Below are 72089 nucleotides of genomic sequence, written 5' to 3'. Positions count from 1 at the left end.
TTTGCCCTACAAACTGTCTTAAGTAAATTTTTAGCTCTCTATTAGCTCGTTCTACGAGGTTTGCTTGAGGATGATATGCCGAAGTGTTTATTTTTTTAAATTTTCAACAGTTTGCAAGTGTCCTTCATAACCTGGCTCATAAAGTTTGTCCCTTGGTCGGTTACTAATTCCAAAGGAGCTCCAACATGGCATATAACTACTTCGACAAATGCTTTTGCTACGGTTGTTGACTCTTGATTTTCCATTGGTAAAACTATTAAATATCTTGTTAAGTCATCCTGAATCACTAGTCCGTATTTGTTACCCTTTTCTGATTCCGGGAGAATGACAATATCCATGTATAGCTTATCAAAGGGGTTATTTGAAGTGGTTGTTATTTGCATGAGTATTTTGTTGTACCGGCTAATTTTGTTACATTGACAAGATCTACACGCTTTAACGTATCTTTCTATATCGACGTTCATATCCTTCCAGTAAAACAGTTCTTTTATTCTTTTTTTCATCCTACGTACCCCTACGTGTCCTCCTAAAGGTGCGTCGTGAAATTCTTTCAAAACTGTTTCTATCTCACTCTATCTGCTTCTATTCTCTCATTGCCCGGTTTGTAATTTTTAAATTTAGTTTTATCAACTTGTTGCATATCCTTCAATTGTTCTTTCCTTCGCATTTCGTTCTCATTTGGATCGTTATCGATAGTTATTTTTAATAAATCCTCCCAGTGTTGTTGCTCTAAATTCTCACATGTCTCTTCCGTAGCTTTATGTTGCTTATTGTTTTCACAAATTATATTGTTTTTCATTTGCTGACGCGTTACAACAGCTAATGTGTGATTTTCAGCTTCTATCTCTTTCATTTCCACACCCGGAAGCCGAGACAGAAGGTCTGCGACTACATTTTCTCTTCCTTTCATATATCGTACTTCGCATTCTAAACCTTGCAATCTAAGTCTTAGTCTTGTTAATATCGTAGAATTTTCTTTGAGACGCCAAATAGAAATAAAGCGGTCTATGATCAAAATAGATAACAAATTTCTGACCATATACATAGTGCTTAAAATGTTGTACTGCCCATACAATCGCTAATAATTATTTTTCGATAGGGTGGTATCTTTTCTCTGCCCCTACAAGAGATCTACTAGCATATGCAATAGGTTTTTCTTTAGTTTTTTCATTAGAAAGCACTGCTCCAAGTGCATAATCACTGGCATCTGTAGTGATTATTAACATATCGTTGTAATTTGGTCGTACTAATATAGGTTCAGAAATTAAAATTTTTTTAAGTGTTTGGAAAGCCTCATCGCAGTTTTCATCCCAAGCAAATTTCGAATCTTTCTTTAAAAGTTCGTGCAAGGGCTTTCGTACCTCGGAAACATTGGAAATGAATTTTCCGTAAAAGTTAATAGCACCTAAAAACGATCTGAGTTTTTATTGATTGTATGCCCCAGATAATTTATTTGTTTATGTAATAGTTTGCATTTAGATGGTTCTATTTTTAGGTTGTAATGCTTTAGACCATTAAATTTTTTAATGAAATTGATATTGTGTTCTTCTACGGTTTCACCAAAAACTACAATGTCATCTAAATAGACAAATGCTTTTACCGGCTGTATAGCATATGTGACGGTATTCATCAGCTTTTGGAACGTAGATGGGCTGTTTTTTAGTCCCATAGGCATTCGTGTAAATTCATAATGCCCTCTAGTTGTAGAGAAAGCTGTCTTTGCAGCATCTTTAGGATCTATTAATATTTGAAAAAAAACCGGACTTCAGATCGATAGTGGAGAAAAATTTACTTTTGCCTATATTATCCATTATATCGTCTATTCTAGGTATAGGATAGATAAATGGTTTAGTTATTTGATTTAGTGCCCTGAAATCTACAACAATACGATATTTCTTTTTTTCATTTTCGTCCGTCTTTTTCGGGATACACATGACAGGTGAATTCCATGGACTTTTGCTTGGTCGTTTTATATTTTGTGCCAACATTTCCTCAATTTCTTCTTCCATTATCGCATTTATTGTAGCCGGGAATCTGTATTGTCTCTTGTAAATTTGTATATTTGAACTAGTTTCTATTTCATGTTTAGTTGCTTCAGTGAATGTGAGCTTATCTCCCGGCAAATAAAATGTATCAGAAAAATCCATTATTATTTTTGTGATGCATGTTTTTTCATGCAAATCTAAATGGTTGGTATTTATTTTGTTTAATAATTCTTTATATCTTGCTTCACCTATTGCCTCTTTCCCCTTACCTAGTAAATCACAATCTGCATCTTTTTCCTCCAAGTAAGAGAGGCATTCATGTGCATTCTCTTCTGAGTTTACCTTCTCCAAGAATACCTCCTTATCGTTTTTATCATTCCCTTCTAAATTATTACCCTCTTTACACTCTTCTTCGTTGTGCGGCTTTGTTAAAAGAATGTTTTGAAAATGTCTTTCAACCTTGCTTGCATATTTTCTTAAAAAGTTCGATCCGATAATTCCCGGTACCAAAAGAACTTCCACTATGTGAAATTTCTCACAATATATCAATTTTCCAATGTACAAGCGTACTAACATTGAACCCATAGTTTCAACACAACTTCCATCGAAACTTGACAACGTTATTTTATCGGTATAATTAATAGCCGATTCCCCTAATATTTTAGCTGCATCCCAGCTCAGCACATTGATACATGCTCCAGAGTCTATTAAATATTTTAGTTCGATTTTTTCACGATGCTCGGATAAAATATTAGCCATTGGTTTTCCTTCATTTGTGAAACTAACCTAAATGTTTTCATAATAATCCCCATCTGTTGGCTCTGCCTAACTATGATTTGACTCTGGATGGTTTATATGAAAAATATTTTTCTTTTCTATGGGAACACTAGAGGTTTTAGTAGCAATATCTAATGTTCCAATATTTAGTTTTTTTTTATGTTGGTTCTGGCATAACTGTTGCTGTATTTTATCGTTGTGATATGGGTTATGTTTTGGTATTTGTTGGGTGTTATGGTTTTGGTATTGACTACGTTGTGGTTGTTGCAAATAACTACTTTGATGTTGGTTACTGTTGCATAGTAACACGCATAACGCAGTAACATTGCAAGACTCGATCAAAGTACACATTGAGTGAATAAAGATGATTCCATTCTGAACTAAGGAATAAAGCAGTTGTGTTTTCCTCAAGATATATTCCCTGCGACATATCATTTTGGCGACGAGGATTATTACTGAACCCGGAACCCGAAGCTCACGAGATTCTGAAGCTAACGAGAATTAGCGTCAAGGATGAACAATGAAAACCTTGAAACCGTTATCAACCAAATGGCTCAACTTCTTCAACAGATGGCTGCTTTTAAAACTAGAAGTCCTGACGAAATCCTTGAATCTTTATCGAAAACCATCGAGGAGTTTCGTTACGATGAAGAAAACAACATCACTTTTGAAAAATGGTATGTACGTTTCAAAGACCTTTTTCAAAACGATGCCAGCAGTTTGAATGACGAGGCAAAAGTGCGACTTTTGCTGAGGAAGCGGGAAACGTCCGCTCACAGCCGGTATGTGAATTACATTCTTCCGAAGCAACCGCATGAAAATTCGTTTGAAGAAACCGTCAATATTCTCAAAAAAATCTTCGGAAAGCAATATTCGGTGTTCCACAAAAGGTTCCAGTGCTTGCAGATAGTGAAATCTGCATTAGAAGATATTGTTATGTTCGGAACAGGTTGCAATTGTTAGAGCAGCGGTGCAGAAGGATTAAACATCACTCGCGAGGTCAATTCGTCAAAAACAAAGCATTAGTTTCGGATGATCACTGGGAGCCATCAGGGCTCCAGGTAACGAGTGGACACAATGAATTAATTTAACATATTTGTGTTGTTTGTGCGAATTACGATAAGACTTGAACGGCTCCACTGAACCGTGTCACTGTGCGTACTGTGTGTAACTGAGCAGCACTCGGTCTCATCTTACATCTTTATTTATACGATTCATTTCCTTTTAGTTAGATTTGGTTTTACTTTACTTTCTATTTTGTGTCAATTATGCTGAATGTCAAGTTTTGAGTTTACATATGGTTGTGCTTATTATGTAAGGTCAGTTCTGGGTTCTGACGCTTACGCGGTGTTTTGTTTCCTACGCTTACGGTTCTGTTTGTACACACGAGGTACGGTGTCTCCTATTTCATTATTTATTAACTGTTGGTTGCTATTATGCAATGCTGTGTTTTTACGCTTTACCCACTTGAGGCGTTTTGTGCTGGGTAAGGTTTTTTCGCACCTCCGGGGTTGTGTGTCGCTTGTGTGTTTTAAGTGTTTTTGGATAAGGGTTTTTCTGCTGACTTACAATTCCTGACGTAAGGTTATTTATGTGGTTTGGGTTGTGTTGGTATCTTGAGTGGTTGGAATTTGGTCTTTTTGTGTGTTGTGTTGTGTTGACAATTTTGTGTTTATTAAGTGTAATAAGAAATGATTGAAAACAGTATAGCATGTGCATGTGCATGCTACACCTCCCCCCTTTAATAGAATAACGTAATGAATTACAATGATTGAAGTTATTCTCCTGTGTACTTAATTAATCTATTTTTGTGTACTGTAGAGATTTTCTTTGTTGTATTATTTTGTATTACGCAATTAGGCCCTTGGTCACTTACTTCTGTGAAAGGTCCAATGTAGACTGGATCTAATTTTTTCCTATTTTCATTTTCCAAATATACCTGATCTCCTAAGTTTATAATAAGTGGTACTGTATCTTTATTTAAGGTTTGCTGTCTTTTAATTTTTGCTTTTATCAAATTTTCTCTGGCAATTTCGTTTGATTTTTGGAGTTTATATTTCATTTCGAAATAATATTGGTCAATATTATAAACTGGTTCAATTTTTGTTTTAAATATATCTTGTGGTAAATTCGCTTTTCTACCAAATACTAGTTCGTATGGTGTGTAGTTTGTGTCTGAGTGTTCTGTTGTATTGTAAAAAAAATTCGTAAAATTTTGTCTAATCGTCCCAGTCATCATGATGTTCGTTTGTATAGCTTCTTAGGTATTCGTTTAGACATCTATGATTTCTCTCTACTGATTATATTGTCTGCGGGTGGTAAGCTGTGCTAAAAGTTTGTTTGATTTTTAAAATTTCTGAGATTTTATGTAATATTTCATTGTTATATTCTAGTCCTTGATCTGATTTTAATTCTATAAATGTTCCGAATGTAAGGATGAAGTTTTCTACCAATGCCTTAGCTATAGTGTTTGCTTCTTTGTTATGGATAGGTATTACTACGATATATTTCGTTAAGTCACATTGTATGGTTATTGCATACCTGTTGTTTTTGTTAGTTTTTGTTAGAGGTCCTACTGTGTCGATTGAAATTATGTTAAATGGTTTTGTCGGTGTTGTAGTTACAACTGTTTTTTCTTTAGTATGTCTAGTCGTCTTATTAACTATGCATGCTTTACAATTTCGTACGTATTTCTTGACATCATCTTTCATATTTTTCCATTTATATTTTTCCCTTATTTTCTGGTACAGTCTGTACTGGCCTATATGTCCTCCCGAAGGGGTCATATGATAATCTGAAATTATTCTCAGCCTATCTTTTTCTGTTGTTATCCATCTAGTTGGAGTAAACAGGATTATTTCAAACTTGGTAATGGCTCTGTTGGCTATTTCCTTAATAGTTTGTTGGGAATATTCTTCGAATAAATGATCTTCTTCTGACCATGCTAGCTTATTTCTTCCATATTGTTTCGCGATTTTGCACATTTCTAGAAGAGCAAACTCTAATGCTTGACTTCCATTTACATCATTTCTCAAAAGAAATTTTCCTAGTGCTTTGCTGTATGAATGGTTGTATATTATGAATTCAACGTTGTTCTTAATTCTCTGCGTACCTATTTTTAGTACCTTTCTCACATCTAAAGGTCTATCTGTTTTCCACATCGCGGGGTGATCAGTCCCTGTTGTTGCGATTGGTTCGTCTTTGTTTATATCAGTTTTTTCGTTATTTTTCTTAACCATGGCTCTTGTATTAACCATTAAAATCGTTTTGGATTTTGGTATTGATGCTTTTAGGTCATCTGAGTTAAGGATTATTCTTGATAGTGCGTCTGCCGCAACATTAGCTTTACCTGCTAAATATTCTATTTCAAAGTCAAATTCTTCTAAATCTAGTCTCATTCTAGTAAGCTTAGAAGTAGGATTTTTCATACCAAATAAGTATGCTAATGGTCTATGATCTGTTCTAACTATAAATTTTTGTCCATATACGTAAGGTTTAAAATAATTAATTGCCCAATGTATAGCTGTAAGTTCTTTCTCGATAATTGGCTTATTCTTTTCCCCTGGTGTAAAACTTTTACTCGCAAATGCGACTGGCAAATCGTTTCCATCTGTTATTTGTGATAACACTGCACCACATGCCATATCCGATGCATCTGTCGTAATAATGAATTGTTTTGTAAAATCTGGATATTGTAAAATTGTGGGTGAGAGTAAGCTTTGTTTCAATGTATCAAAAGCTGCTTGACATTCTGAAGTCCATGCAAACTTAACGTCTTTCTTAATCAAATTATTAATAGGTTTAGCTATCTTAGCAAAATTCTGTACAAATTTACGATAATAATTACAAAATGCGACAAAACGTCTTGCTTCATCAGCATTAGTAGGAATCGGGAAGTTTTTAATTGTGTCAAACTTCGCGTCGTCCGGATAAATTCCTTTATCTGTTATTTTATGACCTAAGTACGTTACTTCTGTTTTGAAGAAACAACATTTTTCTGCATTTAGTTTAAGGTTATATTTTCTTAGCCTATCAAAAACTTTACCTAAATTACTGATATGATGCCGTGCACTGCATCCAGTAACTATAATATCATCTATATATACAAATGCTAGCTCTGGTGTTAAACCAGCCATAGCGATAGCCATCATTCTTTGAAAGCTGTTTGGGCTAATGTTGAGTCCAAATGGCATTCTTGTAAACTGATAGTGGCCTGTAGGTGTCGAAAAAGCTGTGTATTTTCTAGAATTTTTATCAAGTTTGATTTGATGAAACCCTGACATCAAATCGAATGTGCTGAAATATTTGGCTCTTCCTAGCTGATCTAGTATCGTGTCTATGCGAGGTAAAGGGAATTTGTCTGGTAAAATTTTCTTGTTCAATTGCCGAAAATCCACTACTAAACGCCATTTCTTTTTTCCTTCACCTGACTTCTTCGGTACTAATAGTATCGGTGAATTATATGATGAAACAGAATGTTCTATAATGTTATTTTTCAACATCTTTTCTACCTGTGATTGCATTTCCTCTGTTTGTGAATGTATTTGTTTATAATTTGGTATATAAGAAGGAATATTATCTTTTAATGAAATTTCCTGGGTATAAAAATTGTTAGTAGAGACCGGTTCATCTTCTAAACAAAATATATCCGAGATTTTTGTGATAAGATTTTCTAACTCTTCTCTTGCTATTTGTGGAATATTTTCTATATGGATTTTGTTATGAATTTTCTGAATTCGTTCCTTAGATGTGTCAAGTTTCTTCTGTAATTGCTCATACTCTCTTAATGGTTCAACTTCTGGTGTATAAGATTTTATGTTAAAAGAAACATCTTTATCTGTGGTATTAATGAATTTGATATACTGATTACGTTTTGAGACTATTGTGTTTCCGCAAAATACCCCTGGTTGGATTTCTTGTGATAAGATGATTGAATCTTCTGTCAAGTTTGGTATACTTATTTTTCGTACTACTTCACTTCGTTTTGGTAAAATATAATTTCCGTTTACATTGTCTTCTATTGGGTGTGAAATCAATCCGTTATCAGATAAGAAGTATATCATCCAATTAACATAATCAACAATACATCTGTGCTTTATAAAGTCTTTTCCTAATAGTCCGTCGGAAAAAATGGATTCTACATCTTCTATTATATGAAATTCGTGCATAATGGAATAATCGCCAAAGTGAATTGTTGTCATAGCAGTTCCTAAAGTCTCTGATTCATGATCACTAGAGCTTATCAAGGTTAATATTTTTGATGTATTGATTTTACAACCTGGTTTTAATTTACTAGCTTTAAGTACGGATACGGTTGCTCCGGTATCTATGATGAGTGTGCTATAGATTTCCTTTGTAATTTCTATTTTTACTTTAACAAAATTATCTGCATCAGGATTTATGGTTAGTATTGGGTATTTTCCGATGCTTGAGTTTGCCCTAAAAAATTATTCTGTTCTTCGGCTGTTACTGTGTTATGAATAGGCGCTCGATTATTTTGTAAATTGCTATTATTTCTCTGATTGGATTGTACGTACTGATTTCTGTTGGAATTATTTTGTCGATTTGCGTGCTGATTTCTAGTGTTGTTAGAGTTGTTATTTCTGTAGTTATTATTGTTTCGGTTATTGTTATGTCCATATCTTGCGGGTGGGAACCTGGGTGGGTTTTGTGTCTGATACCTATTATTATTATTATTTGTGAATCTATTGTAATTGTTCCTTCCCTGGTAGTTGTTACCATACCCTCTATTGTTCCTAGTAGCGTTTGAATATAAAATTTTTGTCTGTTCATTCTTTCCCTTTTTCGTTCTGTCTTCTAGTTCCAATTTTACTGCTTGTTCTATTTCTTCATGGAGGGTTTCGAATTTGCTTGATCTCATTATTATTTTGGTTTCGCCATCCTTAAGTCCATAACTCAATGCGCTAATTCCAGACTTAGTTGCTTTTTTCCTGGCTACTTCTGGTGTTATTTCTTCCGCTATGTATGCTTCTTCAAGTTGCTGCGTTAGTTTTTCTATAATGCTTCCGAAATCTTATATTGTTCCTGTCTGTTTCATATTATCCATTTTGGATACTACTATTTCTGGTGTTACCTTTATGCTGCATCTGTCTTGTAGTTTGTTAACTATATCTTCTATTGAGTTTGGGGCTTCTCCTACAACAATTCGCGCTTTACCTGTCAGACGTCCTAATACTAGCTCTATTATTGTTTCCCTATTCTCCGGCTTCACTATTTTCTTTAATACATTTAAATTTGACACCACACCTTTTAAATCTTTCTCATTACCATCATACTTTGATATGAGAGAAGTGGTGATTTTAATTAGTTCTATAATGTCAGCCATTTTGTCAGATTTAGTTTCTATCGTTATGTCGAACTGGTTTTCTGATAATGTTGTATTTAACGAATCTGGATGTCTTTCGAAATGTATTTTAATGCACTTATTTATTTCGTAATATAGGTGTCTACTTTTTTTAACTAAGGTTGTTAATATTTCGTCTTTAATGGATGATTCGTGCTTTCGTAGAAGCTCTTGTATTTCGTCATATAATTCCTTAGTGTTATTTCTTAGTGTGGTTAACGCGCAGAGCCTATAGCATTTGTTTAGCTGTCTAACCTGATCATACGTTCTATCTAGTATTTCTATTTTTTCTAACAGCTTTTGCATATTTATGCAGCTTCATCCGTAAAAATTGCATGTGTACGGTACCTTTTTAAATACATTTGTTGTTGTTGCTGCTCACGGTGCTACGTTGTTCCCGGTGCTCGGTGAACTGCTGTCCCTTGGCCCAGGGATCTCTTCTTTCACCTGTCTGTCCGACAGTGAGCAACCGTCCATTCTTGCCTTATTCTTCTCGTCTTCCGCGTTGGGAACGGCTGTTCCAAACCATACCGCTGGTCACAGTGTTTTTACACGTTGAGGTAGGTTCTCATACGCGCATAATTGTTTTTCATAATCGCGGTCCATAGCTGCATTGGTGAACTTACGGTACTTTCCCACAGCCTTTACCTATTTTTGTGGGTCAAATAGCATATCACCTTTTTCGTATATCATTCATTCACTGTTCTCGATTCAATGTTTACGTTGCTACTTTGGTAGCGTAAGCACTTTTAAAGCGTGTTTTTGCGCTTGGTTACGAAGGTGTTTGTAACAAGTTTTCGCTATTTTAACAATGCACAGGGTGATTAGCAGCCCTAAAATAATGTTTAGTTTTAAATCCTGAGTCAGATGATATTCTGTATGAATATTCTGAGTTTGAACTATTGTGAGATCATGGTCTCCTTTTATATTTGTTTCAGGTTTTGCAGCCTTGCCTCCCATTTTGAAAATGATTGGTTTTCACTCGTAGTTCACTATTGTTGGTAATTAATCACTTTCCAAGTCATTTCAGAAGCACTTGCGATTTTTATAAAACGTTTCCACTTTGCACTTTTTGTCCGTGTTTGAGGTTTCATTCGTCACTTTTTTTTTGCACATCCGAAGATTACAGTTTAAAAGTCACGGTCGCCATGTTATGTTCGGAACAGGTTGCAATTGTTAGAGCAGCGGTGCAGAAGGATTAAACATCACTCGCGAGGTCAATTCGTCAAAAACAAAGCATTAGTTTCGGATGATCACTGGGAGCCATCAGGGCTCCAGGTAACGAGTGGACACAATGAATTAATTTAACATATTTGTGTTGTTTGTGCGAATTACGATAAGACTTAAACGGCTCCACTGAACTGTGTCACTGTGCGTACTGTGTGTAACTGAGCAGTACTCGGTCTCATCTTACATCTTTATTTATACGATTCATTTCCTTTTAGTTAGATTTGGTTTTACTTTACTTTCTATTTTGTGTCAATTATGCTGAATGTCAAGTGTTGCGACAAACGCATCGGTGGCTAGCTGGGTCACCGTAACTAGAACGACTAGACTACGACAGGTGGCGCTAACAGTACGACGTATACACCCGCTGCGCAAAGCGACGGAAGAAATCATGGCGTTCGGAGAATTTTATCATGCCATCTTTTTCCCTCCAACGGCAAATTTGTCGAGCAGCTCGTCGAGCTACCCGTCCCTGGCTCCGCTTCATACCCCTCGCCTGAGCGCGCTGTCGAAGGTTTGAATGTGTTGGTGCGTCAGACGGCCAATCGCTGTCAGCCGTCGTCCGTGCTCATTCCCTCCATAGCGCTATCTCTTTCTCGCTTATGGTCAATGCTTGCGAGCTGTTGTGGCGCCTAAAAATGCCGTTAACAAACATTGCGGCGATGAAGTTGCATTTTCACAAATCAAACCAAAAAATCGCAATGAGTTCAAACACTGCAATATAAAAATGACTAAGGAATCGCTAGTTTACGCAGGAGGGTTTGCTGTGCAACGCACTGAATTCTAATTCGCATTAACACGTTCATCCCGGCGCTGATTTTCATCAACTTTCCTTTCCACCAGCATCTAGAACGTAGGCTGGAAAGTTCACTGGCAGTCCCTGGGGCCTGCCATCGATCTGAACGTGTTAAGCATTAAACATAACTTTGTTACACTAAGCTAAGCGCAGCTGTGCCGTCTGCCTATTTTTCCGCGGTTCGCTCACTCAGTTTTTGGTCCCAACCAATACCCTCACGCCAGACGGCTTGTAAAAATGACATTAGATACATTAGGAAGTTACCGAGCTATCCCAACGGATCGTAGATGCTCATTAGCGTTATCAACATTTCAGGTTTGATCACCCTTTCTGCCAGACAGAAGCTCCTCGTCATGTTTCGATGTTAGCCGAAAAGTGAACATGTCGGCCGAAATGTTCCACCACATTCCCAATACTTTCTCATTGGGCAGCTTACAACTCATTTTGACGTTTCCTTCTTCTTCTAAATCTCGTTCCAGGTGTCGGACTACCTCCCGAGAATCCAGTTCCTGATTTCAAAACCCGCCAGAGTCGTGAATATACCGGACTGCACCGGCCAATTCCTTGGCTTCCTCCTGGGTCTCGACACTTGCGAGCATATCGTCCACACAATGTTCGTGTTTAATGCATTCTGCTGCCCTCGGAAATTCATCTGCAAACCTGTCCGTGTTCAAGTTCTTAACATATTTAGCGCTACTAGGGAAGCACGCTGCGCCGAAAGTCATTAAAGTCACGACGTAAGTTGCCGGTCCGGTGCCGGGACGTCCACTGTCCCAAAGGATCATCTGACCCCGTTGATCCGCTTCTTTGATGACCACTTGATGGAACATCTCGCGTAAATCTCGAGCAATAGCTCCACGACCCTACAAACAACGAGAGCGCGATTTACAGGCGAGGGGTATGTAGAAGCATGGGGAAACGGTGTGAATCACAAGGATGCAAAAGCGCGTTTTGGTTTCTACACAGTTTTGGCACTAACACAGTTACAAATGTGTAAATGTGCTGGTTCACTTTCCGCCAGCGCACTCAGATTGATCTGCTCGCAGCGGCGTGTTGGTATCGGTGTCTGCACCGAAACTTACTCTGTGTCCTCTCGTTCTTGCTACCACACGAAATCATCAGTACAGCTCAAGGATCCGCAGCGAGCAGCCGCGCGTGTGTCAGCTTAAGTCCAGGGCGCTTGGTGCTATAATTTTGTAAAGTGTTCAAATGTTCAAGTGTTGTGCACATTGATATGAAGCAGCGCGAATGATTCGTAATGCATGTTATGTTCATCGCGCAGCTTCATTTCATACTTTTTCACTAGTCGGCCACTTCAACGTTAGCACCGATGGAGCGATCTATTTTGTAAGGAAAATATTGTGTGTCAACGTACGTAAATGTGTGAAATTATGTAATGTAATTGTGTAAAATTTTCAATAAAGTGATGAAAAACGAAACATCTAAGCGTGTTTGTGTTTTTGTTTAGCTTAAGATAACAAAAATACGCAGCGACTGTGAGTGCCCGCTGCGCAAAGCGACGGAAGAAATCATGGCGTTCGGAGAATTTTATCATGCCTTCTTTTTTTCTCCAACGGCAAATTTGTCAAGCAGCTCGTCGAGCTACCCGTCCCTGGCTCCAACTCATACCCCTCGCCTGCAAGGATAATGTATTTAGAAGGTTGATTTTTATCGCTTTTGCTGGGCGACATTGTGGGGGACATCTGTCACTCTCTGCATACAAATTTCATTACCCCGCACCAGCCCTCCCCAATTTTTATACCGGAGCCCCCGGAACAGTTATGTCAAGTCGAGAAATGTCATTTTGCTCTGAATAACTTCACCTTGCCATTTATAACACCTTGCTCGCCTGAGCGCGCTGTCGAAGGTTTGGATGTGTAGGTGCGTCAGACGGCCAATCGCTGTCAGCCGTCGTCCGTGCTTTTTCCCTCCATAGCGCTATCTCTTTCTCGCGTGTGGTCAATGCTCGCGAGCTGTTGTGGCGCTTAAAAAAGCCGTTAACAAACATTGCGGCGATGAAATTGCATTTTCACAAATCAAACCAAAACAGCGCAATGAGTTCAAACGCTGCAATGTAAAAATGACTAAGGAATCGCTGCTCACGCTGGAGGGTTTGCTGTGCAACGCCCAGAGCCCTAATTCGCATTGACACGTTCAGCATGGCGCATCAGCTTTCCGTTCCGCCGGCATCCAGAACGCAAGCTGATTGTGAAACCGGTATATTGGAACGTTCACTGGCAGTCCCTGGGGCCTGCCATCGAACTGAACGTGTTAAGCTTTAACCATAGCTTTGTTACCCTATGCTTTTGCTTTCGTATGGTGTAGATTACACAGATAGACTGAGCCGTCTGTGCAAGGGTGTGAGTGTGCGTATGTGTGCAACACTTTCGCCAAATGTGTTTTCTTCCGGCATGTTATGATCCATCGGTCAAAGAAAGGAAGGTGTACATGAAAGGCGGAAAGACGAATTGAGGCCCCTGTAAATGGTAACTGATGACCGGGAGGAGAGGGTACTGAGACACAGCTGTTGGAAGATTGAACAGTATACTTAAATTGTCGGTGGGAGGGGGGGGAGGGCATGGGACCCCTACGATCATCGGAAACAGGCCCTAAAATTGTTGTCATCATAGGGGGTGGGGGAGGGGGGGGGAGGCCAATGGTTCTCCAGCCACGGGGCCCCAACGACCATCTTTCCGGGGGCCCTTGTCGCTAATACTCTGTCCACTTGTAGACATACGGCATACTACAGAATAGAGATCTTCGGCGACTGTCTAGTCCACCTAACGTTAGGTCCGCCACTGGTTCATGACGGTGTTTTTTATAGTGGAGGTTCATCCTTCCCCCTGTCTGCAGCGTATGCATCGGGCAGGAGACATTGTGGCTGTATGCAAGTTGCCCGTTGGATAAAAGCGGTCCCGCGGCACCGCCATCTTTCCGTCCATCTAAACAGCATGCCCGTCTTTGGTTCTAACCGCGTATGAACTGTCTGCCGTATCAAGGGGTGACTATCACCCCCCCCTTCCGCACGAGCGAGTACGGCTACCTTAACGGAAGAAAGGCTGGTTCAGCTATCATATAGCGCATGCTCATCCCTAGCGCCGGGCGGGGTGGGGAATCGCGACATGATAGAGTGAACGGTTACTTTCCCCGCGCTGTATGTGTACAGTATCGGACAGAATGATAGGACCCTAGTGTTTTCAACGCAGCATGCACCCGTTGGGACTGGTTTATGTGTGGTTTGTGTGTTTGTGTTTGTGTGTGTGTGCATGTGTGTGTTTGTGTGTGTGTGCATGTGTGTGTATGTGTGTGTGTACATGTGTGTGTGTGCATGTGTGTGTGTGTATGTATGTTTGAATGTGTATTGGTGTGTGTGTTTGTTTCACAAGTAGGTCGTTTCGGATAGTTTTGTTAGTAGTTTTTTTGTGTTTTGAGTTAGGTTTTTGATGTAATAAGCAGGGCCACTGCCCTCGCGATCAGTGTTTTTTCGATATATTAACAATTTTACGGTCTTCTTTCGCCGTGGTCTTCTGAAGACGTCAGGTTGACTTGCGCGTTTCGGTTGTCCAAGCGCGTTTCGGTTGTCTAAGCACGTTTCGGTTGTCCGAAGCGCGTTTGCCACAAAAGTGTGCGATCGTTCCATTACGAACTCGATCGTTTTGCGCTTAATGCCAGCAGCCGCCATTCGCTTAATGATATGGCGCTGATAATCGGTACAATGTTTACCTCGACCCATTGTTACTAACATTGCTTGCTTGGACCGTCAAGAACGCGCTGGTTAAAAAGTTGGACACGGCTGATCCCGTGATCTGCCTGCGTTCTACTTCTATACGCGATGAATTACATCGTTGTCGAGCAGCAAAAACATCGCATGGATAAAAACTATCAACGAGTACGCGAGTAAGCGTCTTCCCTTCAAAATCGAGAACAGAATACGGCCGCGCTCATGAAACAAAACGCACATTGAAAAGAACACCTGCGCGCCAGCTCAATGCACGCACAAAAGTTTCCCATGCGCACACAACGTGCACCGCAGAGATGCACGAAGGCCTTTCAATGGCGTGCAATGGAGAAACACTTGTGAGGGAATGCCGAGTTCATTGCTATTGTGCGCGTGTCCATTTTGCATCGCTGCGCATGCACATTCATCAATCAGCACACCTGCGTTTTCGTCCGAGGAACAAGCGCTGCTGTCGATGCAAACTTTAGCTTTTATCCAAGTGTAAACGCACGATGATAACACACATTATCAGAATACTTTCAACGCAATAGGACATAATGGCAAGCTACGTCAGACACAAACTTTCAGACACAAACCCGAGCACAAATACACATCAAAAAGCACACTCTCTTTCTACACACACACACACACACACACACACACACACACACACACACACACACACACACACACACACACACACACACACACACACACACACACACACACACACAACACACACACACACACACACACACACACACACACACACACACACACACACACACACACACACACACACACACACACACACACACACACACACACACACACACACACACACACAGACAGACAGACAGACACACACACAAACACACACACACACACACACACACACACACACACACACACACACACACACACACACAAACACACACACACACACACACAGACACACACACAAACACACACAAACACACACAAACACAGACACACACAGACACACACACAAACACACACAAACACACACACACACACACACACACACACACACACACACAAACACACACACACACACACACACACATCCAAACACAAGTAACGTGCCTAAACAAGTGCACGGTGCGTTGAACAAACCAGGGTCCTATCTTTATGTCCGATACTGTACGTGTGTGTGTATCGAGACCCGAAAACTCGAGACAGATTTCGGCACATAAAAAAATATATTGCCACTTTACACTGTGCTACATGATGCTTAGAATGTCGTTGAAGCATCAAACATGTTCAAATTAAAAAAAAATAGATTGGTGTTAGACGTTCTCCTACGCTTGTTTTAAATAGGCTTCTTCACCCTCAATTGGCAGGAGCATGGAATGATCTCATCAGCAGCGGCACGAAATAAAATAATCCATCAATACACCGATAACACTTTGAATCCCAATCCAGCTTCTCCCACAGCGTCTCAAGGTCACACACAAATTAATAAATGCTAACACACACCAATAACAATACACAACCGCAATGCACATACATGAATCAACGCATACACCACAACAACCAATCAGCTGGCGGCGAAAGGCACGGGCTGAAGCGCAAGTAAGGCAAGGCAGGGTGAGGGAGGGAGAAGAAGCGGACGAAAAAATGGCCGTCAACATTTTTGAATATTTTACCGATTTCTTTTTGCTCCGCCGCCATAAATAGTTCGTCCATTTCGCCCACAGATGTCGCTAACCCTGCGCAGGCCTGCGCAGGAATCGCCGAAGTCCCGCGCGGGGATCGGGCCAAAATCTGCGCTGCCTAGCGCAGATTTTGGTACATTTCCTCCCGCTGCGCAAAGCGATCAAAAACTTCTCAAACTCAAACTGCAAACATCCCGCTGCGCAAAGCGACGCAAGAAATCATGGAGTTCTGAGAATTTCATCATGCCATCTTTTTCCCTCCAACGGCAAATTTGTCAAGCAGCTCGTCGAGCTACCCGTCCCTGGCTCCGCCTCGTACCCCTCGCCTGAGCGCGCTGTCGATGGTTTGAATGTGTTGGTGCGTCAGACGGCCAATCGCTGTCAGCCGTCGTCCGTGCTTTTTCCCACCATAGCGCTATCTCTTTCTCGCGTGTGGTCAATGCTCGCGAGCTGTTGTGGCGCCTAAAAATGCCGTTAACAAACATTTCGGCGATGAAGTTGCATTTTCACAATCAAACCACAAAATTGCAATGAGTTCAAACACTGCAATATAAAAATGACTAAGGAATCGCTAGTTTACGCTGGAGGGTTTGCTGTGCAACGCGCTGAACTCTAATTCGCATTGACACGTTCAGCCCGGCGCTGATTTTCGCACTTTCCGTTCCACCAGCATCAAGAACGCAACCTGATTGTGAAACCAGCATCCTGGATGGGGGGGCGGGGGGGTGGCCATGGGACCCCTACGATCATTAGTCACAGGCCCTAAAATTGTTGTCGCCATGGGGGGAGGGGAGGTTCAAATGGTTCTCCAGCCACGGAGCCCTAACGACCATCTTTCCGGGGCCCCTGGTCGTTAATACTCTGTCCACTTGTAGAGATCATCGGCGACCGCCTAGTCCGCCTACCGTTAGGTCCGCCGCTGGTTCATGACGGTGTTTTTTTATCGTGGAGGTGCATCCTTCCCCCTGCCTGCAGCGTATGCATCGGGCAGGAGACAGTGTGGCAGTACCCCCGTCGTGGGTTCTAACCGCATATGAACCGTCCGCCGTAGCAAGAGCTGACTATCCGGCTACGTGGTACTCAAGTCCTGAAAAGGCCGGTATGATCGCGTTGGCCATAATGACAATAATAATAATAATAATAATAATAATAATAATAATAATAATAATAATAATAATAATAATGAGAAGATGAATTTAACATAGCAGTCCACACTCGGGGAAGGACTGCCGGCAATCGGCGTCATGATAACGACTACTAACCAACAAGCCACCAGATTCTGGACGGACAGGTGCAGCACCATACGCGCACCGTAACAAACAAATCCAGAATCCTCTGTTGTATGGATTCAATTCAAAATGTTGTTTCCACTTGCGTCCGCTAGCTGAATTAGAAATAAATGTGCAACAAATCACACGCATGTTTGCTTAGATCGTGTGTCTTTTTAATACCCCCAACAGCAGAGCCGATCGCAAAGATGCCAATGCCAATGGTTGTGTTGTCTCTCAGGTAGCGAGATCAAAAATGCGTGGTATTTTGTAGCCGCAGCGGATGAAAATGTACGCATAAGAATCAAATAGTTTTGTGGTTTCCAAACGCACACACACACAAACACACAAACACGCGCGCGCAAACTCACACACAAATACGCGCGCGCAAACTCGCACACACACACACACACACACACACACACACACACACACACACACACACACACACAAACACACACACACACACGCATGTACGCGCGCCCGCGAGCATGAAAGCGCGCACGCCAGCACGCACCCACGAAAGCGCGCTCGCGAGCACGCACCCCCGAAGTCGTACAAGCACGCACTCCCCCCCCCCCCACTAGACCCCCCCCCACCCTCCACGCATGATCGATTACGGCTACCTTATCGGTAGAACGGTTGGTTGAGCTTTCTTGTAGCATCCTCATCCCTAGCGCCGGGCGGGGTGGGGAATCGCGACATGATAGAGTGAACGGCCACTTACCCCGCGCTGTGTGTGTGTGTGTGACGAGACCCGAAAACGCGAGAAAGATTTCGGCACATTAAAAAAAATATTATATTGCCACTATACATTGTACTACATGATGCTTAGAAGGTCGTTGAAGCATCAAACATGTTCAAATAAAAAAATATTAGATTAGTGTTAGACGTTCTCCTACGCTTGTTTTAAATAGGCTTCTTCACCCTCAACTGGCAGGGGCATCGAATGGTCTCATCAGCAGCGGCACGAAATAAAATAAACCATCAATACACCGATAACACTTTGAATCCCAATCCAGCTTCTGCCACAGCGTCTAAAGGTCACACACAAATTAATAAATGCTAACACCCACCAATAACAATACACAACCGCAATGCACATATGAGTATCAACGCATACACCGCAACAGCCAATCAGCTGGCGGCGGAAGGCACGGGCAGAAGCGCAAGTAAGGCAGGGCAGGGTGAGGGAGGGAGAAGAAGCGGATGAGAAAATGGGCGCCAATTTTTTTAAATTTTTTTGACCGTTTTTTTTGCTCCACCACCATAAATAGTTCGTCCATTTCGCCCACAGATGGCGCTAAACTTGCTCGACCCAGCGCAGAAATCGCTGAAGTCCAGCGCGGGGATCGGGCCAAAATCTGCGCTGGCCAGCGCAGATTTTGGTGCATTTTCTGCGCTGGAAACTGCTCGAATTTGCGCAGCGGGATATTTCACAGCCCATGGCTTCCGTCGGAATCCAAGCGTTTTCCGTGACATTTCTGCTCGCTTTTTCGATCGCTCTTGGCGGAAAGCGATCGAAAATCCGAGCTACAAAACTGCTCGATTTTGTCGTGCGGGTTCGATCGGTCCTGCGGACGTTTCTGCTCGCTTTTTTGATCGGTTTCGGTGGAATGCGAGCTAGAAAACGAGCTCAAAAACCGCTCAATTTTGTTGTGCGGCTGTAGACCAATACAGAACGCCCGCGAAAGTTGTAACATTTAACATTTATAAACACAATATAAACGAAAAAAAACGCATTTTTGAGCCTCTTCATGGTGCTAACTGGTGTGCGCATTCGTAAACAAACCCAAGTAAACAAAGCCAATTTGACAGATGGCGAAACTTCTCGAACGGTTTTTATATTGGTCGATATAATTTTATCGGCCTGTAAGTGAAATGCGTACGCGACACCAATTCGAGTAGATAAATTTTTTGGTCGATATAGCCAAACCAGTGGTTAATTTTTATCAACTGGTTGGCGATAGGCGCCACTGATTACGTCATCATCTATAAGCTGTTACCAAAGGGCACAAAGGCAAGCACATTGACTTTCATCTCATTTGAAGTCGGGATGTCGCTTGACATTAAGAGCAAGGCTCTGTCCGCATCTACATGGCACAAAAGAATTATCTATCGCTAATTCATTGACCAACGCACCACTACAGCGACCAGCACCTCGAGACCCACCTTCAACGACCCAAGAGCCTGCACCTCTGTATCCTTTGAACATAACAATACACCATCCGTTGACACAAACAATGGCACCATCTACAATAGCACAATCACACATTGCGCAAACAATAGCACCAGAAAAAAATGTAATCACAAGAGCAATTTTAAGCACCACAGGAGATTCAGCATTCCTTTTGACAACCAAAACCGATATGTGTTGAGAGCCTGTGTTTACCACGAAATATGTGCCTCTCATAGGTGACAGTTGCTGGTCACCTTGATGACGTGTGCACCGGGATGCTGGAGAGCGAACGGAGAAACGCTCTCTCCTGTACCGACCGTCGACGAGACAGTATCGCTTCCTTACCGCTTTTTATATATCGTGTTGTTTATTTATATTGTACTAATATTTTAATGTGTTACTTTTAGAAATATACGTTTTAAACCAAAGAACACAAAAGTGGCGACGAGGAGAAAAAAACGCCTGACAACGTAGACACACAAAAGCACGTTAGAAGATACACGATGCTGAACTCAGATGACCGCAACAGTGACCAACAGCCATCGCGGAGCAGCCATGAAAGCCACCGGCAAAGCAGCGTCCCTGATCCGAATACCGCTTGGATACATGAAATGTTCAAGCAGCAGCAGAGCATCCTACACCAACAGCAGGAAGCATTTATGAAGCAGCAGGAAAGTTTTTTAACCCGGATGATGTCGTCGATGAACGTGAGTGAGCCAAACGGGCCGGAGTTTTTAGTCGAATCATTGGCGAAACAAGTGACGGAGTTTCGGTACGATCCTGAGGAAAATGTTACCTTTGCTGCGTGGTATAGGTGGTTCGAGGGGCTTTTTGAGAAGGATGCTGCTAAATTGCCAGATGATACCAAGGTGCGATTGTTGTTGCGGAAACTTGGAGTGGCAGAACATGAGCGGTACAACAGTTATATATTGCCGCAGAAAGCAAGTGATTTTTGTTTCGAGGAAACAGTAGTGAAACTGCGCGCGCTGTTTGGATCGAAAGAATCGTGCGTCAGCAAGCGATATAAGTGCTATCAAATGCAAAAAACGAGCTCTGAGGGTTACGTTACGTTTTCGTGCCGGATAAATAAGGCTACCGAAGAAGCGGAACTAGCCGGGCTCAGCATAGAGACACAGAAGTGTTTGATTTTCGTGTGTGGCCTGAAAGATGAGCAGGATACCGATGTGCGCATGAAATTGCTGAGCCGTATGGAAGAAAAGAAGGATATTACTCTGGCACAACTAACAGAGCTGTGTGAAAAACTAACGAACCTCAAAAGAGATACAACCTTGCTTGCGGGTGAAAGTAAAGTCCAAATGATTGGCCAAGAAAAGTGTCGAAGCACTAAGGGAAAGTGGCAAGGTAGTCGGAAGCTACACCAACGTCCGGAAAAGCAGAGTAGAGTGCAATGTTTTTTATGCGGCGAAGGCCACTGGGCTAGAAAATGCACATTTAAGCATCATAAATGCAGCAAGTATTTTAAGTTTGGACATAAGGAAGGATTTTGCAATGCAGCGTCTCGGTGGACGAACAGAATGAGGCAAAATCGCAATGTAAGAAGCGTGACGGTTAATACGGTCAGGAGTGGACGTGGATGCGTCAGAGTTGTCATCAATGGCACACCGTTGGAAATGATGCTTGATACAGGCGCTGATATAACGATTATTTCGCGTAGACTGTGGCATCATGTTGGAAAACCTGTATTGAAACCTTCAATGGTTAAAGCGAGAACTGCATCTGGTGATTTGTTGCACATCTTAGGCGAATTTGCTGGTTCCATGATCGTAGCGGAACAATGCATGAGTTGCGTGATTCGAGTAACTACGGCGGATTTGGCACTTATTGGGAAAGATGCCATGGATATATTCAACCTTTGGGATGTGCCGCTGACGGCAGTTTGTAATCGTGTTGGTTTGGATGAACCGTGCAGTGCAATATTACAGAAGGAGTTCCCAAAACTTTTTTCCGGCAAGCTAGGTTGCTGCACTAAGGCGAAAATTCAGTTGGAGCTGAAAGAAGGTGCACCTGTTTTTCGTCCGAAGCGGCCTGTAGCCTATGCGATGTTTCAAGCGGTGGACAAGGAGCTTGAACGGCTGGAAAACGATGGAATAATTTCCAAAGTGGATTATTCAGAATGGGCGACGCCAATTGTTGTTGTGCGTAAGTCAAACGGAACTATACGAGTGTGCGGAGACTACTCGACGGGCTTGAACGATATGCTGCAACCTCACCAATACCCGCTTCCTCTTCCTCAAGACATATTTGCAAGTCTGGCCACCTGTACGATTTTTAGCCAGATAGACCTTTCGGATGTGTATACATATACAGTGTATACAGTGTATACAGCCAACCGCTTACAGCGTTATGCATTAACGCTGCTTCTGTATGATTTTCAATTGGAGTACGTGCCTACAGACAAGTTTGGTAATGCCGATGTGTTGTCGAGACTAATAGCTAAACATGAAAAACCTGAAGATGACTACGTGATCGCAAGCATTGAAATAGAGGAAGACTTACGATCTGTTGTGAACAGTGTGAGTAAAGCCCTACCGTTGAAGTTCAGTGATGTTGAACACGAAACGAAAACTGATGCTCAATTGCGGAAGGTGTATGAATTCACTAGAAATGGATGGCCACATGCAGCAGTGAGAGACAGGACTTTGAGCAATTTCCACAGTAGGCGTGAGTCCTTATCTACATTTGGTGATTGTCTCCTTTTTGGAGAAAGGTTGATAATACCATCGTCGCAGCGATACAAATGTTTGCAGCAGCTACACCTAGGCCATCCAGGAATAGAACGGATGAAGGCCCTGGCTCGAAGCTATGTGTACTGGCCTGGCCTTGATTCGGAGATTGAGAGCCTTGTTAAATCGTGTCGACAGTGTGCAATGGCAGCCAAATCACCTGTATCCAGTTTACCAATCTGTTGGATGAAAGCGAATGCGCCGTGCCAGCGAGTGCATGTGGACTATGCAGGTCCTATCGAGGGTGATTATTTTCTGCTAGCGATCGACTCTTTTTCAAAGTGGCCGGAAATCATCCCTACCAGGACAATATCATCTACAGCCACCATTCGCATTCTTCGCAATATATTTGCACGTTTCGGTATGCCAACTGTCCTCGTGAGCGATAATGGAACTCAATTCACAAGCGCAGACTTTGCAGAGTTCTGTAACACAAATGGTGTTGAGCATATCCGTACGGCACCCTTTCATCCGCAGTCGAACGGGCAGGCGGAAAGGTTCTTCGACACCTTCAAAAGAGCGTTTAAGAAGATAAGAGAAGGGGGAAGTAGCGTATCAGAAGCATTAGATACCTTTCTATTGACATACAGGAGTACGCCGAGCAAACTGTTGGAGCAGAAATCGCCTGCTGAATTGATGTTCAGCCGAAAGATAAGAACTTGCTTGGAACTGCTACGTCCACCACAAAGATTAGATCCTGTATCAGAAGGTAATCCGAGAAAATTTAAGATGAACGACCTGGTGTATGCAAAGCAATATCGTCGGAATAACTGGAGATGGGTTCCAGGTATGATCAGCGGACGCATCGGTAGAGTGATGTATGAAGTAACTATTGAGCAAAACAGGAAGATACGTTCACACGTTAACCAGTTGCAGAAACAAGTTGATAGAAATAACACCAGTAAGGTCACAGCCCAGCTGGATAACACTTCAAATACGTCGTTGCCTTTGAATGTGTTGTTAGATGCATGGAACATGGTTGAGGAAGTCCACTATCCAGACGCTTATCAAACTACTAGTCAACATGTGGAAGAAACTGCAAAAGATTGTACGTCCTCTTCATCGTCATCGTGCCCAACGTCATCATCATCATCATCATCATCGTCCCCATCTTCATCGTCATCGTCATCACCATCTTCATCGTGCCCAGCTTCACCGTCATCGTCATCGTCTCCAGCCCCATCGTCATTGTCTCCAGCCCCATCGTCATCGTCCCCAACTTCATCGTCATCATCATCGCAGCGGTCTGCAAAAACGTTCTTGTCACCGACCTCGCCAGGGTTTGAAACGGCTGACAGTGGCACGCCTTCGCCTGTACAACCTCTACGTCGATCTTCGCGGGTTCGAAGATCACCTCAGTGGATGGCAGCGTACAAGCGAATCTAAAGAAGGGGGGATGTTGGGAGCCTGTGTTTACCACGAAATATGTGCCTCTCATAGGTGACAGTTGCTGGTCACCTTGATGACGTGTGCACCGGGATGCTGGAGAGCGAACGGAGAAACGCTCTCTCCTGTACCGACCGTCGACGAGACAGTATCGCTTCCTTACCGCTTTTTATATATCGTGTTGTTTATTTATATTGTACTAATATTTTAATGTGTTACTTTTAGAAATATACGTTTTAAACCAAAGAACACAAAAATATGTTTTTCTATTACTAAAACGTCCGAGGTTTACGCACAAAATTCAACGATCTCCGGCTCACTGCATCTAACTCTGATTTCGATGTATGGGTGTTCACCGAGACATGGTTAGACGACAATACCCAATCGACAATGTGTTCATTTTTGGATGAATTTTTGGCAGTCCTGCGGTAAAATCTGCACGAAATTTGCTCGAACTAATCAAATTTGAGAGTGTGTGCGAAACCGTCTGTATTGCATTGGGATCTGTCAAGATTGCGCGGCTTTGAATGAATCCATCAACTTATAGGGTGTTGTGTGTTTACTTGTTTAGGAAGTGTTAATTTTTGTGAACCAAGTTAACAAGTGCATAAACATAGCATTTTGGTTAAGTTACTGTTCATCCTTCTGTAATTGTCGACGCCATGGCAAAAATAAGTGGAAAATTATATCGTCAACGGGATAAATTGTTAGAACAACTTTCTGCTGAATATGACGCTGAAGCAGGACCCAGCAGAGTGTTTTCATCATCAATTGGTATGTACTTTTTAACAATGTTAACAAAGTCACTAATACTACGCATGTATCATACAATAATTATTTTTTTAGATAATACCTCGCAAACTGGTCGTGTAAGTTCATTATTTGAGTCCCATCTCCCGGATTCAGAACATCCGGGCAGAGAAGATCCGGCCATCATCTTCCCGGATAGATATGGCAAAAGAAGGTGTCTCGAAAATTTAAACGAGGGTAATATTATCAAATACAGTAGAACGTCGATTATCCGGGTTGCTCGGGACCGGACGGTTGCCGGTTAATCGATTTGCACGGATAATGGTCCAACGAATGTCAAATTCGTATAAAAATTATAGAATTGATTAGTTTTATGATTAATTTACTTTAAATCAATCGATTAATCGTTACTAGAATATTATTTCAATCAATAACTATAGGTTTGACAACTGTTCATGAACAAAAATGAATTTCGAAAACACCTCTAGACACTACAGAGCTGTACAAAAAACTGGTTGCCCACTTGGCTATCGTTGCAAATGTTCGCTGTACGCTTAAACAGCTGTCACATTTATGCGCACGGTTAAACCGCCCGCCGGTTAATCCGCCCCCGGATAATCGACGTTCTACTGTAATACTAAAATCAATATTATAATAATCAATTGCATTTATTGTCTGACTTTAGATACATTTTCCAACGAGGGTTATTTTATTGCGCTATCTTCAGATAGTGAAACCGATGAAAACGATGCAAATATGGAAACTGTGGACACCAATAAGTCTAAAAAATATCACAATTGTGAAAATCATGAGGATGTCAAAGATTGCTTGAGACATTTTGCCATCACCCGAAATCTGCCTCAAGATACGGTTAATGAGATGTTGGAAATTTTGAGAAGTAACACCAATATGGACCTTCCGAAAGACTGTCAAACCCTTCTTAAAACGTACGCTAATATTGGAAAAGAGATGCAAACTATACAAAGTGGGGAGTTTTGGTATAAAGGCATCGAGAAATCGTTGCAAAATTATTTCAAGTAAGTTTTACAATCGAAAAAAGGTCATTTGAAAATATCCTAAAGTTGATCTTTATTTAGATCTTCTACTCCATGCGCAGAGCAATTTACGATCCAGTTCTCTGTTGACGGCCTTCCCCTGCATAAAAGTGGACGAATGCAAGTTTGGCCCATTTTAATGAAAGTGGAAGAGGTAAAAAATGCACCAATAATGATGGTTGCTGCATTTTGTGGTACCGAAAAACCAGGAAGTGTTGAAGAATACTTACGTCAACTTGTGGAGGAAGCAAACAAACTTTATCTTAATGGAGTTCACATAGGAAATAAAACAATCAAATTTCAAATCCGAGCTTTTATAGCAGATTCTCCTGCAAGAGCATTCATAAAGTGTAAGTATTATTGTTTGAAAATGTTATATGAAACTGCATTTTAGCAACATTTTTATTCTTGCAGCAACATGCTATTTTAATGCTGTACATGGATGCTTCAGATGCACTTGCGTTGGTGTGTACCATCCCACTGGTCATAAGGTGGTGTTCGATTGTGTCGGGGCTCCAGTACGAACCGATGATAGATTCCGAGATAGGGAATGCATTCCACACCATCAGCCTTTGCGATCGCCTCTAGAAGATCTGTTGAATTTTGATATGATTGAACACGTTCCTACGAGTGACCGTTTGCATTTGATTGATCTTGGTGTAACTCGAAAAATTATCTGTGGAATATGGATCGGAAAGTTTGTATCCCTTTCTAGATTGTCTGATGCTCAGAAGGAGTTTGCAACGAATTTTTTTACTGCGTTGCAGCTTCCCTCAGAAATCAATAGGAAAATTCACGATCCGTATTATATGCACAAATGGAAGGGCACGCAGTTTAGAACATTTTTACATTATTGCAGCGTTATAGTTATGAAAGAACTTGTACCTGAAAGGGTATACAATCATTATTTACTTTATTTTTGCGGGATTACTATATTTTCAACAAAATTCCATCGCAAGCATTGGAAAACTGCAGAGGTGTTCTTAAATTTTTTTGTCCGTAACTTTGGCGCAATATATGGTAGTGAACATGTTACAAGCAATGTTCATAACCTTCAACATATTGCTAAAGATGTTGAAAATTTAGGACCATTGGATAATTTTTCAAGCTATGATTTTGAAAACTATCTTGGCATTTTAAAACGCTCTGTACGTTCCGGATTTAAATGCGGTGTACAAATTGCTGCTCGGTCTGAGGAACGTGCTAATGTGCATTCGCCCAATCATTCCGATTGTCAATATCCTCGGATAGTATACAATGGGAATGGGATTCAATTAACTGCCAACTTTTTGTTGAGAGCGTCAACAAGAGATGAATGGTTTTTAACCAAACGTAACGAAGTCGTCAAATTTATGAAACTTAATACTAATCCCTCGTTGGTCGTTGTTGGAAACCGATATGAGTATGTAACTGATGTTTTCTATATACGTCTTATTGAAAACGATGAGGAGATCGAATTATCATCTGCAGATATCTACATCTACGAGGCTGACGATTGTATACCTACAGCAGTAGAAGAATTCTCTTTGCACCATATAAGATGTAAGCTGATAGCTGTGACTTCCCCGGCAAACCCTGGATTAAAGCAGTTTGTCCCTCTTTTGCATACTTTTGTTATTGACAGTTAAAAATATAATAAAGATGATGAAAAACTTAGCAAAAAGGATGGAATATTGATAATTCATATAGTTCTGTGTTTAGTTTGACGTGTGTTGGCAATGAAAAAATAGAAACACACTTATTTTTATAATATTTCCCTAGTATTTACCAACCCGCTCATTCACCTACGATTAATTACAACGCGTGTATGGTTTTTTACAGTATCCCTTTCTAACATTTTTATAGTTTTTATAATTACTATGAGCGTTTTTTAATTTTTTCTTCATAAATTCTTCAACTTCGGCATCCGTTACAAGGAAACTATTATTTATAGCTACTTGTTTGAATAACTTTAATATTCTAGGATAACTATTAAATGCAATTTTCGTACATTGTCCACCGCCCCGCCAACAACACTGCACCAAAAAAACTCTGCTAAATAATAATCTTAAACAATCGTTCGTTATAGAACTAGGTTCTGTATAACCTTGAAACTTACGAATTAGACCATTTGCCATATTGTTGTACGAATCAGAAGAGCCCAGAAGTATTTCAAATTCATCCAACTCTACTTTTGAAGTAATGTGAGGAAACGCTTCAGTGCAATGTGTCAATCTAGATTGTGCCCCATTTTCAACAAAACTATCAAATTGTATTCTCAGAGTGGAAACGCATTTTTTAATGATTGATAATTATTTCGTGACATGCTGCTCAAAGCCATCTCGAGAAGATGATTGCGGATCTTTAACGAGAAAAGCAGTATTTTCATAAGTGTTGGCTGCTTGCAAATATTTCTTATACCTTTGGTCGGAAATTTTTGACGACTGAATAGACTGTGTAAAAGAAACCTCATTATCATTAAGCGAAAGGCCACGGGAGTGACAAAATGCTGACAAATTTTTCAAAATGTGAGCTTTTGTCACTTTTTTGAGCTTTTGTCAAAATTTTGTGACCTGGAGCAGCGAGGAAAAAAAGTTGACAAAAGTTGACAAAACCTGACGTTCGTGAAAAAGCGTAAACAAACAGCTATTTGGCGCAGTTGTGACCCATTGTTATGATAATAATGCTAAAATGCATGATTCTAATTGATTTATGTACCTAATTAGTACTTCTTAAACAAAATATCGATGATATTCAGATGTTGGAGCTTTTTGTCGCTCTTGTATATGTTTTTGGTGCGGCCACGAGAAAAGCTCTTTTTTGCATTTGACAAGCAATTTTGACAAAGTTGAAAATTTTTTCAACATTTTTTCAGCTCCGTGGCCACGCGCTAATTGACATCAGTAATTGTCGAACGTACTAGGCATCTATCATCGGTATCATTTGGCAATGGCACTGGACGTGGGGAATGATTTTCAATGACATTTTCTTTGTGTTCTGTAGGACGAATAACGCGTTTGTTGTTGCTAACATCTAACGAGAGAGTTGCCTGGGACAACGAAGCCTCACGCGCACTACTAGCCGGACGAATAACGCGTTTGTTGTTGCTAACATCTAACGAGAGAGTTGGCTGGGACAACGAAGCCTCACGCGCACTACTAGCCGGACGAATAACGCGTTTGTTGTTGCTAACATCTAACGAGAGAGTTGGCTGGGACAACGAAGCCTCACGCGCACTACTACCTGAACCTTCAATACATCTGCTACCAGCAACATTAGTTGATACAATTTTTCGAGGTGAGGATTTCAGATCCCTTATATTCTGATTTTGGATATCAGTAACTTCTGTACAACGTACATTGCGTCGTGTGAGGGTAGCGCTGGAATTTAGTTTGGAGGATGATTGTGCTGAAATGGTAATAACTGCAGCCGCATTGTCTATGGGCCTCGAACCAGCTAACGAAAGAATACGCCGAGGAGAAGCAACCTCCAAATCCACCGTTGTTTTTAAAGGTACTGTCTGAGTGGTAACAGTCAAGTAAGGCAATCTTTGTTTCATGTGTTGGACACAGGACCACCCTGTGTGCAACGCAGGACAGTTAGCTGTCACACTGTAGCATGCACATGCACATGCTATACTGTTTTCAATCAGTTCACACACATTTCTTATTACACTTAATAAACACAAAATTGTCAACACAACACAACACACAAAAAGACCAAATTCCAACCACTCAAGATACCAACACAACCCAAACCACATAAATAACCTTACGTCAGGAATTGTAAGTCAGCAGAAAAACCCTTATCCAAAAACACTTAAAACACACAAGCGACACACAACCCCGGAGGTGCGAAAAAACCTTACCCAGCACAAAACGCTTCAAGTGGGTAAAGCGTAAAAACACAGCATTGCATAATAGCAACCAACAGTTAATAAATAATGAAATAGGAGACACCGTACCTCGTGTGTACAAACAGAACCGTAAGCGTAGGAAACAAAACACCGCGTAAGCGTCAGAACCCAGAACTGACCTTACATAATAAGCACAACCATATGTAAACTCAAAACATGACATTCAGCATTATTGACACAAAATAGAAAGTAAAGTAAAACCAAATCTAACTAAAAGGAAATGAATCGTATAAATAAAGATGTAAGATGAGACCGAGTGCTGCTCAGTTACACACAGTACGCACAGTGACACGGTTCAGAGGAGCCGTTCAAGTCTTATCGTAATTCGCACAAACAACACAAATATGTTAAATTAATTCATTGTGTCCACTCGTTACCTGGAGCCCTGATGGCTCCCAGTGATCATCCGAAACTAATGCTTTGTTTTTGACGAATTGACCTCGCGAGTGATGTTTAATCCTTCTGCACCGCTGCTCTAACAATTGCAACCGTCCGAATATTACAACACCTCAAAATCTGAATTACCCTTGTCCGAACTACACACCTCTGCTATATGAACTCCGACCAGTGTGTGTCAAATAAACCTTCTTCTTCATCATTACTTCAACCGAACTACACGTGCTTCTGTCTATTCCTAAATTCCTTACGGCACTGCAAATCTCTAACAGGTTATGGGCCCAGGGCCATAAGAGGCAACATTGGAATAGAGAAAAAGGTTTTGATAAATCGTGCGAGCGAAAGATGGACGGTAATCGGTTCACTATGGCAAAGCTCAACAACAACAACTACAGCAGTTGGCGTTTCAAGGTTGAGTTGCTGCTTGTACGGGAAGAACTTTGGCACCACGTTGAGCCGGGAGTAAAGCCCGCAAACGTAGACCAAGCGACATGGGATGGTGGTGTGGCCAAGACCCGTGCGACCATCGGGCTGCTGATTGATGATAATCAACACGGGTTGATCCGGAACTCCACTACAGCACGAGAAGCGTAACTGTCGCTGCAGAATCATCACAGAAAGTCAACACTAACCTCAAAAGTGTCGATGTTGAAGCGCGTATGTGACAAGCGGGTCGAGGAAGGCGATGATATGGGGGAGCACCTTTTTACGATGGAGGAGCTGTTCGAGCAGCTGGCGAATGCAGGACAGGAATTGGCCGAAAACCTCCGGGTCGCGATGATCCTGAGGAGCTTGCCGAGCTCGTTCGACACTCTTACCACCGCCCTAGAGATCCGCGCTGATGCGGACCTTACGATCGAATTGGTGAAGAGAAAGCTGCTGGATGAAGTGCAAAAACATCAGGATTCAAGCCAGAACGCTGTTCTAAAAGTCGACAGCGAAAAACGGGGGAAGAAGAAGCCTCTCGTTTGTTACCATTGCAACGTAGCAGGTCACAAGAAGACGAACTGCCCGCAGCTGAAAGGGTCAACGGAAGGCAGCTCAAAGCCACGAGGTAAGCCACAAAGTAGGTTAAATGAAAACGTATCGTTTGCTCTTGGCTGCAGCTTGCGGCAGGTTTCGGATAATTCTAAACCATGGGTGATTGATTCCGGTGCATCAAGCCATGCTGTCGCTGACCGTAGTTTTTTCAGCGAGATCCATAAAAGCGATATTCAATGGGTGAAACTAGCCGACGGTAAACGAGCACCAGTAGAGGGACAGGGATGCGGAACGGTAACATGTTACGATGAAAGCGATCAGTCCAGAGAGGTTAGCTTAAGCGTAGCGCTGTATACTCCCAGTTTATCTATGAACTTGTTGTCGGTGCCACAACTTGTTAAGAAACGTGCCGTTGTCACATTCGATGCAAATGGGTGTTGAATATCGAACGGAAAGGATACAATTGCCTTCGCCACTTTGATCGATGGATTGTATCGACTAAAACAGCCTAACGAGGTAGTCATGATCAATGAGAGCCGGCATAATAACGATTGTAGTCACGTTTGGCATAGACGGTTTGGTCACCGAGACAAGTACGCGATTAACCAATTAATTAAAGAAAACCTTGTAAATGGAATAAGGGTTAACGAGTGCGGCATAAATGAACCATGTGAATGTTGTATGAAAAGCAAAACAACGCGCACACCTTTTCTTAAAGAATCGTTATCTTCGACAAAAGCTCCAATGGATCTAGTTCACACGGACATTTGCGGTCCAGTAGAAGTTCCTTCAGCTAGCGGCTTCCGGTATTTCATGACGGTTATAGACGATTACTCGAAGTATTGCGTGCTATACTTCCTAAAACAGAAATCCGAAGTACCAAGCAAGCTGGAAGACTACGTGGCATTAGCAGAGAATCTGTTTGGACAGAAACCGAAGATTATACGTTCGGAAAAAGGAGGAGAGTATTCTGGGCAAAAGCTTCGGGCGTTTTACAAAAGAAACGGCATTCAAGCCCAATTTACAGCGGGGTACAGTCCACAACAGAATGGCGTCGCGGAGCGTAAAAACCGCTATCTCGTGGAAATGACCAGGTGTATGCTTTTCGATGCTAACCTTCACGAGCGTTATTGGGCCGAGGCGTTGAATACTGCCGTCTACTTACAAAATATTTTGCCTACTAAATCCACAAAGCTGACACCATATGAGATTTGGCATGGAGTGAAACCGGAGGTGGGGCATCTCAAGATTTTAGGGTGCAAGGCGTGGGTCCACATACCAAAGGAAAAACGAAAGAAGCTTAGTGCCACTACAAGACAATTAACGTTTGTCGGATACTCTGGCGAAAACAAAGCTTACAGATTCCTAGACCAAGGGACCCAACGCATCATCACCAGTAGAGACGCAAGATTCATTGAAAGTTACTCCGAACAAACGAACAATAAAGCAACCAATGAAGAAGACAGTCATGAAGAGATCGTATACGAATCAATACCGAAACGAAACAGTCCGATTGATGATCCTATCAAAGAGTACGCTACGAGCGAAGATACAGATCATTTCGATTCGGCGAACAGCGACGATGATAGCTCATCATCGACTAACACGACAAACGAGCCAAGAAGGTCAACTCGTACAACCAGAGGGATACCTCCGCAGCGCTAAATGGGAGAACCTCGAAGTTACACAGAGGCCATCCAAAGCCCAGAAAAGAGCGCTTGGCAATCTGCAATGGAGGAGGAGATCAATTCTCTTCACGAAAACGAAACATGGGAGTTGGTAAAGCCACCACCTGGGAGGAAAATAGTCGGCTGTAAATGGACGTACAAGAAGAAGCTCGATGAGAATGGCTAAGTTGTACGATACAAAGCGAGACTAGTAGCACAAGGCTTCTCACAGCAGTACGGTACAGACTACGACGAGGTGTTCGCTCCCGTGGCAAAACAGACAACACTAAGAACAATTTTGTCAGTAGCAAACCGCACAAACATGATCGTCAAACACCTCGATATTAGATGTGCATATCTTTATGCTGACCTGAAAAAGGAAGTGTACATGAAACAACCCCCAGGGTTTCATGAAAACGACGATCTGGTCTGTAAATTGAAAAGAAGCCTGTACGGCTTAAAGCAGTCAGCACGAGCATGGAACAAGAAGATCGACGGAACGTTCAAAAGAATGGGGTTTAAACCCGGTGAAGCAGATTCATGCCTGTACACCCGCAACAGCGCAGGTAAGCGATGCTTCATACTTATCTATGTCGACGACATGTTAGTAATTTGTGACATGGACGAAGAGTATCGCAGCATTTGCACTACGCTTCAAAAGGAGTTCAAGGTCTCGAACCTAGGAGACATACGACAATTCCTCGGGATACATGTAGAAAAGGTAAACGGCATTTACACCCTAAATCAGAAAAGCTACATCGAAAAGATTGTTGATCGCTTCGGACACGAGAACGCTAAACCGTCAAAGGTACCAATAGATCCCGGGTACATAAAGCAAAAGGAGGAGAATCTTATGGAAACCAATACCTCATACAGATCGTTGGTTGGAAGTTTGCTATATGTAGCGGTGAATACTCGGCCTGACATATGCATTAGCACATCTCTATTGTGCAGGAAAGTTTCAAACCCGACTGATCGGGATTGGACTGAAGCAAAACGTGTCCTACGCTACCTTAAGGGCACAAAGAATCTGCGCCTTCACTTGTGCAATGGACAGGGACATCTAGAGTGCTTTGCCGACGCCGATTGGGCTGGCAACGAGCAAGACAGAAAATCCAACTCAGGATTTCTCATCAAGTACGGTGGAGGGTTGGTAAGCTGGCAACGTGCAAACAACGTGCAGCAAACGTGTGTTTCACTTTCTTCCACAAAAGCCGAATTCGTGGCATTGTCTGTATGCTGTCAGGAACTGCTATGGATCAAAAGGCTGCTAGGCGACCTCGGTGAGGAAAACCACAAACCAACCGTCGTGTGGGAGGATAACCAATCGTGCATCAAGATGGTCGAATCAGATCGAATCGACAGCCGCTCCAAACACATCGACACAAAACATGCCTTCACTAACCTGCGGAAAAGGGGCGTCATCGAGTTGCGGTACCTGCCGACCGAAAACATGGAAGCTGACCTGATGACGAAGCCGCTCGGACGAAGCAAGCTGGAGCGCCATCGGATGGCAATTGGCGTTGAGTGAACGCAAACGTGTCCACGTTGAGGAGGAGTGTTGGACACAGGACCACCCTGTGTGCAACGCAGGACAGTTAGCTGTCACACCTCAAAATCTGAATTACCCTTGTCCGAACTACACACCTCTGCTATATGAACTCCGACCAGTGTGTGTCAAATAAACCTTCTTCTTCATCATTACTTCAACCGAACCACACGTGCTTCTGTCTATTCCTAAATTCCTTACGGCACTGCAAATCTCTAACATCATGATATTCAACCATGTCATTGTTGAAGAATCGATGTTTTCCATTTTACATGCTGTAAAGGGCAAATTGATGTTATTCATAGATTTTAAGTAGCATTTAAAGTACCGTCTGTTTCATTAATTTACCTTGTATGTTTTATTAGTTTAGTGCCAAGTGTGTTATGTTTCAAACATCTTTAACCAAATATACACGTTGTATCGTTAAATCACTTTCTTAAAATTGACTTTCGCTGTACAGTAGAACGTCGATTATCCGGGCAGCTCGGGACCGGGCGGATGCCGGTTAATCGATTTCCACGGATAATGGTTCAAGAAATGTCAAATTCATATAAAATTGTAAAATTTACTGGTTTTACTAAAAAATCACCTTAAATCAATGAATTGATTACTGATAGAATAGTTTTTAAATCAATAACAATAGATTTAACAATTGTTTTTCATCAAAAATGAAATTAAAAAATATCACTAGACTCTAGATAGCTCCACAACACATGTTTTTACAAAGCTGATCATCGCAGAAAATGTTCGCCACGATTGGCCAATTGTCAAATTCATGCGCACGGTTAAGCCGCCCGCCGGTTAATCCGTCCCCGGATAATCGACGTTCTACTGTACTTGCTTGTTTTCGGCGTGAGTGAAAAATTGTTTAAACATAACGCGATTTTTGGCATACAGGTCATACCAACCGAACACCATTGACAGCCAGAGAGATTCAATACACTCCTTCATACACGAATTAAAAAAATATTGCTTATCACTTGATAAAACTTTAATGAATCATTTTGTTATACAAATTACGTTGTGTTTTTTATGTTTACATAGAGTTACATTTAAAAATTGTAAGAAGTTGTTTCTACAATAGGAAACCAACTGTCATATTTCAAACCAACATGGCGGCCACAATTTCACCCACAATTATTTCATCACCTTGTCTGCTAGAAGTAAACAAGTGCGTTGACAATACAGGCGGTCCCCGAGATACACGGTACCTCTTACACGCGGATTCGGAGATACGCGGTTTTCTAAATTTGACAATTCTTTGAGCAAATTATACTGATTTGACACATCAATTGCAAATTGCCATATAATTTCCGTTTTGATCGAATGTTAAAAACTATTTAAAAAGGTTTAAAACAGTTACATTCAGTCAGAATACCCAAGTGCCACAAATCCACTAAACGACCACTAAACGGCTTCTAAAAGACTCAAGTTCTCTACCTAAACGGAATATAGAACGACTTCGTTTAGCAGACGGCAAACGACTCATGCATTCTAAAACTAGCAAAAAAGCTGGTGGCGCTCTCTGTTGGTGGGATACCCCAACCAGTGGAACTTCATCGCATGGAGGAGAGCTTTCTCATTTCTTCTGTACTGTTGTATGGTTTCGCATTGAATTTGTGCATCGCTAGAACTAGAACGGCGATACGATTGTTTAAATACTAAACTCCAATGGAAACCACCAGCACTGAAGCAAGTGAGATTTGAGTAATGGTCGTTGGTGTTGATACCCATGTATCTGACCACACGACCATTCATATAGACTTTTGCTCGGAAAGTTAGAAGGCTATATAGGTCATGATAAGATGAAACTTGTCGAAACACATTGCAAGAAAAGGATAGCAATATAATGATGAGTTGTAATACGCCATCTATTGATCAAACCAATGAAGCTGTGGAGCTTTCATTTTTTTTCTATGGATATTCAATTTTCCAGTCGTTTAAGCTTAATCTGTGGCGCTTGGGTAACATCAAATAATTCATAAAGTGACTAAAACCACCCCATACTTGCAAAATTACACGAAAATTAGTGATATTTTAGCTGGAAATCACGAGATTCGACTTACGCGGAAATTCGAGATACGCGGTATTTTGCGGCCGTTTTCGGTTCCCATTAACCGTGTATCTCAGGGACCGCCTGTAGTTTGTTAATGCAATCAAGCGGCGTGTATGTGATGCATTAGTTAAAAAATAATTGATCCGTATATAATGTATCATTAAAGTAATATTTTGAGTTAAAATGCACAGTAATCAATATTATTTTAATTAGCTACTTAAGGGGCTGTCCACGTTTTGGCCATAGAACATACGTGTTTTTGTAAAGTACAAGTAAACCAAAATTTGAGGTTATGTATTTATATTGTTTCCTTTACACCCGAACCATATATTTCCAATCATGATTGTACATCCTAATTCCGCATCTTTAAAGCAAAAAAGGAAAGTGCAAAGTGTTTCTGGTAAGTTGAATTGTGTAGAAATTGAAATTTCGAATATGTTTATACCTCACACATACACCTTGACATCCTCACACATACACCTTTTCTTTAAAGACATCTTGCTTGTGCGATCACACCTAGGTTTAAGTATCTCAGGCAATACTGTCAAAATAGAGATGTCATTCGTTCCGAATCTTTGTATACCTCTGGTAAGGGAGCCCCGATCGAACTACGTAAAAGACCCATCATTCGAGCGCTAAAACTGAAATCACGCAACTCTTCAGCCTTCAGTCTTCCGAAATCAAAATTGAGATTACAATTCAGAAGTGGGATACACCGTTTGCGCCGAAAATGCTTACAAAAGAGGAACTTCTTTGTGCTTTGCAAGATGCTAACATCGAAGTGCCTCCGAAAGCAACTTTACCACAACTACGCATGTTGTACGAGTAAAGTGTACCGAAAACCAAAATGGAGGAACAATCAACACAGAATCTCCTTCTTCCAAGTGTGTGTGCAGATGAAGACGATGTGACGAACAATGGAAACCACGTTGCAGCAGCCGCCATCTTGATGAAAGACAAAGCTGCTCCCACATCTTCGACGCAAGGTGCTTCTTTCGACGCAAATTCTCATCATTTGGAATTAATGGCGCTACGAGCAAAAATTATGGAAATGGAACAGCGGCAGACGTTTACGGATGGTCGATTGGTTCATCCCGAGGAGTTGAAACATTTGATACCGGAATTTTCTGACGGCCTCGGTATTAATAAGTGGATCAATACGATTCGCTACAATAGTGAATTATATGGATGGCAGGATCGCACGATGCTTTTATATGCAGGCAGTCGGTTGACTGGAGCAGCAAGCGAATGGTACAATGGCTTCCGTAACACTTTGAAGACATTCGACGAATTCGCTGACACAATTAAAAAGGCTTTTCCTGATCGCTGTAACGAAGCCGTAATTCATAGCCAATTAGCGTCGGTCTACAAGAAAATTTCTGAGTCGTACACAAGCTATGTGTACCGAGTAAATGCGCTGGGAATGTCAGGCAACGTGAGTGAGGAGGCTATCATAACTTATGCCATCAGAGGACTTTCTCGTGACCCTCTCTATGATAGCCTTGTAACCAAGGATTACCGCGATATTTACGACCTGATTGACAACATTAAGCGATATGAATCCCATCTTCTGTTGCGCAAAACCCCAGAACGACGCAGCCCATCTCACATCAACACCATTTCCCCGAGACCGATTCCACCAAGACAAACGACGACAGAACCTCTTCATGGACACCATTCATCGCAGTGCACACAACCTCGCCGAGCTCCGGGTTCCTGTTTCCGATGTGGCAGCACATCACATGTCATTCGCAACTGTCCTGTCCCAGATAGACGTCAACCAACGGTTGCTGCGGTTCAGGGCAACGACAATGAAACATCGCATCTAGATTCTGGGGAAAATGGAAACTTCGTTCAACTTGAGGCCTATCAGGAGGTAAGTGTAGCTTTTAAGAGAAACAATGTTTGGAGCCCAGGGTTAATTATAACATCTCTTTTTGATTCCGGTAGTTCTAAAAGCTTCATAAATGAAGCCATTATTCCGGTTACAGAACTAAGCACTCCCCAACCAAGTGGATTTTGAGGAATAGGAAATGTGAATTTACAAACACTTGGAACAGTACAGTTAAAACTTAGTTTTCGTAATGAAACATTCATTCACAATTTCTATATTTTACCAAAAAGCTACATGTCCCTATCCATGATAGTAGGGAGAGATTTGTTATCAGAATTTAACATCACACTCGCTCAATTCGGAAAACATTACAGCAAACTTATGCTGATGAATTTAAATAAAGATAAAATTCTGAACTTAAAAAAACCGGGTTTTTACCATAAGTTCCAAACGTTGGGTCTTTTACGTAGTTCGATCGGGGCTCCCTTACCAGAGGTATACAAAGATTCGGAATTGTCTGATTCCAATATTTCTTCAAAATTCATTTCGATATCAGACAAATCTGAACATAAACAACAATATGACACAACTTTTTCTGAAATGTGTTCTATAGATATTAGCGATGAGGTTAGCACTATAAATGTTGGAGAACATCTTTCTAAAGAACAAGGCATTGCTTTAAGATCAATAGTGTCCAATAATTACATTAATTTTCCGGATAAACATATAATACCATCTGCTCATAAAATGCGAATTAGCTTAACTCATGACACTCCTATTTTCACAAAGCCTAGACGACTTTTTTTCGATGAAAGGAATAAAGAAAAAGTCATTGTGAAGGATTTATTAGAGAAAAATATAATAAGACCCAGTAACTCTCCTTATGCTTCTGCACTGGTAATTGTTAGGAAGAAAAATGGCGAGATTCGTAAGTGTTTCGACTACCGACCTCTTAATAAAGTAACAATCCGCGACAACTACCCGCTTCCACTCATAGAGACGTGCCTAGAACACTTGGGCAATAAAAAATTCTTTACGTTACTAGACCTAAAGAGTGGTTTTCATCAAGTGGCAATGGACGAGGATTCAATTAATTTCACAGCGTTTGTTACTCCAGACGGCCAGTACGAGTACATGCGTATGCCCTTCGGATTAAAAAATGCGCCTGCCGAATTTCAGCGTTTCATTAATACAATTTTGCGGAAATTCATCGAGAATGAAAAGCTGGTTGTATATATTGACGACATTCTCATAGCTTCTCAAGACTTTAATGAACATCTTGAAATAGTTAGTGAAGTTTTGTATACTCTACGAAATAATGGGTTGGAGCTACGGCTTGATAAATGTAAATTTGCTTACGATGAATTAGATTACTTAGGATACAAAGCCAATCATTCAGGTATATGTCCTAGCGATAATCACGTAAAAATTATCAAAAACTATCCTGTTCCTCAGAACACAAAACAAGTACAACAATGTTTAGGTCTTTTTTCGTTTTTCCGGAGGTTTGTTCCACATTTCTCTAGTATTGCAAAACCACTTACTAATCTTTTGAAAAACAATGTTCCATTTATTTTTGATGATGAGTGCAAAAAAGCATTTGAAACACTCCGAGATAAATTGATAGTAGCTCCGGTGCTTGCCATATACGACCCTAAACGCGAAACTGAACTTCACTGTGACGCAAGTTCGATAGCTTTTGGTTCTGTGCTTTTGCAAAAACAGGATGATGGTAGATATCACCCTATTTCGTATTTTTCCAAAACCACTTCGGCTGATGAAGCTAAATTGCACAGCTACGAGCTTGAAACATTGGCCGTTATATATGCACTCAAACGTTTCCATACCTATGTACACGCTTAAAAATAGAAATTCTTCCGCAAAGATAGCACGTTGGTCACTTTTCCTGGAGAATTATAATTACATTATTCAACATCGTCCTGGATTAGCAATGAGTCATGTAGACGCATTAAGCCGACTGGAACATTTGGCTGCCTTCGATGATATTGATATTGACTTCCAAATACATGTAGCTCAGGCTAGGGATCCGCTTATCCAAACTTTGAAAAAAGAGTTAGAGACGACGGATGTCGAAGGTTACCAATTACAAGACGGTATTGTATTCAAACGATCACCTTCTAATAGGCTAAAATTATACGTGCCAACAGAAATGGTTAATAATCTGATACGATCAATACACGAACAAATAGGTCATTTGGGAGTCGAAAAATGTTGCAACCAAATAGATCAGAATTATTGGTTTCCTAACAGGAAAACACGGATAATAAACTTTATAAATAACTGCTTGAAGTGCATTATTCACTCTGCTCCATCTAGAGTAAATAATCGGAACCTTCATAGCATCCAAAAAGAACCTTACCCATTTGATACCTTGCACATTGACCATTTCGGACCGCTACCTACATCATCTTTAAAGAAAAAATACTTATTGGTAGTAATAGACGCATTTACGAAATTTGTTAAATTATATCCAACAACTTCCACTAGTACAAAAGAGGTGTGCAATGCTCTAAAACAATATTTCTCTTACTACAGTCGACCTAAAAGAATAATTAGCGATCGAGGTACATGCTTTACTTCAGCCGCATTTTCCAATTTCCTTTCTTCTCGCGGAATTAGCCATGTGTTGAATGCCACAGGATCACCACAAGCTAATGGTCAAGTGGAAAGGGTCAATCGCATTATTCGTCCCATATTGAGCAAATTATCAAATCAGACCGACCATGTAGATTGGGTGACCCATTTGCTATCTACAGAATACGCTCTTAATAATACCATTCATTCGTCCACTCGTTTTTCCCCTTCTATGCTATTGTTTGGTGTTAACCAACGAGGCCCTTCAGTAGATATATTGACCGAATATTTAGAAGACAAAAACAACGCATTTTCAGATCTAGAAACTATACGTGCAGAAGCATCATTCAATATTTTAAAATCACAACAAAATAATGAGAAACAACATGCTAAACATCATCGCCCTGCTCCCGTATTCAATGAAGGAGAGTTTGTTGAAATTAAAAATGTAGATAACACACCAAATTCAAACAAAAAACTCATTGCCAGATATAAAGGTCCATACGTTATCCACAAACGTTTACCTAATGACAGATATGTTATACGTGATATCGATGGAATACAAATGACGCAAATACCATATGATGGAGTGTTGGAGTCGGAAAAGTTGAGAAGATGGATAGTGCCTCTGGGGGGAGCTTGATCGGAATATGTTCATAAAGCTACACTTAAGATTAAGGGTAGGGCTATACATATGCAGGAAAAATTGAGGTCAATTTCTCGTCAGGATGGCCGAGCTGTAGAAATTGAAATTTCGAATATGTTTATACCTCACACATACACCTTGACATCCTCACACATACACCTTTTCTTTAAAGACATCTTGCTTGTGCGATCACACCTAGGTTTAAGTATCTCAGGCAATACTGTCAAAATAGAGATGTCATTCGTGATTGAGCGCTAAAACTGAAATCACGCAACTCTTCAGCCTTCAGTCTTCCGAAATCAAAATTGAGATTACAATTGTGTAAACAACTTTTCTCTTTGAATTGTAGGGTAGTGATATGAAATCTTCTAACTACCCAAAAGAATAATATGGCTTGAATTTGTGTAGTTACTTGGAGTTTATTTCTTCTATGTTAACTCGGGCAGCGTTTCCTCTTAGATCGGACTTTTGTTAATAATCCTAAACCTCAACTTATCCTTAATTTATACTCACTCGTTAGCGCCAAAATTCCTTAATCCTATTCCTCTTTGGCTAATCCTAATTATCGCCTATTTTACTATTTCCTATTTCCTATCTTATGCTATTCTATTCTATCCTACGTGTAACCTTAATTGTAGTAGTATGTGTGTAAATGTATATATGCATAATTAAAATCTAACTATTGTAGTGACCGGAGGAGGAAATACGCTTTTCGGATCTCATTAATACGCCACGCACTCACAGTATATGTGTTCCAGCTGACAGTTCTAACTCAACTGACGATTTATTTTCTTCAATTCCATTCCTTGTCCTTCTCTCGCTGTTGATACAACTATCCATCTATCTCCTTTTTTCTCTTTTTCTCTCTCACTCTCTTCCTCCCATACCTTATAATCCCTACAATCTACCTCTCTTCTACTCTCCTGTATTGAAATTTCAAATTAGTAATTATACGTAAAAACATTTATTTTATAAAAATACTACAAAAAAATCCCATTCCTTAAACACCGAAACCTGTTTTTAACATGTTTTTTATCCAATTTCGTCTACTTATTCCAAGAATCTAGTACAATCTAATATAATTCCATATCGTTTAACCATACTGGTTTTCGTATCTGGCGTTGTGGTCTATGCATTTCTTTCCTATCATTCGTACATGGAACCAGTGATGAATCTATTATCTCTTCCATATTTTGGTCATTTTCATTTTCCATTAAGCGTTCATTTCCTGCAATGCTTGAGATTAGTTTAACGTCTCGCACATTTCTTGTAAACTCAGTACCGCTCTCACCACGAACAACCACCTTTGCGCCGTCCCTAGCCAAAACTGTGTAGCTTTCTTTAGAAAACGAAGGATCTGTCTTCGTTTTCTGGGGTACGTAAACTAAAACTTTGTCGCCTACTTTGATGCTACTAATTTTAGCGCCTCGACGATCATCCGCGTATTTTTTACTAACTAATTTAGCATGAGCATCAGCTTCCCGCACGTCAGCCCTATCCAGGTTACTTCTTGCATCCCATAAACTAGGAAAAGTGCCCCTGTAACGCCATCCCACAAGCAGCTCGAAAGGAGTAACACCCAATCTAGCATGATGTTTGCGAGTGTTATGTAGGTGGACATACTCCTCGAGGGCTTCACGCCAGTTTCGCTTTTCTATTTTCGCCGCAGCTATTGCTTTAATAATACCTTGGTTTTGGCGTTCAACAGCTCCATTGGACTGAGCGCTTAGTGGTATGGACTTACGAACCTTTACTCCCTTATGCTCCCAAAATTCTATAAACTCTTTACTTTGAAAAGGAGGCCCATTATCACTTTGGATAGCTAGTGGTAAACCCCATGTCTTGAAAATCTTGCATAATGATGCATTGGTTGAACTTGCATCAATAAGCCTTAACTCCATAACGTGCAAAAAACGAGAGTACGTATCTACGCAAACCAGTAAATGACCTGAGCTACACTCTTGTACTGAAAGAAAATCAATTTGTAGTACCTCCCACGGCCCTTCAGGAAGATTTCGACTTATTAATGGGACTGGTGGATTTCTCTTTGACATGGATAAACAGGTCATACTAACGTACCAGGGAACCCAGGGACTAACGTAAATCTGGGCCTCTTTAGACATATTGGGCCACCAGAAATGGTCCCGTAGAATTCTTTTGGTGACGCTGCTGCCCACATGACCTTCATGTGCTGTAGTCAATGCCTTTTCCCTTAACGATTTAGGCAAAACAACTAGATCGTCTTTGAAAACTAGGGAATCAAGGGTCCTCAGCTGCTTTGACAAACATTCGAAACGTCTCAGATGCCGTGGCCATTTGCCTGATTTTATACCTAGCCGTACTTCTGCTAACTCTTCGTCTTCTTCTGATGCATGCTCGATATCTGACCATGACATACACATATTCAACGTATCAAGAGCGTATAACATATGCCTTTCGTTGTCGTCGTCGAACGGCTCATCTACTTGAGACTCATTTATCAGGCGAGACAATACATCCGCAATGTTCTGATCTCCGGGAATACATTTAATTTGGAAATTAAATGGTAAGAGACGAAGGGCCCACTTTTCTGCGCGTGTAACCGATCTTTTCCCTGATCTATATTGGCTGCCAAAGATAAATTTGTTTGCTTCCGAATCAGTCCAAATGGTAAAACTGATATTCGTAAGGTAATAACTAAATCGCTCGACTGCCCATACTATAGCTCACGCCTCCTTCTGTGTGTGAGGGTAACGCTTTTCTACTTTCGTTAACGACTTCGAGATACAAGCTATTATTCGAGGCTTTTCAACTTCATCGAACTGAACCAGTACCGCTCCTAATCCAAGTGGGGAGGCATCCACAAATAACTCCGTCCTATCTTTGTGATCAAAGTATCCTAGTTTTGCGATTGAATTTAAGGCTATCCTTTTTATCTCGTCGAACTCAAAATCTTCATACTTCGTCCAATAAAATGTATTTGAATTTGCTAGTGCTCTCAACTTTTCTGTCTTTTCGGCTCTGCTGGGAGTAAATTTCTCTATAAAATTTATAAGACCCAAAAAACTTTTCACTTCTTGAACAGTTTCTGGCTTGCGGAATCCTGCAATAGCTTTCCTTTTATCTTCATCAACACACCAACCGTCGTGAGAAAGAAGGAAGCCTAAAAATTTTACGGATTGTTTACCAAAAACACATTTAGCCGGGTTTAACATAACATTATGTTGTCGCAAGCGAGATAAAACATCACCAAGATTTCGATCATGCTCTTCTTTCGTGTTCCCAAATACGAGGATATCGTCAAGGTAATTCACCGTACCGGGACAATTTCCTAACACAACTGTCTGCAGAGTTTCCTGGAATATGTCTGGAGCATTGCACAGGCCGAAAGGTAAACGTATGAATCGATATGTATCGCTCCCAGAGAAAAAATTTGTTAAGTGTCGGCACGACTCGTCTAAAACGATATGGTAAAAAGCGTTGGTGAGATCGATGGTTGAGAACCAGTGAGCCTCTCGAAGTCTAGCAAGTATTTCTTCCAAAGTAGGCATCCTAAAAGGAGTTCTTATGACGCATTTGTTTGGCCCTCTCAAATCTACAACTAATCTAATATCCTGTTTACCCTTAGGCACTACTAATAGTGACGAGCAAAACGATTTATCCATGCCACTGGTTACCTTCTCTATTATATCGGATGCTAATAAGTCCTGCAGCCTCATCTCAACCTCTGCTTTAAATGCCGGAGGAATGTTTGTGAACACTTTCCTTGACGGTGGCAAATTTCTATCATAGGAAAGCAATACCGGTGGCACATTAAACTTTGGAAAATGCGTTTGCACTTCTACAGCACACATTTCTCGTGGACTTGCAACATGTTTCATTTCTTTTGAGTCTATTATTGGAACCTGTAGACCTAGCTGTAATACGCTATACCTAGTTGCTGTGCTACGCCCTAACAGTGCTTTCGCTCCCGGAACCACATAAAATTTTTCAAGCAAGCAAGGGCGGTCTGCTGTGATGGTAAATTCGGCTAAGAAAGAAGCCACGACCTTTATCGGCTGGGTAGTTGCGTATGCCTGCGGTTTGTCAGTTCCTTCCTTTATGGCGTAAATTGGGTGAGATAAAGGATCACTCATCAGCCGATTGAAAACGCCGTCCCCGATAGTGTTCACCTCAGCACCCGAATCTATTAAAAAATTAACTGCAACTCCGGCCACAGAACCTATAACAGAACCTGTGCTTTCCATACCAAGCCGGTCCAATGAGCACATCACGTATTCCTTTTTTACTTTTCCTTCTGATGCACCGTTAAATAATGCTGTAGCAGGATTAATCGCTGCACATGCGTTGTCCTTCGATTCTGCAATAGTCTGTGGATAACAGATCCGCTGAACACTAGTACTTACTGGCCCGAATATGCCCCCGCCTATTGTTCTGATGGCGTTGCTCCCTGGTGAATTTGGTGCAATATTCTTCTAAAATTAAAAAATAAGTATGAGTACACAAGGCAAATTGCATTTTATTTTCCAACGAAAGAACTTCTAATCATAATTTATTCTAAATAGTGAACAACATAATGTGACCCCTTCAGGAAGGATTAGAGCCCTCATATCCCGCACTTACAACTTGCTCGTCTAATTCAGCCGTCAGTGCTGCGATTTTTCGTGTTTTTGGTAAGGGTGCCTTTTCTCCTTCTTCAATGTTTTCACGCTTCGTACCATGAGATGTACACGCTCTTTGAATGTGGCCCTTTGTTTGACATCGATGACAGAATTTTTCTATAGCGAAGCAACTATCTGGGCGATGACCCGTACTTGTGCAACACCAACAAGGTTTTGTCGTATAAAAACTAGGCCCATTCGCACGATGAAATCCTCCTCGATTCCGCGGAAAATGACCCCGTCCTCGAAAGTCTGATGTTGATCTGCGTAGGAATCGAGGGTCTGCATAGGACACTGCCATTACACTCGCCATGTCTTCCTTGGGATGATTCTTACTAAAAATCTCCTCAGCCTGCTTTTCTATCTCCGTACTCCGTACCCAATCTACAAGTTCTTGAAGGGAGCTTCCCTTACGAGCAGCTTTTCTAGCAACGTCTCGCACTTTCCGATTATTGGCATTGTGTTGAATTACATCAGCCACTGTTTCCACGAGTTGATCGTTCACGTACCCACAAAGTTTAGCCACTGCCGCTACACGTCGCACGTACTGAAGATCCGGTTCATCCGTACCCTGTGGCATGGATCGAAGTTTTTGACGTTGGAACAAACCATAGTCTCGCGAACCAAAGTATTCTCGAAGCCGATGAATCGCGTTCGAGTATGGATGAGAAACCACGTTAGGGCCGTTCTTGCTTAATGTTCTGTCAAGCATATCTAGCAACTTAGAACCGGCTTTCATCTTAAAAAATGTTGGCTTTTACTGATTCATCGTTGATGCCGGCCAACACCATTGATGATTCCAAAATATCGAGCCATCTATCGAAGGTGATTTTGTCGATCTCTTCTTCTCCTTCCATTGGCTTACATTCGCCAATCTGGAGCGTAGCAAACGATAGAGAAGAAGAAGTAGAGGGTCCTGCGATGAACGCCACTGATTCTCTAGTCTTGGCACAATCTGATGAGCTAGATGCATCGCCTTGATTGGAATTATCTTCGACCAACCACACTGAATTCTTCTTGTTATACGTTTTAGCGAAACCGCGCTTCATTTTGCTTCAATTTGATAATTGGCGATGATTTAAAGTTTACTGGCCTTGTCAACGATCTGAGCACGACTATTCTCTATCCAAAATGGACGAAATTGATAGATGTTGTGCAAGGTGTATGGATATTAAGAGGTGAAGTGCTTCAGAGCAAATTGACATTTCACGACTTGACATAACAATATTAGGGGCCCCGATATTAAAATCGGAAAGGACTGCACTACCCGTTCTCACGCGTCTCTTGTGCAATTCTCTCGATTCCATGTGCCCCCGGCATACGGCTGCTGTCACTTGTTATTCCCCGAGGTGCGTATAGAAAAACCGGTGGACGCACTGCTAGCCAAAGGGGTTCACACCGCACAGTGGGCTGTCCAGCCAACAGACATAACAATACTCAATGATGACGCCCGGCAAACGCGCTAATAATTCACCTTCTAAATAAACACACCTTGGGTATAGGGTTTAATAACACCACTACTATGAAATAATCACCTCACAAATGTATGTTACAAGGCTTATACGCTTATACGTGTGTATATTTCTGGTTGCATCGGTCCCCGTAGGAATGTGCTTCACTAGTTATTTATTCCTGCATCGATCCCATAAAGGAATGTGCGTTACGATTATATTCATCGACATCGATTCCCTTAAAGGAATGTGTGTGAATCCGTCTGTCCGAGCATGCGCATCCTGCTTATAGGTGTATATATTCCTGTTTGCATCGATCCCCGTAGGAATGTGCTATACTAGTTATTCATATTAGCATCGATCTCATGTGCGTCACCCGGCATCCTGCTTACATGAGTGTATATTCCTAGTTGCATCGATCCCCGAAGGAATGTGCTTTACTAGTTATTCATTCTTGCATCGATCCCCGTAGGGATGTGCTTCACTAGTTCTTTATTCTTGCATCGATCCCATAAAGGAATGTGCGAAACGATTACTTTCATCGACATCGATTCCCTTAAAGAAATGTGTGTGAATCCGTCTGTCCGTGCATGCGCATCCTGTTTATAGGTGTGTGTATTCATGTTTGCATCGATCCCCGTAGGAATGTGCTGTACTAGTTATTAATACTTACATCGTTCCCATCAAGAAATGTGCGTGAGTCTGCTCTTTTTAATCTATATCAATACATATTATCCAATCCAAAATGCCAGAGCTACTCACCTGTGACGCACAGATTGATTCACTCATTTTACCAATGCGTATGTCTTCCGCAATACTGATTCGTATCCCTCCTAACTGCGCCATTGTAGTGACCGGAGGAGGAAATACGCTTTTCGGATCTCATTAATACGCCACGCACTCACAGTATATGTGTTCCAGCTGACAGTTCTAACTCAACTGACGATTTATTTTTTTCAATTCCATTCCTTGTCCTTCTCTCGCTGTTGATACAACTATCCATCTATCTCCTTTTTTCTCTTTTTCTCTCTCACTCTCTTCCTCCCATACCTTATAATCCCTACAACTATGTGTATGTGTGTAAGTGTATATGTGTATAATTTAAACCTAGCTAGCCATAATTATTCTCTGCGCGTTTTGCCTATCTTGCAGGCGCTACAGTAGGAATTTTGTCATCATACAGATCCAGATGTCATACGGCTAGAGGTATGAAGATTATCCGGTTGAAAATAGCTTAGGAAAGCTTAAGTTTAGGAAAGCTGCAAAGGCCGGAAAAAGGTATCAAAATAAGAATCTGCATGTAGCAGAAAGCCCATTAGAACCGCAAATATGATACACAGTTTTGTGACATATCTACTAGCTGATAGGCGCACAGCTTTCCGGAAATGAGTTTGTAAGTACTACATGTAAAATAGACAATTATTATAACTTTCTCTTAGTGCTGAAATTTTAAACATCAATTTTGTTGCAGGTTTCTTCTCACGAGAAAGGCATGAATGAAAGCAAAAACAAAAATTCTAACGTGATTATCAAACAACTCATGGACTCTATTCAATGAAGCGCATGCTCTTGAAAAGGGATCATTCTGACCAAATGTCGAACGACGTGAACGGATAAATATAGTAGGTCTTGAACGCAGACGACGAGATGAGACATACGCATACAAAAAGAATTGATCTAAGGAGTGAGGGAGCATTTATTTTAGAAGAGATAACACTGGCAATACAGCAAGGCTGCGCATGTGAATGAAGATACTTGATATCAATCAAGTCCAGCATACGGCAACGGAGAGAATAGCTATTTGCAGCATTCCTCCCATATAGGTTGCACGTAGCATTTCCTTCCCCACTCACAAATTAATGGGCAGAGGGAGAGCGTGGCAACTAATGATTAGATATTACTTCGAATTTTTAATCGAAAATCCCCCCCAAAAAGTTAAAATTCCTCCCTTGAAGGAAATTCCCAACTGTTTGAAAACCGCTGCCTAATCTCTGCATAGTAATTGTTACTCCACTGACAAAGATTGGGAATCGAATAAAACAAAATAATTTTGAATAGTTTTTGGTGTTACTTTAATATTGGTTTGCATCTGTAAGAGGATGCTTGGCATTAAACAAATTTTGCTACATGGGCAACAAAAAGCACAAAATGAACAAATGACGCACACACTCTCAAAAAGTGCTTCAGAAGAACTGCTATGAAGCCCTTGTGAAGCGGCTTATGAAGCCATAAATTCTACTCGAAATTCATCCAAATTCGAGCTCACTTGTCGATTGGGTACCATCATCGCTCATCACCGATGACTCTTATCAGATTTTTCGCTGTGATCGTTAATAGTTTTAACTCTCGCGGAGGAGGCGTTTTAACAGCATGTTCGGCTAACCTATCGTTTTCGGTACTCACTCACACTAACGCTTCACTCGAATCGCTTGGGATATGCATCAGACTCAGCCACCGTTCATTGTATGTCGATTTTATCTAAATTCCTCCGGATCGAAGCTCATCATAAACAGTATTTGACGCTATGCATGACGATATTAGCGCGATTTGCGAAAGAATGCGCGCTACTGACTTACTGATATTATTCGGTGATTTCAACACGCCGTCACTCGCATGGGAATTCCCCCACCCTTCCCCAAGACACCTATATCCTTGCCTATCTCATAGATGGAATGGTGTTCATGGGCTTCATCAACTATCCGATGTAAAAAACGGACTGGGTCGTCAACTTGATATAGTTTCCGCCAGCGCTGCAACTACCGATATTGTTTCCTGCATAAGCCCTTCCGTTGCACCTCTACTCCCATTGGATCGACACCACCCGGCACTTGAATAATCCGTTCCAGTCTCTGCAAGTTTAACCATCACGCCGCCGTAACTCCATTCCCATGGAACCACACCGGCATGCAGATTCATCTTTAAAAGAATGAACCACACCCACTTCATCGAGACAGGATAAAGGCCGTGTTTGTGGCCATCCCCAGAGACAATGCGCGCAGGGGGGGTACTTCGAATAAAAAATGCGGCAAACATGGTAAGCTAAACATTGTAGCATTTTTTTTTAATATTTAGGGTAAATGTACCAATAGTGGTGCAATTTGTAGTGGTACCGATGTGTTTTAATGGATTTAAAGTGTCAGGAAGCACAATTTCTGAATATTTTAAGACATATGTTTCGGAAAATGTTTTATCTTCGCAATCACAACCATTTTTACCATGAAATACATCAAATTTTTTGAAAAAATACATATTTTTGTGACTGCTTCGTTGTACCTATAATGGTGGTATGGTTCCTATAGTCGTCGTATTGTGTTCCTATAGTGGTGGCAAACAAAGATGCATAAAAAATGGTGTATAATATCAATGAAACTTAGTTTAGAAGCTGTTTTCGTATGAATAGCAAGGATTACTGCCATAATATAGGTTTCTTGCGTAATTTGATCGTAAAAAATGTATAAATTTCTTCTTGATTGTATGAATAGCAACGGACTGTACCAGATTAACAAAATTCATAATGCGTCGATTAACTACCTCGATTTGATCTTTGTATGCGACGATATCCTGCAACAATGCTCTCCACCGACAATAACACCCTTCCCTATAGTTGCTATTGATTGCTATCATCCGCCTATAGAGCTGTGCCTGCCGAACGGCTTAGCCAAAGCAGAACATCATACAACATCACATCAAGAATTAGGCATGCTCGACTACAGTCGCACTAACTTTTCGATTCTAAATGATCTACTGCAATCTTCTGACTGGTCATTCCTTGATGGAAACCCGGACGTAAACCATGCACTCGATATGTTCAATCGGAAATTTGCGGAACATTTATCTGCCTGTTGCCCTATAAAACGTCCACGACAGGGTCCACCGTGGGGTAATGCTCAATTACGCCGCTTAAAACGAAACAAATCTTCCTGCTATCGGTTTTATCAAAACAGTGGAACACAACAATTGAGATTGCGGTTCATCGCTGCACACAATGTATATCGAAGCTATAATAGACAACTTCACTCTCGTTTTTTGATCCGTATACAGTTCAGCTTAAGAAGAAAACCGAAAAAATTTTGGAGGTATGTCGACACAAAACGGAAAAACAGCTCCCTGCCAGCTATAGTTTCCTTTAATGGAACAACTTCGTGTACCAAAGAGGAAACCTGCAATTTATTTGCTGATCGTTTCATGAGTTCGTTTGCCACTGAAGCTCCTGGCTTCTCATTGGATGCTGCTCTCAACAACGTGCCCTCCGACGCTGTCGATGTTAATGTGCGTGACATAAACATCTCCAGAGATTCTGTGCTAAAGGCGCTCAAGCAGGTCAAACCATCCTACAACCCTGGACCTGATGGTATTCCAACCGCAGTTCTGGCCAAATGCAGCGAAGTTTTGGCCGGACCTCTGGCTCGTATCTTCACACTCTCGCTCAATCAGCGTATGTTTCCAGCAGCATGGAAATCGTCCTACATGTTTCCTGTGCATAAAAAGGGGGATAAGAGCTTAGTGGAAAACTACCGTGGCATTACTACTTTGCCTGCAGGTGCTAAGGTTTTTGAAGTCGTCGTCCAGAACTCGCTCTTGAACTGTTGCCGCTCGCTGATATCAACACGCCAACACGGGTTCTTCCCTCGCCGCAGTGTGACCACCAATTTGGTGGAGTTTGTATCTCACTGCCATGCTGCATTCGCTTCGGGAGCCCAGATGGATGTCATCTATACCGACCTTAAGGCTGCCTTTGATCGGGTGAATCATCGCTTGTTGTTGGCGAAGCTTGCTCGTCTTGGATTCTCTGCCTCTTTAGTGGAGTGGTTCGAATCTTACCTCACCAATCGTCGATATCGCGTCAAAGTTGATTGTATGACATCTAGGGAATTCGTGAGTTGTTCAGGCGTGCCACAGGGTAGTAACCTTGGACCCTTGCTGTTTTCTCTATTTTTCAATGACGTTACTACTGTAGTAAGGGAATCTGAATGTGTATTGTATGCGGACGATCTTAGACTTTTTTTTCCTGTGAGGTGTTTTGGTGATTGTTATTTCCTGCAAGCATCGATCGACTCTTTTTCCGACTGGTGTCTGAACAACGACCTACAAATTTCTGTTGATAAATGTTTGTCCATGTCGTTTCACCGTTCTAACTGTCCAATAGTGTTTAACTACTGCATCTCCGGTACACAATTACAACGACACAGTGCAGTAAAAGACTTAGGAGTTACTCTTGACCGTAAACTTGACTTTCATGTGCATCATAACGAAATTATTGATAGAGCGAACAGAATGCTAGGATTTATACGCAGGCAGTCGAGAGAATTCTCCGACCCACATTGTCTTGTCGCACTCTACAAATCACTAGTCAGATCCATCTTAGAATACTCCTCAGTAGTTTGGTGCCCATCGTCGTCGTTATGGTCGAACAAGATTGAGTCAGTGCAGAAAAAATTCACCCGTTTGGTCTTACGGTTCACACCCTGGCGTAACGTAGCAGCGAGACCTAGTTATCATGCCCGGTGTTTAATTTTTGGACTCGAATCTCTCGCTACTCGTCGCGAAACGGCGCAAATATTGTTCATGAAAAAAATCATCCTAGGAGAGATAGATTCACCGGACCTTTTAGCTAGAGTTAATTTCCACGTACCTGCTCGTATTTTAAGAAACTTTAGGCTACTAAGAGTTGACCAAACTAGACGTGCATATAGCGATAATGAACCTTTGACTGCGATGGCTATCAGATTTAATGCACATTATGACTCTTTTGACTGGAATTCCCTAATTTAACCTGTTTTTCTTGCTGTGATACTCTGTGTTATTTATTATGTGCTGATGTTACATTGTACCGTGATGCTTTATGTTATTATAAGTTTAGTTTATAAGATCAGTGATAAGGCCAATTATGGCCAATCACTTAACATTTACAAATAAACAAATAAACAAATAAACAAATAAATTTGATCAATGAAACTATTGACTAAAGTACTGCATCACACCTGTCATCAACCTACACCCGGAAGAGTATGCTTGATTTGAAGTCAATTTTTCATTCTGCCAGATAACCGAATTTTGGCCGGTTTTTTGGTAAATTACCTACATAAAACTCATTTCTGTTGCTTATTTTAGTGAAAACAGTTCATGTCAAAAATTTCCTCGAAAAAATCTAAAATGACCTGTATTTATTGATTTTATAACTATAACCACTATAGGAACATGCCTGTTTTGTGTACCTATAAGGGCACTATGGTAAAAAACACTTAAAAATGCATAAATATGGTCAAAAGGCAAATAATTTTAGTAAAACAATTACATTTCATAACAGTTATGTTGAAAAACTAGTAATTGCGTGGTTATGTGGTCGTTTAGAACGTTAACAGAAAAATGAGTTTCGTTATGGATTTTTCGGATATTAAGAAACGGAATGGCCCCATTTAACTTTTAAACCCTTTGTAAAAGGCTAAAGAACATTTCACATGAACTTAAATAACTTAATTACTTTTAATTTGGCCTATAACCCGCATTTTAGAGCAATAGCACCACTATTGGTACTACCATCACTATAGGTACATTTTCCCTAACATAAATTTGATAAATATTCGTTTCCTATTCCCTCAGAAACTGCCAAATTTATCTCGAACACCCTGTATATGATATTTTACCATTCTTATTTTGTTTGGTCCATGTCTCTTGTAGGCATATTCCATGAATGTCATGTCTTTGTGTAAGGTTTTTAAGCCTTAGTCTTCTTTGTTTTTTCTTGTTTTTCTTGGAGAACTAGTTAATACAAGAACAGCCATCATAACATTCGATAAAACTAAACCGCCCAAGGATATATAAATAGGATACTTTAAAGAAAAAGTGAAATTATACATCCCTCTGCCAATGAGATGCATGAAATCCATACAGCTCGATCACATCAAAGCGAAATGTTTTAAGGAAAAAAATGTGCAAAGTGAAACAAAAATTTTCACGAGACATGTAAAAATCCCACGAAATGTGCATAATGTGGAGGCAACCACTCTGCCTGTTCTAGAAGCAAAGTTCTTTCTTCAACTCAAACTTAAAACGTGATCTTTTAACTCGTAGTTTACTGCACTACTTTATTGCTCTAAATCTTACAACGTAGCAAAGTAAATTTCGCGGCGGATTGGTTAAAAAATTTCACGTACGCTTTCTTACGCTTTCTGACTTGATCTCATGGCGCTCGCGCGATGGCCGTTTTTCGATTCGCGCGGCGATGTTTTTTCTGCTCCCTCTGGTAATGGCAAATCGGCGACGTTTCGGTTCGGCTGTCAACGGCTTATCAATAAACACAAATTGTAAACAACAATTTGTCACTTTTCGCCGACCTCGTTGTTTTCTACAACACTGCCCTAGACAAAGAGTGCCCGATTTTCAAATATGAGTATGAAATCAAAAGAATACAAACTATAAATAGAATCACACTAACAGAAGCTAGAAAAATATGCAGAGACACAGTGCCTGCAATTCCCAGGACATATTTAAAAGAAATCTTGGCGATCAAAATAGCTGGAAATAATAGGGAACATACCAACACAACAACTAATAACTAAAAAGATCCAGAAAACGAAGAAGAACAAAACAACCAAAGAATAATTCTAGATAAAGTAAAACAGACTCCAAAGAACCAAAAATCAATCCAATCGATTGAACAAAACGAAACGAATCACATAACAACAAAATACATTGTGAACAGAACAGAAATTAATATAGCAAATGAAAATTACATAATAAACAGTTGCTAAGAAAATGAACAAACTATACTAAGAACAAGAAGCGAAACAATAAATTTCAGCAACACAGAGGAATATCTGAGTGAATCAGAAGTATATCAAAGTGACACTGAAAATTCTAGATACTTGAATGTAGCAGAAGAGTTAATCCCGCTAAATATTGAATAATTTGAATAGCCAATTTTTGAGCAGGAAAAATGAATTATTTCAATATAATCCAAGCGAACATACAATCACTGCGAAAAAAAAAACAAAGAAGAGCTTAATCATATTTCACAAAAACGAGACATTCATTGAATATTCCTACAAGTCATGAACCAAACAAAATAAGAGTGTTGAAATACCAGGGTACAACACCATTTAAACAGATAGGTCAGATGGTTTTGGAGGAAACTGCATCCTTACAAAAAAGGAATAAAATACAAAGAAATCAATATCACAAATCAAGTCGAAACAATTCAAACCACAGGAATAGTAACACTCAAAACAAAAATGACTATTATATCAATAAACATAACACCACAGGCAAGCAATATAGAGATAAAAATGCAATAGCCCAAATAATACACAGTACCAAAGATAAGAACAAAGTTTTAATAGTGGGCGACTTCAATGCGCACCACAGATACTGGGGAGATGATAAAACCGATAGAAAAGGGGAAATCATTCTTGAAAAAAATTGAAAATTCAGAACTAATAATCCTACATAACAATGCATATACATGCATTCCAACAGACAAAAACAAAAGAAAAACTTCAATAGACTTATCAATAATATCAAAAAAAAAATATTCCTAGAAACAAACAAGCAAATCACAGACTATCATATAGGACAGGGGTCTCCAAACTACGGCCCGCGGGCCTCAAGTGCTTAAAATGCGGCCCCGATGACTTTGCCAGATTTAGAATAAATATTAGGTTATTTTGACTTTTTCAAAAGAAATTGTATTTTTTTTACATTTCTTAGACAAAAATCAAGCTTTAGTAACACGAATCTGTTCAAGTATCGTCAGTATTTTGTTATAAAAATGAGATTTAAACGTTCACTCATCAATTATAGGTAACATCAAATGACCCTCAACATGGTGATTTTTGAAGCAATGCGGCCCGCGGGCTGAAAAGTTTGGAGGCCCCTGATATAGGATACAGCAACCATTAAGTAATGAAAATTTCTCTCAAAATGAAAAACAGCTGCGCACCCACATTTGTTATAAATAACAAAGAAAGAAAACATACAAACAAATAAATGAACAAGATCAAAAAATTAACACAGTAAAACAATGCATCAATAAAATTAAACAGATAGCTAAAAATAATACCCACCGAACAAAACATAAACTAAAAGCATGGTGGAATAAAGAATTAAAAACTGCCGTTAAGAATCGCAACATAGCCAGAACTTCCTTTAATAATACACGCATTATTAAAAATGCAATGGAATGCAAGAAAAGAACAGCTATCCTGATTTACAAAATAAAAAATACATGAACGAAAACTATTTTACTACACTCTAGATAGTATAAACTCTCAAACTAATACCAAAGAACTATGGTACTAAGTCTACAGTATTATCAATAACAAAAATAATGCTAAAGAATCGAACATTATACACAATGATACTAAAATAGCTGAAGACTATTTAGGTTTAAACTTCGAAAAAATTAAATTATCCAAATTTAGAACAGATACAAACAATGCAACTCAAATAGACATGGAATTAATTAATAAGGAAATATGGACGGAATTACTAAAAAACAAGAAAAATACAGTACCAGGAATAGACAATTTAACTTTAACACTTTAACTACGCAATGCTTCGTAGCATAAACGAAAAAACACACAAGATCATCATAAAAGACGCAAACACAATGTGAATGAAAGGAAAAATGCATAAAAACCTAAAACAAATCAAAATTATAGACACCAAAACCAAAAAAAGATCCGAACAATATAAACTATTACATACCAATTGCGCTCGTTCCGACTCCTACAAAAATTCTAAACTCTGCAGTACTTCTCAAACTAAATAGGCACATAGAATTAAGAAATATTCTACCAGACACCTCTTTCGGCTTCAGAAAACACAAAATAATGCACCAATGCATAAATTATCTAGCAAATCAAGCATACCCAACAAAAAATCACATGACCGGGGCAATATTTATAGACCTGGAAAAGGTATATAATAAAGTCAAAACCAAAACACTGATACAAAAATTAATAGACGCTAACACACCAAACCAAATAACTCTATGGGTTACTAATTTCCTTAAAAATAGAACAGAAGAGATATAAAGTAACACAAATATCAAAATGCTAGTCACTAACGGATTACCCCAGGGAGATGTAATGTCCCCTACTCTATTCAATCTATATATTGTAATATCCTGGAGATTTGACCTCTGATTAGACCATAGTGCCCAATATGCCGGATCGGAATATGACTATCACCGTGACAATTGTGCGATAATCTGACGTGTCAAAATAAAGATCATTCGTTTACGGATCGTTGTTCTGACAACACCTTCAGCCTTCTGTGTACTCTTCTGCCTTGCGATTTTGTGCTTTTGTTATAGCTTCAACGTTTAATTTGTGGCGACCACGATGTAGCCCTACCACTGTTCGGAGCTGACATCCGGTTGTATACACCGCACACGGATTCTCCAGGAAACGTCAGCCTGAAATACAACGCGCACGGATTAACCAAATATGTCAACTTGACATAAGCCACGAGGCCGCGCAAGACATTTCCGTCTCAGCGTTTATAAAAACCCTGCGAACACTACACGCAATCTCTTTCCCTTTATTCTCTTCTCGAAGACGTATCACATTTTGTTAATCATCGACAAAGTTAAAATAAATTTTGGCAATCTCAAATAAAAAATGGTCTACCGTTCATTCTGGTAGCCGAAAATTTAAATTGATAAAATTCGAGGTTTTACTATACCAAATATATACACAATAAAATAACAAATGAAAACACAAAATTAATACAATATGCAGATGATTTTGTGATAATTACCAGAGGAAAGGACCAAAACGAACTGAAGACCAATCTTCAAACAGCTTTAAACTCATTCATAAAAGAAATAGAAGAACTAAACCTCCCCATAAACACGGATAAAAGTAACAAAGATATAAACTAAGTATGATATTTAACACGTTGTCTGCCACCATACATGCCCACTGAACTGCCCCGTCAGGCCACGGAATCACTCTTTGAAACGATTGCATTTGCTTTTGCATTTTTTCTCTTTTAAATCAAATTCACCAATTCTCTTTGTTGTCTCAGTCGCTCCACAATGTCGTTTGTTGGGCTAATTCTATGGAATTTGATTCTTGGAACCCCCCCCCCCCCTCCCCTCCCTACCCTTCCCTTTCTTTACATCTCGCAAAAGTTGGTGACATTCCGACTCCAACGCTTTGCAACGCTTTGGTGACGCGCATGCAAACAATGCTATAACAATGACAGGCAAAGCATGGGCCGATCAAAGGCACGTGAAACTGTGAAAAGATCGTTTACGTATTGTCTAAGCTGTCCCGATCAACCTCAACTTTGGGATGAGTGTTTTAAGATTGTACATCAAAAGTAAAGGATGAATAAATGAACTCCAAGATCTTATAATTATTGTTCATTCTCATTCTCATTTATTTATGAAAACATAATAGAAACTCATTTTGATATTTTAATCATTTTTTTAAGAAATAATAACCGTAAAAGAAAAGCATTGTGAAAGAACCGATCAAATACGTGCAAATTTATCTCTTGTAACACGTCTTTTATAATGTGTAATGTGTCAGCCACTATGTGGCTGACGTGGCCTGATCGGAAAAAACCCGTCAGCCACTATGTGGCTGACGTGGCAGACAACGTGTTAATAATGAAAACCATACCTTCAACCTCAACATACGAAACACACAAATAGAAATAACAAACTCATACAAATACCTCGGCACCATAATAGACCATAAGCTTCAATTTCATAAATACATAGAATATTTGAGTTTTAATTTGTTTTAATGAATTTAATAATTGTTGTTTGCACGTTTTCAATGCTAAAAGAAAACAAACCATAAATCATTGAACATTTTGACGTATTTAATTTCTTTCTATCCCATAGTGGCGAGAGCCCGCCAAACTGACAGATCGAAATGGCTTATACCGATTGTTGCGTTAGCAACGTCCGGTGATATTTATATATATATATATTTTTATCCCGAAATGATTCACTCGCGGCGTTAGTTAGGTTCTCTTAACTTCACTTTATTGAATTCTATTAACGCAGTACGTAACGGTGGTACTGTAAATTTACTATAACAAAGTGGTTAAAAAAATTCCACTGCTTCTGGTTCCGCGGTGATGACGAGAAAAGAGAAAGTGCTTTCCCAAATTTCCCTTTTATGGCTTTTCCACCATTGCAAATTCGCGGGCTTGCGATTTGCTCGATCCTCATCGTTAGTCGAGCAGTCCCACAGTCGAGCAGTAACGTGCGTCAAATGTCACTGCTTGACACTTGCGCTGACATTCGATGTTTTCCTGTGTTAAACAATAACATTCTCCCGCCCAGTCAATTGCCCGGAAGCTCTTGACACTTCAGTTCGTTATTGTTGTTGTGTCGTGACCATGTGTTTTCGCTTACCATTTCGTGGGTTATTCTTAGTGCTGTCGGCTGTTGGTCTCCGGCGGGTAAGTATTATTTTCCTGTTGTACATCCAACACGGCTATCTTCGTGGCCGGCCGTTCGTAGATACCGGTGCTTGTAGGTACGGTTGCGCGCCGGACTTGCCCGTCCTTCGACTGGATGACCGCCACTACCCGTCCCTTGGGCCAAGTGTTTCGGGGAAGGTTTGGATCCACGATCACTACAATGTCGCCCTCCTTAATCGGACGAACCTGATGATACCACTTAACTCTGCGCGTTAAGGTCGGTAAGTAGTATGCTACCCACTTCTTCCAGAAGAGATTAGCCATAACCTCTTATACCTTCCATGTGGTTTTTAGGGTAGCGATGTCGTCACTGAATACTGCTTTCGGTGCCTCTCCGTTAGCTGTCCCTAGCAGAAAGTGATTCGGGGTTAAAGGAAGCTCGGATTCGCTGTCAAGTGGTACCTGTGTAAGAGGGCGAGAATTAAGCATCGCTTCGATCTCCGTTAATGCAGTCGTTAACACTTCGTCGGTTGGTAGCCGAGACATCCGTATTTCGCTCATCGCCTTCTTGACGGATCGCACTAGTCGTTCCCAGCAGCCTCCAAAGTGTGGTCCACCAGGTGGGATAAATTTCCACGCGAGACGCGGTGTTGTAAACTCCTCCGCTAAACGCTGTTTGTCTATCGCTTCCCAGGCCTCAGCAAGCTCTCGCGATGCACCGACGAAGTTCGTACCGTTGTCGCTGATGAATTCCAAAGGTTGCCCACGCCTAGCGATGAAACGACGTATAGCTAAGATGCATGATGATGTGGTCAGGGAGTGCGCAGCCTCTAGATGGATGCCCCTGGTGGTGAGGCAGGTGAAGAGAACGCCCCAACGTTTTTCGACTCGTCGACCAACTGCTACGGTTACCGGGCCAAAATAGTCGACGCCCGTGAATGAGAACGGCTTCTGATAAGCAGCAAGACGCTCGGAGGGAAGGTTCCCCATCTCTGGAGGCTCTGGCTTGGCATCACGGTTTTTGCAGTGCTGACATGTCCTACGGATGCGATTGAATTCGGCTTGCAGTCTCGGTATGTATAGCTTGCTTCGTATCGCATTTATTGCCGCTTGATGGTTTATATGCTGGTACCTACGATGAAAATCTGCTAAAATTAGGGCTGTCACTTGGTGTTGTCGTGGCAGGATCAATTACGTGCCTATATTGTGAGGGTACATACCATCTGGTGTGCACTAAGGTGCCTATATCGGTCATCGATGAAGTGAAACGGATGGCTTCCCTGCACTGGAGTTGCATTGGGTGTACTAACGCCATCGGGAATCCGCGTAGCAAGGCGGTCAAGGGCATGGGTATGCAGGTTGGGTTTCAGGCAGCCCTCACAGCTGCTGTTGATGCCATGAAGGCTAGCTTGGTCCCACCGGTAATACAGGAGATTCGGGATGGCTTTGCCGGAATCGCCACGGCCCATTCGGCATCCTTGCAGCATAGCAATCAATTGCTCCAGATGCACTACCAAACGGAAAAAGACGAAGATTATTTCGTGATGCAGTTGCATCCTCAGATGCCGTGTTTGTTGACAGTGCAGCAATATCAAACGTCACAAATACAAACAACACTCACCGAATCGATCGTCCTTCACTACCACCAATAATCACAGGTACTAATACAACCTCCGCTTCAATACCAACCGTTTCACAGACACCAAGAACCGATTATTTATGGCTGCATCTTTCAAGGTTGGCTGCGTCCGTCACCATAGAGCAAGTTGTCTCGTTGGTGTGTTTGCAGTTGGACACTGCAGACGTAATTGCTTTTAGTCTGCTAAAAGCAGGAACGGTTCCTAGCCCATTGAGTGCTGTATCGTTCAAGGTCAGAATCCCTGCTGCCCTTCGTAGTAAGGCACTTAACGCAGCCTCCTGGCCGGTCGGCCTCGGTGTGCGTGAGTTCATTTCACTCCCGCCGCGATCTCTACATTCACGAACACAACACACGAACACTTACACACCGATACCGCAACAACCCCGTACTCAGCAGACACCGGCACCACAACAGCCTCGCACTCAACACTCACCGGCACCACAGCAGCCTTGTACCCAACACAATAATCCCCACAATAATCCATACTCACCTGCACATATCCATGAACCCGCACGAACACAAACCGAACAATCACCAACCGATATGAACTGCACTCTCCCTTCACCCACTCTTCCGTCCACGTCACGTTCAAAAACACTTCAAACTACACTGGTTCAATTTTTTCCGAAGTAACCGCACTACAGCAGCGCACCCATATTTTGCGCATACGGCTCGAGCAAATCCTTCGACAACAAACACAATACACTCACCTTCTACGATAAGCTCGCTCAATTGCAACACCACAGCGCCTACTAACACTACGCAACAAGCACCCACTGATCGAGCGGCTTGTATCACTGTATACTATCAGAATGTGCGTGGCCTGCGTTCTAAAGCCGATGAGTTCCGTTTGTCGGTTCTTGAGACGGAATACGATGTATTGGTACTCACTGAGACTTGGCTTGATCCCTGTATTCCCACCGCTCTCCTTCTAGGAGATGAGTATCGTGTTTACCGATGCGACCGGGATGCCAATAACAGCTCTCACTCTCGTGGGGGTGGTGTTTTAATTGCATGCAACGTTTCTCTTCTCTCTTATGTGCTTCCTACGTTGCCGCCACTGTTAGAACTCACTTGCGTATGTATTCAGTTATGCGACCACCGTTTGTTTATTGCCGCTGCCTACCTGCCTCCTAACCATAGCATGAATGAGGAGAAAATAAGTGCATTGATCGACTTCGTTACTAATATCTGCACTACTCTTGGTCCGAGAGACAGGTTCATGCTTATTGGTGATTTCAACCAGTCTACGCTATCCTGGACATCGGCGTCAGAGGAAAATGGAGCTGCTTTTGATTTCTATGAGCCTCATGCACGCTCCGCGCGCAGTGTCCAGTTCGTTGATGGTTTGCATCAGAGTGGACTATACCAGCTTAACTTCAATACTAACTCATCGGGGCGAATACTTGACCTAATTTACGCAAATTGGCCAGCTGCATCTACATGTTCTTCAATACGTGTCTGTGAATATCCCCTTACTACTATCGACGAACACCACCCTCCGCTTGACTTTGATTTGGACAACGTAGCCCCAGTTACGATCGCTACAGCCATTGATGCTGATAAAAAACTGAATTATGCTCGTGTTGACCTTCCAAAATTGGAGCGATTGATTTTATCTTTTGACAATTCTTTTAACTGTTCGGACTATTCAACCATTGACGATGCCACAGAGGCTTTTTGTGAGTTCATGAGATCTGCTATATGTGAATGCACTCCTGTTAAAATTCCTCGTCGTGGACCACCATGGGCTGATCGCACACTAAATGCATTAAAAAAAGAAAAAAGAAAAGCCTATTCTGATCAACGAGCAGAACGAAACAGCACGTCACGTCTTTATTACAACAGAGTTCATTCTCTCTATCGCCGATATAATAGATCCTGTCACCGAAGTTATTTGAAACAAACTGCACGTTCCCTCTGCAAGTACCCTAGGCGCTTTTGGAGTTATATGGACAAAAAACGAAAATCTGCTGGGCTACCAAGCATTATACGTTATGACGGTGACAGTGCCTGTTCCCTGCCAGAAATGTGTAAATTGTTTGCCTTGCGCTTCAAGGACAACCTCGCTTCTCAAACTACTGGTCCAGAAGATGTGGCCGATGCTCTCTCTAACACACCTGTTGGTGCACTGCTCCCTATGCTACCAGTCATCACTGTCGATACGATCATCTCTGCCATCAAACGTGTCAAATCCTCATATACCCCTGGCCCAGATGGTATACCGGCCGTTATTCTAAAGTGGTGTGCTTCTGCGCTTGCTCCCTCGCTGATGAAGATTTTTAAGGAGTCCCTGAGGTGTGGAACCTTTCCTGCCACTTGGAAATCTTCCTGGATGACACCCATCTACAAGAAGGGCTGTAAGAATGATGCTGTAAACTATCGTGGCATAACCTCACTCAGCGTGTGTGCAAAGGTGTTCGAAATGCTAATCTACGAGCCATTGTTGGCCTCGGCCTGCAACTATATTAGTGTGAATCAACATGCTTTTGTACCCAGGCGATCTACAACGACTAATCTACTAGAATTTGTTAGCAAATGCCATAAATCTATCGATAACGGTTTACAACTAGATGCTATTTATACGGATATCAAGGCAGCATTCGACAGTGTATCGCACTCCATCTTGCTAGCGAAACTCGACTTACTTGGTCTCCCAAACCCTATGATAATGTGGCATAGATCGTACCTTACAGATCGTCAATATTCTGTGAAGTTAGGCCCGTACATGTCAAGTCCAGTGCATGCATCTTCTGGAGTCCCGCAGGGCAGCAACCTGGGTCCTTTGCTGTTCCTTCTTTTCATCAACGACGCGACATTGATCCTTCCGGCTGATAATCATCTACTGTACGCAGATGACGCGAAAATTTTTCGTGTTATTCGTGAACCTGAAGACCACGCCCGACTGCAAACTTCCTTGCATGAGTTCCAGTGTTGGTGCAACCGTAATGCTTTATCCCTATGCACACATAAATGTGAAGTCATCACTTTCAGTCGTTCTCGCTGCCCATCATTGTATGAATATGCGCTTGAGGGACAGTCCTTGGTGCGAAAACTATGTGTTAAGGATCTAGGTGTTTTGCTTGATACAAAACTATCATTTAAGGATCAGCTGGATCATGTAGTAGCCACCAGCAATAGAATGCTAGGACTAGTTATCAATATGACTCGCGAGCTTAATGATATACCTTGCACCAAGGCTCTCTATTGTTCACTTATCCGGTCTTTAATGGAATATGCAAATATCGTATGGTGGCCAACTGCAGCGCGTCCGTTAGCTCGATTAGAATCAATCCAGCGAAAAATTTCACGATTTGCACTTCGCTCATGGAACCAAAGGCTCGATTACCGGACTAGGTGTTTACTACTCGGGCTACCCACCCTAAGTGAGCGTATACGAAAAGCCAGGTTGTCGTTCATCACGGGACTTCTCGACGGCCGTATTGACTCTCCGTCACTACTGGCTGCCATCAACCTGTACGTTCCGGCCAGGCCGCTCCGGACTCGGGCAATGTTGGCCCTCGACGACCGTAGAACGCAATTTGGCTCCTCTGACCCGTTCCTACTCATGTGCCGTGCTTTCAACGCAGTCAGCGACGCTTTTGAGCCGAGGATTTCGCCAACTGAGTTTAATGATCGTGTTTCTGTGTTAACCTTGGTTCCATAGTGCACATTTTTATGTTCTATGTTATTGTAATCCATTGTAAAGAACTCATTGTAAAACATTGCAAAAATGGTTCGAGAGGGCATTATTGTCCATCGATAGACAAATAAACATAAACATAAACATCACGGGCCGCTTGGTAGATTCGCTAACCCAAGGGCAATTGGTCAGGCGTCCGCGCATTCTGAGTACTCCGTTGTCATCGACCTCGGGGGACAGCTTTGCAAGTATGCTCGTCTTCGGCAACACGGATTTCCATGTGCAACGTTGTTCGCTTGCGTCACGTGCGTCGGTTAATCGTCGTATCTCCTGTGAAAAGGCATCCCTCAGTGCCAAGCGAAGAATGACATATTCTGCTTTTTCAAGCTCGCCTTGTGTTAGCGGTCCTGTTGTTCTAGCCGTTCTCTTAGAAACGATAAAGGAGACAAATCGTAAGTAAGTAAGAAACGATAAAGGAGAATAATCGTCGTATATAACCCTGCCTTTCATAGTCCCTCATTTTCTCAATGACTGCCTTAGCTAATACAGAATCTTTCGACATTATTTTTTGCAGGCATTTGTATCTTCTCATAGCCATGTCACGAGAGCATGGCAACTTAACATCGTCAAAACGCCACAGCAATCCGGATTCATAATGCTTTCCGTTGAATTTCGATTCCGCGTTGAGAATCCCCAACGCTCGCTCATCATCCTTTGAACGAAGTGTTTCCAACGGTTTGACGATACCGAGCGATTCGAGCGTAAAAAAGTTTTTTACCGCTGCGTCCAGATTGGCTTCTGCATCTGCGCCGCAGTTGCATATATGGATGGTATGTATTGCTTGTATGTTAACACTGTTGGAGTTCTTATTACGTGGGCTATATACGATCCATCCCAATGACGTCTTTGCCGCAACGGGCTCATATTTCCCACCTTCCGCGTAACGAGTCGGTCGAACCAAATGATGGTTGTCGATACCAATGAGCAATCGAGGCCTAGCGTTTTCGTACGCATGAATTGGCAAACCCTGTAGATGCGCGTACTGTTTAGTCAGTTGTGTCACTGCCAGAGTCTGGGCTGGTAGAGAAAGGCTTTGCACCGTGTGCACCTTTGGGATAATATGTACACTGCTGTTTTGCCCGACTCCTGAAATCTCCAAAAGTGACACGCGAATTGAACCCGTTTCGTCGCGTTCCGAGTTACCTGTCCACTTCAGGCACAGAGGATGGGGCTGTCCTTCCAGACCGAGCTCCTCAATTAGGCTATGCTCGATGAAGGTACCGGTAGATCCACTGTCAAAAAAGGCAAAGGTCGTGATGGCCTTGTTTCGCCCGTAAACTATTACAGGGATGTATTTTAAAAATACATCACCGGTAACCTCAGAATGCGCGTTCAGTCCTCAGGCAGTAGACAAATTTGACTTCCTTCACTAACCAACCCCGTAGCGTTATGTATGTTCATGTGATGCGTTCTACTCTTATGGTCGAGTTTTCTCTCTGGCCTGAATTCTAGGGATGGCAATGTTATCAGACTAGCTGCCTTAACTTAGGTTTCTATCCACTTGCCAAAGTCCGAGAGTGTCGCGGAGCTCGATTGCATACGGTGTCGTGCCCAGTCTAGCCGAAGCGCATGAGGCAACTTTTCTACCAACTCGTGCATTAATGCCACGTTGCACTTATATTCTTCTAGCCCCAAAGCGGTTATAGTGGCACACATATTTCGGACCGCCATCCCAAAATCGATTAGAGTTTCCAAGCGCTCAATTCGTGGTGCAGGCATTTGATGTATGCGGAGGATTAACGAATGCACAATTATCTCCGGGCGGCCGTATAACATACGCAGCGTCTCTATCACACTAGTAAGGTTAGAGGCATAAAGCAAACATGGTTGAACGGCTTCAAGAGCTTTGCCTTTAAGCGCCCGCTGCAATCTTAAAGTGTTCTCTTCATCGGAGTACCCACAAGCAGCTGTCGAGGTTTCATATGTGGCGATAAAAATGGGCCACTCCTCGGGTTTGCCGGAAAAATACGGTAACTCCTTGCAGCTTGCCTTTCGAGCCAGAAGTTGACTCTGGTTGACATTCATCAACGTGGTTCCGATACTGTTACGGAACGGGTAAGTATCAACCGCCCCATCAGCAATATTTAAATATTTTTCACTTCTAGGCTGACGCTGCTGACTGACCACTGAATCATTTCCCTGTTGTGCGTTTCCTGGAGGCACAGTACGCGATGTAGATGGTGACACATTCGGATGGGATGAACTATGCCCCTCACTATCCCCACGTCTCGACCAATCAACCATTTTGTTTGACTCACCTTCGTCGTCAATCATGCTGATGAAGCCATCGCCGATCCTCTTCGATTCAGCCAAGATCAGCTGCTCTTCAAACTCCAGCTCTCGTCTCTCAAGCTCCAGCTTTCGTCGAGTCAAATTTCGCATCCGAAGTTCCAAGGCGGCAACAACTTCGCTCGACTCCGCAAGCTTGTCCGCCATCGTCCTCCCGGGTGTGCCGGTTTGCGATGGCGTCGGCTGATGAACGTTCGAAATAGCTGCCCCAGATGCGCCGACCGCCGTCCGCAGTACGGTTCCCGCAGAAGCGCCGTCCTGCGCTTGCGGTCGTAGTTCCATGTCCTCGATGGCCGCTCCAGATACACCGTCCGCCGCCCGCGGCACGGTTCCTGCAGAAACGCCTTCCTGCGATGGCGCTGGTTGTTGCACGTCCGCAGTGGTCGGTAGGTGCGCTAACCGTGGCACGGTTTCCGAGGATGAGCGATGTAAAGGCCCCAGGTCTGCCACAGTGGAGTTTGCAAGCGGTGTGTACCGCGATGCAGGGGCTTCGCGAACCTCCGAAGTCAACCGTTGCTGCGGTTCCCTCAGCAACAATCCTGCACCTAATGGTGCGTTCGGGGTCGATGACCTTGCGCGGTCAACGATCTCCAAAGACGAGTTAACCGTCCAATCTTGTCCAGTCGGCGCGAACGATCGAAAGTGAAGTGAATCCGCGGCCGGTGCGAGTGGCCTATGATCCAGTGCTCCCGTTTCAGGTTGCTGAGACTCGTTCGTTTGTGCTACCGCTGGAGGTGCTTTCGATTCGTGCTCGTGTTCCATAGTGAGAAATTGCGTATGTTGGTGTAATGTGTAACGTACACCTCAACTATTCTCTTGCCGTCCGACGTATCGTCTGTTGGTCGCGTTCCTAGGTGTTTCGCAGCCTCAACTGTCTTGCGACACGGTTCACTCACGCACTCGCGTAAACGCGTAAAATTTCCAAACGTGGAATTTTTTTAAAATGTTGCGTTAGCAACGTCCGTTGATATTTATATATATAATTTTATCCCGAAATGATTCACTCGCGGCGTTAGTTAGGTTCTCTTAACTTCACTTTATTGAATTCTATTAACGCAGTACGTAACGGTGGTACTGTAAATTTACTATAACAAAGTGGTTAAAAAAATTCCACAGCTTCTGGTTCCGCGGTGATGACGAGAAAAGAGAAAGTGCTTTCCCAAATTTCCCTTTTATGGCTTTTCCACCATTGCAAATTCGCGGGCTTGCGATTTGCTCGATCCTCATCGTTAGTCGAGCAGTCCCACAGTCGAGCAGTAACGTGCGTCAAATGTCACTGCTTGACACTTGCGCTGACATTCGATGTTTTCCTGTGTTAAACAATAACACCGATATTGAAAAATAGTTAAACGATTTTGAAAACAAAACTTTTTGTATTGAAGTGGCTTTTCAGACTTGAATTCACCCGTGCAGCCTTCAGCATACATTTAACGTGATTGAAATTTTCAGTTTCAACATTGAAGTGGCTTGGAAAACCCTGTAAGGACGGAATTGACGCTTTAGCACTACCATTGTTCTCTTAAGAAAAGACCGTGCATAAAAAAAGTGTGGACAAAATTGGCGCTCATACACCAGCCTTGTTATTTTGACGTGATGATGTGTATGTGAATAATGTGTGGTCGGAATAATAAAAAAAGGGGGAGAGCCTCGAGCGGTTCGATTTGTATTATGATACGAATAACCAATTTTGATACAAAAAAAGCGAGAACCTCGAGCGGTTTGCGCATGTATATGATAAAATGAGAGCCTCGAGCGGTTCAGTTTATATTGTAATACAAAAAACCAATTGCGTGTATATTAAAAAAAGCGAGAACCTCGTGCGGTTCGCACGTATATATACATATTATATATAAATAAAAGAACGAGAACCTCGAGCGGTTTGAACCTGTGTATGAAATAAAAAGGAGAGCCTCGTGCGGCTCAGTTTATATTGAAATACAAATAACCAATTGCGAGTATAAATATATAAAAAAGCGAGAACCTCGAGCGGTTCGCACGTGTAAATATATTAAAAAAAGGGGAACCTTGAATGGTCCAAACGAATTTAACATAGTAACATAACAAAAAACTAGCTGATATTTAAAAAAAAAAAACAAAAAAAAACAAAAAAAAAACGGTGATTCGAGGGAGGGCGACTCAACATGTATTCGAAGAAACCTTACCGCACGCGTGCGATCGTGCTACACACACATTGAACGCTGTTAAAACAAAAAGGGGTACAGGAAGCTGACATGAACTATTCTATTATTGTCTTCTCGTTAGCGACAGCGAAATAACAAAAGCGAACGTTGACGCTTTGATTCGGGCTTTGGAGAAAGAAAAGCAGAATAACTCCTTTTTAGAATCACTGTTAAAGGATGGTTGCGTGAGTTCAACGAAACGACGAAATGACTGGATCGAGGAACCTTCCGACAACCAATTGTTCGAAGCTGCTCCTCGTGGATGTTCCACATTTCTTGATTCTGGAACACATTCCACCAACGAGGCTTCCATGTCGGCGTCCATGTCTTTCGCCACATTGCAAAAAGCCGTTTGCCAACCGAAAGACGGTAAAGAAGAAGTGGACAAGACGACATTCGAAAGATGGAGAGAGTTATTTGAAGCGGCAATGGAGTTTGCGGGAATTATCAGTGAAACTCTAAAAATGAATGCCTTTAAAATGAAAGCAGGCCCTTCACTGTTGGGCATTCTAGAAAGTACGTCGACAAATAATTCAGCCAAGGATGCGAAACTATTTCCATACACTAACACAATGGATCGATTAGATCACTATTTTAATTCCCATTATTACGTGTTTCGTCAGCGTCAAAAATTACGCACGATAAACCAAATCAAAGGTGAATCGGACTACCAATTCGTAAAACGAGTGATCCAATCTGGGAAATTATGTTATTACAAGGAGGAACAATTGATCGAAACAATTGTCGACGTGATACAGATGCATGCTATTAACCCCAAAGTACGTATGGCAGGATGGAAAATTCTCAAAAAACGCGGAACAATAAGGCCGCGGGGCCATGGGGATTCTCAGCGCTCATTTTCTCAAGCACTCATGAGTGCTTTTGAGAAATCCTCGTTCTCAGCGTTTGTCGAATCGGAACAAAATCGGTTTTGAGAATCTTTGAGAATCTTTGAGAAAGTTGACGATGCAGCGATCGGCTAACTGAAATATAAGCAAATGTGCTATTTGTTTTTCGGTAATCACTTTGGAAAATGTATTCAATGTTTATAATTGAAAAAAAAAATAAAAAAATGCGATCAAAAATATATTTTCTATTTAAAGCTCCAAATAAAGCATGAGTGACTTTATCAGTTTCTCAAAGTGAGAAAAATTGACGACGGCCACGGGCTCGCGTCTGAGAACAAGATTTGAGTGCTAGAGAATGTTTTCTCAGCTTGAGAAAGCCCCGTGGCCCCGCGGCCTAACAGATCTACTGGAAAAAGTTCGAACATGCGAAATAGAGAAATTTAACGAAAACGCTTTCGCTAGAGACCACAGACAAAATGAAACTTCATTACCGTAGCAATAGACGATGCGCAATCTCAGATTGCGCATATATTTATCTGTCAAACGGCCCGATTTGATATATTTATCTGTCAAAAAATATTTATATATCTCGGACATATAAATCTCGAAAATTCATGCGCAATCTTAGCGCAATCTTGGATTAATACGTTTGTTTACATATAGCGGTAGGTATTGAAACGAAAAAATATGAGATGAGCGTTGATTTTTGAGCCAAAAATCTAATTAAATTTTGATTACAGCCATGGAGAACGAATCGCCGAACGTGCCGAATCGCCGGAACTATATAAAATTGGTAAATATATAATCATTCTGTTTTTTATACCGGTGTTTTTGTAGTGGAAGCAATGCTTGGGTTTTTTTTTTGTAGCTTTATTTTTCCTTAAATGATATATGTTCAGTGTTTGTGATTTGTGTATGCGGTTATACTAAAGAAATTTAGAAATATGGGCAACAATTGAATTATTATTAAATTTCGATTATTTTCCGGCTTGGAAAAAAAACAACACCGCTGCTGCTTCTCCAGCTACCGGCAATTTTTTTAAACGACAGCTGCTTTGCAGTTTGTTAAAAAAAATTGTAAAAATTGTAGATTGTTAAAAAGTCAAATTGTAAAAATTGTAGATTGCAAAAATTGTAAAAAAATTAAATTGTAAAAATAGTAAATTGTAAAAATTGTACTAATTTAATGTACCTAGCTAGTCTTTATTGTTACAGGAATAAACCATTGAACTGAAATGTTTTATTTGTACATTGCAGCTCTTTGAGAACTGACCTGGCTGTACCACGGGATGTTATGTTTCTTATTAGTCCGCATACACTAATAATCGTTTGGAATTCTGGAATGTAGGTTATGCGGTTTTGGTCTTCTTCCAACAGGAAATCTTTCTTATATTTCGGAATACCA

General features: G+C 41.4%; 1 protein-coding gene across 1 annotated transcript; it reads left to right on the top strand.

Annotated features, from left to right (window-relative positions):
* Nucleotides 1–19539: 19539 nt before the first annotated feature.
* On the top strand, nt 19540–27605 carry LOC133394414 (uncharacterized protein K02A2.6-like). Its single transcript, XM_061663197.1, has 5 exons — nt 19540–24897; nt 24970–25110; nt 25559–25910; nt 25971–26278; nt 26343–27605. Exon 1 carries the CDS (start codon nt 20497–20499, stop codon nt 24121–24123), a length of 3627 nt encoding a protein of 1208 aa, XP_061519181.1. The 5' UTR covers nt 19540–20496; the 3' UTR covers nt 24124–24897; nt 24970–25110; nt 25559–25910; nt 25971–26278; nt 26343–27605.
* Nucleotides 27606–72089: the final 44484 nt, after the last annotated feature.

The sequence above is a fragment of the Anopheles gambiae genome, chromosome X (assembly GCF_943734735.2).
Source record: "Anopheles gambiae chromosome X, idAnoGambNW_F1_1, whole genome shotgun sequence".
Classification (NCBI taxonomy): domain Eukaryota; kingdom Metazoa; phylum Arthropoda; class Insecta; order Diptera; family Culicidae; genus Anopheles; species Anopheles gambiae.
This window is presented reverse-complemented; position numbering and strand designations above follow the sequence as displayed.

Excerpts from the sequence above, each read along its gene's own strand:
- LOC133394414 (XM_061663197.1), top strand. The coding sequence starts at position 20,497 with ATGCTGAACTCAGATGACCGCAACAGTGACCAACAGCCATCGCGGAGC.